The sequence below is a fragment of the Tripterygium wilfordii genome, chromosome 22 (assembly GCF_013401445.1).
Source record: "Tripterygium wilfordii isolate XIE 37 chromosome 22, ASM1340144v1, whole genome shotgun sequence".
Classification (NCBI taxonomy): Eukaryota; Viridiplantae; Streptophyta; class Magnoliopsida; order Celastrales; family Celastraceae; genus Tripterygium; species Tripterygium wilfordii.
The window spans coordinates 8,846,468-8,910,234 of NC_052253.1; the positions used below are offsets into that span (position 1 = coordinate 8,846,468).

The window sequence follows — 63,767 nt, forward strand, 5'->3', positions numbered from 1 at the left end:
TCCAAAGCATCAATGTGGACCGTTGTACTCCATTTAGTGTTCTTAGAAGTCTGGCTTTCTAGTTTAGCCTTCGAGCAATGTTTCGTAAGGTAAAGATGCGAATAGACCAAGTTATGTTTGAAATTACATTAAAACGTGAGAGGCTCGTCTATGGAGAGAGTTGAGCAATTCCAAAACATCTATGTGGACCATTGTACTCTATTTAGTGTTATTAGCAGTCTAACCGGCTAGTTTAGCCTTCATGCAATGTTTCGTAATGTAAAGATGTGAATAGACCAAGTTATGTTTGAAATTGCACAAAAACGTGAAAAGCTCGTCTGTGGAGAGAGTTGAGCAATTCCAAAGCATCAATATGGACCATTTTACTCCATTTAGTGTTCTTAGAAGTATAACTAACTAGTTTAGCCTTCGAGCAACGTTTCGTAAGGTAAAGATGCGAATAGACCAAGTTATGTCTGAAATTACACTAAAACGTGACAAGCTTGTCTATGGTGAGTGTTGAGAAATTCCAAAGCATCAATGTGCACCGTTGTATTCCATTTAGTGTTCTTAGAAGTATAACTTGCTAGTTTAGCCTTCGAGCACCGTTTCGTAAGGTAAAGATGTGAATAGACGAAGTTATGTCTGGAATTGCACGGAAACGTGACAAGCTCGTCTATGGAGAGAGTTGAGCAATTCCAAAGCATCAATGTGGACCGTTGTACTCCATTTAGTGTTCTTAGAAGTCTAACTTACTTGTTTAGCCTTCGAGCAACGTTTCGTAAGGTAAAGATGCGAATAGACCAAGTTATGTTTGAAATTACACTAAAATGTGAGAGGCTAGTCTATGGAGAGAGTTGAGCAATTCCAAAACATCTATGTGGACCATTGTACTTTATTTAGTGTTCTTAGAAGTCTAACCGGCTAGTTTAGCCTTCATGCAACATTTCGTAAGGTAAAGATGTGAATGGACCAAGTTATGTTTGAAATTGCACAAAAACGTGAAAAGCTCATCTGTGGAATGAGTTGAGCAATTCCATGGCATCAATGTGGACCATTGTACTCTATTTAGTATTATTAGAAGTCTAAGTTGCTAGTTTAGCCTATTCAACGTTTCGTAAGCTAAAGATGCGAATAGACCAAGTTATGGCTGAAAATTACACTAAAACGTGACAAGCTTGTCTATGGAGAGTATTGAGCAATTCCAAAGCATCAATGTGGACCGTTGTACTCCATTTAGTGTTCTTAGAAGTATAACTTGCTAGTTTAGCCTTCGAGCACCGTTTCGTAAGGTAAAGATGTCAATAGACCAAATTATGTCTGAAATTGCATGAAAACGTGACAAGGTCTTTTATGGAGAGAGTTGAGGAATTCCAAAGCATCAATGTGGACCGTTGTACTCCATTTAGTGTTCTTAGAAGTCTAACATTCTAGTTTAGCCTTCGAGCAACGTTTCGTAATGTAAAGATGCGAATAGACCAAGTTATGTTTGAAATTACACTAAAACGTGAGAGGCTCGTCTATGGAGAGAGTTGAGCAATTCTAAAACTTCTATGTGGACCATTGTACTCTATTTAGTGTTCCTAGAAGTCTAACCGGCTAGTTTAGCCTTCGTGCAACGTTTCGTAAGGTAAAGATGTGAATAGACCAAGTTATGTTTGAAATTGCATGAAAACGTGAAAAGCTCATCTATGGAGAGAGTTGAGCAATTCCAAAGCATCAATGTGGACCATTGTATTCTATTTAGTATTTTTAGAAGTCTAAGTTGCTAGATTAGCCTTCATGCAACGTTTCGTAAGCTAAAGATGCGAATAGACCAAGTTATGGCTGAAAATTACACTAAAACGTGACAAGCTTGTCTATGGAGAGTGTTGAGCAATTCCAAAGCATCAATGTGGACCGTTGTACTCCATTTAGTGTTCTTAGAAGTCTAACATTCTAGTTTAGCCTTCGAGCAACGTTTCGTAATGTAAAGATGCGAATAGACCAAGTTATGTTTGAAATTACACTAAAACGTGAGAGGCTCGTCTATGGAGAGAGTTGAGCAATTCTAAAACTTCTATGTGGACCATTGTACTCTATTTAGTGTTCCTAGAAGTCTAACCGGCTAGTTTAGCCTTCGTGCAACGTTTCGTAAGGTAAAGATGTGAATAGACCAAGTTATGTTTGAAATTGCATGAAAACGTGAAAAGCTCATCTATGGAGAGAGTTGAGCAATTCCAAAGCATCAATGTGGACCATTGTATTCTATTTAGTATTTTTAGAAGTCTAAGTTGCTAGATTAGCCTTCATGCAACGTTTCGTAAGCTAAAGATGCGAATAGACCAAGTTATGGCTGAAAATTACACTAAAACGTGACAAGCTTGTCTATGGAGAGTGTTGAGCAATTCCAAAGCATCAATGTGGACCGTTGTACTCCATTTAGTGTTCTTAGAAGTATAACTTGCTAGTTTAGCCTTCGAGCACCGTTTCGTAAGGTAAAGATGTGAATAGACCAAGTTATGTCTGAAATTGTACAAAAACTTGACTAGCTCGTCTATGGAGAGAGTTGAGCAATTCCAAAGCATCAATGTGGACCGTTGTACTCCATTTAGTGTTCTTAGAAGTCTAACTTACTTGTTTAGCTTTCGAGCAACGTTTCGTAAGGTAAAGATGCGAATAGACCAAGTTATGTTTAAAATTACTCTAAAACGTGAGGGGCTCATCTATGGAGAGAGTTGAGCAATTCCAAAACATCTATGTGGACCGTTGTACTCTATTTAGTGTTCTTAGAAGTCTAACCGGCTAGTTTAGCCTTTATGCAACATTTCGTAAGGTAAAGATGTGAATAGACCAAGTTATGTTTGAAATTACACAAAAACGTGAAAAGCTCATCTGTGGAATGAGTTGAGCAATTCCAAAGCATCAATGTGGACCATTGTACTCTATTTAGTATTGTTAGAAGTCTAAGTTGCTAGTTTAGCCTTCATACAACGTTTCGTAAGCTAAAGATGCAAATAGACCAAGTTATGGCTGAAAATTACACTAAAACGTGATAAGCTTGTCTATGGACAGTGTTGAGTAATTCCAAAGCATCAATGTGGACCGTCGTACTCGATTTAGTGTTCTTAGAAGTATAACTTGCTAGTTTAGCCTTCGAGCACCGTTTCGTAAGGTAAAGATGTGAATAGACCAAGTTATGTTTGAAATTGCACGAAAACTTGACAAGCCCGTCTATGGAGAGAGTTGAGCAATTCCAAAGCATCAATGTGGACCGTTGTACTCCATTTAGTGTTCTTAGAAGTCTAACTTGCTAGTTTAGCCTTCGAGCAACGTTTCGTAAGGTAAAGATGCGAATAGACCAAGTTATGTTTGAAATTACACTAAAACGTGAGAGGCTTGTCAACGGAGAGAGTTGAGCAATTCCAAAACATCTATGTGGACCATTGTACTCTATTTAGTGTTCTTAGAAGTCTAACCAGCTTGTTTAGCCTTCGTGCGACGTTTCGGAAGGTAAAGATGTGAATAGACCAAGTTATGTTTGAAATTGCACAAAAACGTGAAAAGCTCGTCTGTGGAGAGAGTTGAGTAATTCCAAAGCACTGTTGTAGACCGTTGTACTCTATTTATTATTCTTAGAAGTCTAACTTTGAAGTTTCGCTTTCGTACAACGTTTCATTTCGTAAAGATGCCAATAAAGCAATTTAGGTTACAAATTGTACAAAAACGTAAAAAGCTCGTCTATGGAGAGAGTTGAGCAATTTCAAAGAATTAAAGTGGACCATTCTACTCTATTTTGTGTTTTTAGAAGTGTATCTAGCTAGTTTAGCTTTCGAGCAACGTTTCATTGGGTAAAGATGTCGATACACCAAGTTATGTTTGACATTGCTCAAAAAGAAGAAAAGCTCGACTATGGAGAGAGTTGAGCAATTCCAATGTATCAAAGTGTACCACTGTACTCTATTAAGTGTTTTTAGAAGTCTAACCTATTGGTTTAGCGTTGGTACAATGTTTCGTTAGTTAAAGATGCCAACAGACCGGGTTATGTTTCAAAATTGAACAAAAATGTGGATAGCTCATCCATGGAAAGAGCTGAGCAATTCCAAAGGATCATTGTAGACCGTTGTACTCTATTTAGTGTTCTTAGAAGTCTAACTCGCTAGTTTAGCTTTCGTACAACGTTTCTTTGGGTAAAGTTGCCAATACACCAAGTTATGTTTGACATTGCTCAAAATGAAGAAAAGCTCGTCTAAGAAGAGAGTTGAGCAATTCCAATGAATCAAAGTTGATCATTGTACTCTGTTAAGTGTTCTTAGAAGTCTAACATAATGGTTTAGCGTTGGCAAAACGTTTCTTTAGCTGAAGATGCCAATAGACCGAGTTATGTTTTAAATTGAACAAAAACGTGGATTGCTCGTGTATGGAGAGAGTTGAGCAATTCCAAAGCATTATTGTAGAAGTTATACTCTATTTAGTGTTTTTAGAAGTGTAACTTACTAGTTTAGCTTTCGTACAATGTTTCATTTGGTAAAAATGGCAATAGACCAAGTTACGTTTGAAATTGCACAAAAACATGAAAAACTCGTCTATGGAAAGTGTTGATCAATTTCAAAGAATCAAAGTGGATCGTTTTACTCTACCGAGTGTTCTTAGAAGTCTAACTCGCTAGTTTAGCTTTCGTACAACGTTTTATCAGGTAATGATGCTAATACACCAAGTTATGTTTGACATTGCGTAAAAAGAAGAAAAGCTCGTCTATGGAGAGAGTTGAGTAATTCCGAAGAATCGAAGTAGACCATTGTACTCTATTGAGTGTTCTTAGAAGTTTAACTTGCTGGGTTAGCATTAGTACAACGTTTCGTTAGGTAAAGATCCCAATAGACCAAGTTATGTTTCAAATTGAACAACAACGTGGAAAGCTCGACTTTGGAGAGAGTTGAGCAATTCCAAAGCATCATTGTAGACCGTTGTACTCCATTTAGTGTTCTTAGAAGTCTAACTATCAAGTTTAGCTTTCGTACAACGTTTCATTTGGTAAAGATGCCAATAAACCAAGTTAGGTTTCAAATTGTACAAAAACGTAAAAAGCTCGTCTATGGAGAGAGTTGAGCAATTTCAAAGAATTAAAGTGGACCGTTCTACTCTATTTTGTGTTTTTAGAAGTGTATCTAGCTAGTTTAGCTTGGGTAAAGATGCCAATACACCAAGTTATGTTTGACATTGCTCAAAAAGAAGAAAAGCTCGACTATGGAGAGAGTTGAGCAATTCCAATGTATCAAAGTGTACCACTGTACTCTATTAAGTGTTTTTAGAAGTCGAACCTATTGGTTTAGCGTTGGTACAATGTTTCGTTAGTTAAAGATGCCAACAGACCGGGTTATGTTTCAAAATTGAACAAAAATGTGGATAGCTCATCCATAGAAAGAGTTTAGCAATTCCAAAGGATCATTGTAGACCGTTGTGGTCTATTTAGTGTTCTTAGAAGTCTAACTTACTAGTTTAGCATTCGTACAACGTTTCACTTGGTAAAGATGACAATAGACCAAGTTACGTTTGAAATTGCACAAAAAAGTGAAAAGCTCGTCTATGGAAAGTGTTCAGCAATTTCAAAGAATCAAAGTGGACCGGTATACTCTATTGAGTGTTCTTAGAAGTCTAACTCACTAGTTTAGCTTTCGTACAACGTTTCGTCAAGTAAAGATGCCAATACACCATGTTAAGTTTGACATTGCGCAAAAAGAAGAAAAGCTCATCTATGGAGAGAGCTGAGCAATTCCAAGGAATCAACGTGGACTATTGTACTCTATTGAGTGTTCTTAGAAGTTTAACTTGCTAGTTTAGCGTTAGTACAACGTTTCGTTGGGTAAAGATGCCAATAGACCAATTTATGTTTGAAATTGAACAAAAACGTGAAAAGCTCGGCTCGGAGAGAGTTGAGCAATTCCAAAGCATCATTGTAGACCGTTGTACTCTATTTAGTGTTCTTAGAAGTCTAACTTTCAAGTTTAGCTTTCGTACGACGTTTCATTTAGTAATGATGCCAATAAACCTAGTTAGGTTTCAAATTGTACAAAAACGTAAAAAGCTCGTCTATGGAGAGAGTTGAGCAATTTCAAAGAATTAAAGTGGACCATTCTACTCTATTTTGTGTTTTTGGAAGTGTATCTAGCTAGTTTAGCTTTCGAGCAACGTTTCATTGGGTAAAGATGCCGATACACCAAGTTATGTTTGACATTGCTCAAAAAGAAGAAAAGCTCGACTATGGAGAGAGTTGAGCAATTCCAATGTATCAAAGTGTACCACTGTACTCTATTAAGTGTTTTTAGAAGTCTAACCTATTGGTTTAGCGTTGGAACAATGTTTCGTTAGTTAAAGATGCCAACAGACCGGGTTATGTTTCAAAATTGAACAAAAATGTGGATAGCTCATCCATGGAAAGAGCTGAGCAATTCCAAAGGATCATTGTAGACCGTTGTACTCTATTTAGTGTTCTTAGAAGTCTAACTCGCTAGTTTAGCTTTCGTACAACGTTTCTTTGGGTAAAGTTGCCAATACACCAAGTTATGTTTGACATTGCTCAAAATGAAGAAAAGCTCGTCTAAGAAGAGAGTTGAGCAATTCCAATGAATCAAAGTTGATCATTGTACTCTGTTAAGTGTTCTTAGAAGTCTAACATAATGGTTTAGCGTTGGCAAAACGTTTCTTTAGCTGAAGATGCCAATAGACCGAGTTATGTTTTAAATTGAACAAAAACGTGGATTGCTCGTGTATGGAGAGAGTTGAGCAATTCCAAAGCATTATTGTAGAAGTTATACTCTATTTAGTGTTTTTAGAAGTGTAACTTACTAGTTTAGCTTTCGTACAATGTTTCATTTGGTAAAAATGGCAATAGACCAAGTTACGTTTGAAATTGCACAAAAACATGAAAAACTCGTCTATGGAAAGTGTTGATCAATTTCAAAGAATCAAAGTGGATCGTTTTACTCTACCGAGTGTTCATAGAAGTCTAACTCGCTAGTTTAGCTTTCGTACAACGTTTTATCAGGTAATGATGCTAATACACCAAGTTATGTTTGACATTGCGTAAAAAGAAGAAAAGCTCGTCTATGGAGAGAGTTGAGTAATTCCGAAGAATCGAAGTAGACCATTGTACTCTATTGAGTGTTCTTAGAAGTTTAACTTGCTGGGTTAGCATTAGTACAACGTTTCGTTAGGTAAAGATCCCAATAGACCAAGTTATGTTTCAAATTGAACAACAACGTGGAAAGCTCGACTTTGGAGAGAGTTGAGCAATTCCAAAGCATCATTGTAGACCGTTGTACTCCATTTAGTGTTCTTAGAAGTCTAACTATCAAGTTTAGCTTTCGTACAACGTTTCATTTGGTAAAGATGCCAATAAACCAAGTTAGGTTTCAAATTGTACAAAAACGTAAAAAGCTCGTCTATGGAGAGAGTTGAGCAATTTCAAAGAATTAAAGTGGACCGTTCTACTCTATTTTGTGTTTTTAGAAGTGTATCTAGCTAGTTTAGCTTGGGTAAAGATGCCAATACACCAAGTTATGTTTGACATTGCTCAAAAAGAAGAAAAGCTCGACTATGGAGAGAGTTGAGCAATTCCAATGTATCAAAGTGTACCACTGTACTCTATTAAGTGTTTTTAGAAGTCGAACCTATTGGTTTAGCGTTGGTACAATGTTTCGTTAGTTAAAGATGCCAACAGACCGGGTTATGTTTCAAAATTGAACAAAAATCTGGATAGCTCATCCATAGAAAGAGTTTAGCAATTCCAAAGGATCATTGTAGACCGTTGTGGTCTATTTAGTGTTCTTAGAAGTCTAACTTACTAGTTTAGCATTCGTACAACGTTTCACTTGGTAAAGATGACAATAGACCAAGTTACGTTTGAAATTGCACAAAAAAGTGAAAAGCTCGTCTATGGAAAGTGTTCAGCAATTTCAAAGAATCAAAGTGGACCGGTATACTCTATTGAGTGTTCCTAGAAGTCTAACTCACTAGTTTAGATTTCGTACAACGTTTCGTCAAGTAAAGATGCCAATACACCATGTTAAGTTTGACATTGCGCAAAAAGAAGAAAAGCTCATCTATGGAGAGAGCTGAGCAATTCCAAGGAATCAACGTGGACTATTGTACTCTATTGAGTGTTCTTAGAAGTTTAACTTGCTAGTTTAGCGTTAGTACAACGTTTCGTTGGGTAAAGATGCCAATAGACCAATTTATGTTTGAAATTGAACAAAAACGTGAAAAGCTCGGCTCGGAGAGAGTTGAGCAATTCCAAAGCATCATTGTAGACCGTTGTACTCTATTTAGTGTTCTTAGAAGTCTAACTTTCAAGTTTAGCTTTCGTACGACGTTTCATTTAGTAATGAGGCCAATAAACCTAGTTAGGTTTCAAATTGTACAAAAACGTAAAAAGCTCGTCGATGGAGAGAGTTGAGCAATTTCAAAGAATTAAAGTGGACCATTCTACTCTATTTTGTGTTTTTAGAAGTGTATCTAGCTAGTTTAGCTTTCGAGCAACGTTTCATTGGGTAAAGATGCCGATACACCAAGTTATGTTTGACATTGCTCAAAAAGAAGAAAAGCTCGACTATGGAGAGAGTTGAGCAATTCCAATGTATCAAAGTGTACCACTGTACTCTATTAAGTGTTTTTAGAAGTCTAACCTATTGGTTTAGCGTTGGTACAATGTTTCGTTAGTTAAAGATGCCAACAGACCGGGTTATGTTTCAAAATTGAACAAAAATGTGGATAGCTCATCCATGGAAAGAGCTGAGCAATTCCAAAGGATCATTGTAGACCGTTGTACTCTATTTAGTGTTCTTAGAAGTCTAACTCGCTAGTTTAGCTTTCGTACAACGTTTCTTTGGGTAAAGTTGCCAATACACCAAGTTATGTTTGACATTGCTCAAAATGAAGAAAAGCTCGTCTAAGAAGAGAGTTGAGCAATTCCAATGAATCAAATTGATCATTGTACTCTGTTAAGTGTTCTTAGAAGTCTAACATAATGGTTTAGCGTTGGCAAAACGTTTCTTTAGCTGAAGATGCCAATAGACCGAGTTATGTTTTAAATTGAACAAAAACGTGGATTGCTCGTGTATGGAGAGAGTTGAGCAATTCCAAAGCATTATTGTAGAAGTTATACTCTATTTAGTGTTTTTAGAAGTGTAACTTACTAGTTTAGCTTTCGTACAATGTTTCATTTGGTAAAAATGGCAATAGACCAAGTTACGTTTGAAATTGCACAAAAACATGAAAAACTCGTCTATGGAAAGTGTTGATCAATTTCAAAGAATCAAAGTGGATCGTTTTACTCTACCGAGTGTTCTTAGAAGTCTAACTCGCTAGTTTAGCTTTCGTACAACGTTTTATCAGGTAATGATGCTAATACACCAAGTTATGTTTGACATTGCGTAAAAAGAAGAAAAGCTCATCTATGGAGAGAGTTGAGCAATTCCGAAGAATCGAAGTAGACCATTGTACTCTATTGAGTGTTCTTAGAAGTTTAACTTGCTGGGTTAGCATTAGTACAACGTTTCGTTAGGTAAAGATCTCAATAGACCAAGTTATGTTTCAAATTGAACAACAACGTGGAAAGCTCGACTTTGGAGAGAGTTGAGCAATTCCAAAGCATCATTGTAGACCGTTGTACTCCATTTAGTGTTCTTAGAAGTCTAACTATCAAGTTTAGCTTTCGTACAACGTTTCATTTGGTAAAGATGCCAATAAACCAAGTTAGGTTTCAAATTGTACAAAAACGTAAAAAGCTCGTCTATGGAGAGAGTTGAGCAATTTCAAAGAATTAAAGTGGACCGTTCTACTCTATTTTGTGTTTTTAGAAGTGTATCTAGCTAGTTTAGCTTTCGAGCAACGTTTCATTGGGTAAAGATGCCAATACACCAAGTTATGTTTGACATTGCTCAAAAAGAAGAAAAGCTCGACTATGGAGAGAGTTGAGCAATTCCAATGTATCAAAGTGTACCACTGTACTCTATTAAGTGTTTTTAGAAGTCTAACCTATTGGTTTAGCGTTGGTACAATGTTTCGTTAGTTAAAGATGCCAACAGACCGGGTTATGTTTCAAAATTGAACAAAAATGTGGATAGCTCATCCATGGAAAGAGTTGAGCAATTCCAAAGGATCATTGTAGACCGTTGTACTCTATTTAGTGTTCTTAGAAGTCTAACTCGCTAGTTTAGCTTTCGTACAACGTTTCTTTGGGTAAAGTTGCCAATACACCAAGTTATGTTTGACATTGCTCAAAATGAAGAAAAGCTCGTCTAAGAAGAGAGTTGAGCAATTCCAATGAATCAAAGTTGACCATTGTACTCTGTTAAGTGTTCTTAGAAGTCTAACATAATGGTTTAGCGTTGGCAAAACGTTTCATTAGCTGAAGATGCCAATAGACCGAGTTATGTTTTAAAATTGAACAAAAACGTGGATTGCTCGTGTATGGAGAGAGTTGAGCAATTCCAAAGCATTATTGTAGAAGTTATACTCTATTTAGTGTTTTTAGAAGTGTAACTTACTAGTTTAGCTTTCGTACAATGTTTCATTTGGTAAAGATGGCAATAGACCAAGTTACGTTTGAAATTGCACAAAAACATGAAAAACTCGTCTATGGAAAGTGTTGATCAATTTCAAAGAATCAAAGTGGATCGTTTTACTCTACCGAGTGTTCTTAGAAGTCTAACTCGCTAGTTTAGCTTTCGTACAACGTTTTATAAGGTAATGATGCTAATACACCATGTTATGTTTGACATTGCGTAAAAAGAAGAAAAGCTCGTCTATGGAGAGAGTTGAGCAATTCCGAAGAATCGAAGTAGACCATTGTACTCTATTGAGTGTTCTTAGAAGTTTAACTTGCTGGGTTAGCATTAGTACAACGTTTCGTTAGGTAAAGATCCCAATAGACCAAGTTTTGTTTCAAATTGAACAACAACGTGGAAAGCTCGACTTTGGAGAGAGTTGAGCAATTCCAAAGCATCATTGTAGACCGTTGTACTCCATTTAGTGTTCTTAGAAGTCTAACTATCAAGTTTAGCTTTCGTACAACGTTTCATTTGGTAAAGATGCCAATAAACCAAGTTAGGTTTCAAATTGTACAAAAACGTAAAAAGCTCGTCTATGGAGAGAGTTGAGCAATTTCAAAGAATTAAAGTGGACCGTTCTACTCTATTTTGTGTTTTTAGAAGTGTATCTAGCTAGTTTAGCTTTCGAGCAACGTTTCATTGGGTAAAGATGCCAATACACCAAGTTATGTTTGACATTGCTCAAAAAGAAGAAAAGCTCGACTATGGAGAGAGTTGAGCAATTCCAATGTATCAAAGTGTACCACTGTACTCTATTAAGTGTTTTTAGAAGTCTAACCTATTGGTTTAGCGTTGGTACAATGTTTCGTTAGTTAAAGATGCCAACAGACCGGGTTATGTTTCAAAATTGAACAAAAATGTGGATAGCTCATCCATGGAAAGAGTTGAGCAATTCCAAAGGATCATTGTAGACCGTTGTACTCTATTTAGTGTTCTTAGAAGTCTAACTCGCTAGTTTAGCTTTCGTACAACGTTTCTTTGGGTAAAGTTGCCAATACACCAAGTTATGTTTGACATTGCTCAAAATGAAGAAAAGCTCGTCTAAGAAGAGAGTTGAGCAATTCCAATGAATCAAAGTTGACCATTGTACTCTGTTAAGTGTTCTTAGAAGTCTAACATAATGGTTTAGCGTTGGCAAAACGTTTCATTAGCTGAAGATGCCAATAGACCGAGTTATGTTTTAAAATTGAACAAAAACGTGGATTGCTCGTGTATGGAGAGAGTTGAGCAATTCCAAAGCATTATTGTAGAAGTTATACTCTATTTAGTGTTTTTAGAAGTGTAACTTACTAGTTTAGCTTTCGTACAATGTTTCATTTGGTAAAGATGGCAATAGACCAAGTTACGTTTGAAATTGCACAAAAACATGAAAAACTCGTCTATGGAAAGTGTTGATCAATTTCAAAGAATCAAAGTGGATCGTTTTACTCTACCGAGTGTTCTTAGAAGTCTAACTCGCTAGTTTAGCTTTCGTACAACGTTTTATAAGGTAATGATGCTAATACACCATGTTATGTTTGACATTGCGTAAAAAGAAGAAAAGCTCGTCTATGGAGAGAGTTGAGCAATTCCGAAGAATCGAAGTAGACCATTGTACTCTATTGAGTGTTCTTAGAAGTTTAACTTGCTGGGTTAGCATTAGTACAACGTTTCGTTAGGTAAAGATCCCAATAGACCAAGTTTTGTTTCAAATTGAACAACAACGTGGAAAGCTCGACTTTGGAGAGAGTTGAGCAATTCCAAAGCATCATTGTAGACCGTTGTACTCCATTTAGTGTTCTTAGAAGTCTAACTATCAAGTTTAGCTTTCGTACAACGTTTCATTTGGTAAAGATGCCAATAAACCAAGTTAGGTTTCAAATTGTACAAAAACGTAAAAAGCTCGTCTATGGAGAGAGTTGAGCAATTTCAAAGAATTAAAGTGGACCGTTCTACTCTATTTTGTGTTTTTAGAAGTGTATCTAGCTAGTTTAGCTTTCGAGCAACGTTTCATTGGGTAAAGATGCCAATACACCAAGTTATGTTTGACATTGCTCAAAAAGAAGAAAAGCTCGACTATGGAGAGAGTTGAGCAATTCCAATGTATCAAAGTGTACCACTGTACTCTATTAAGTGTTTTTAGAAGTCTAACCTATTGGTTTAGCGTTGGTACAATGTTTCGTTAGTTAAAGATGCCAACAGACCGGGTTATGTTTCAAAATTGAACAAAAATGTGGATAGCTCATCCATGGAAAGAGTTGAGCAATTCCAAAGGATCATTGTAGACCGTTGTACTCTATTTAGTGTTCTTAGAAGTCTAACTCGCTAGTTTAGCTTTCGTACAACGTTTCTTTGGGTAAAGTTGCCAATACACCAAGTTATGTTTGACATTGCTCAAAATGAAGAAAAGCTCGTCTAAGAAGAGAGTTGAGCAATTCCAATGAATCAAAGTTGACCATTGTACTCTGTTAAGTGTTCTTAGAAGTCTAACATAATGGTTTAGCGTTGGCAAAACGTTTCATTAGCTGAAGATGCCAATAGACCGAGTTATGTTTTAAAATTGAACAAAAACGTGGATTGCTCGTGTATGGAGAGAGTTGAGCAATTCCAAAGCATTATTGTAGAAGTTATACTCTATTTAGTGTTTTTAGAAGTGTAACTTACTAGTTTAGCTTTCGTACAATGTTTCATTTGGTAAAGATGGCAATAGACCAAGTTACGTTTGAAATTGCACAAAAACATGAAAAACTCGTCTATGGAAAGTGTTGATCAATTTCAAAGAATCAAAGTGGATCGTTTTACTCTACCGAGTGTTCTTAGAAGTCTAACTCGCTAGTTTAGCTTTCGTACAACGTTTTATAAGGTAATGATGCTAATACACCATGTTATGTTTGACATTGCGTAAAAAGAAGAAAAGCTCGTCTATGGAGAGAGTTGAGCAATTCCGAAGAATCGAAGTAGACCATTGTACTCTATTGAGTGTTCTTAGAAGTTTAACTTGCTGGGTTAGCATTAGTACAACGATTCGTTAGGTAAAGATCCCAATAGACCAAGTTTTGTTTCAAATTGAACAACAACGTGGAAAGCTCGACTTTGGAGAGAGTTGAGCAATTCCAAAGCATCATTGTAGACCGTTGTACTCCATTTAGTGTTCTTAGAAGTCTAACTATCAAGTTTAGCTTTCGTACAACGTTTCATTTGGTAAAGATGCCAATAAACCAAGTTAGGTTTCAAATTGTACAAAAACGTAAAAAGCTCGTCTATGGAGAGAGTTGAGCAATTTCAAAGAATTAAAGTGGACCGTTCTACTCTATTTTGTGTTTTTAGAAGTGTATCTAGCTAGTTTAGCTTTCGAGCAACGTTTCATTGGGTAAAGATGCCAATACACCAAGTTATGTTTGACATTGCTCAAAAAGAAGAAAAGCTCGACTATGGAGAGAGTTGAGCAATTCCAATGTATCAAAGTGTACCACTGTACTCTATTAAGTGTTTTTAGAAGTCTAACCTATTGGTTTAGCGTTGGTACAATGTTTCGTTAGTTAAAGATGCCAACAGACCAGGTTATGTTTCAAAATTGAACAAAAATGTGGATAGCTCATCCATGGAAAGAGTTGAGCAATTCCAAAGGATCATTGTAGACCGTTGTACTCTATTTAGTGTTCTTAGAAGTCTAACTTTCAAGTTTAGCTTTCGTACGACGTTTCATTTAGTAATGATGCCAATAAACCAAGTTAGGTTTCAAATTGTACAAAAACGTAAAAAGCTCGTCTATGGAGAGAGTTGAGCAATTTCAAAGAATTAAAGTGGACCATTCTACTCTATTTTGTGATCTTAGAAGTGTAACTTACTAGTTTAGCTTTCGTACAATGTTTCATTTGGTAAAGATGACAATAGACCAAGTTACGTTTGAAATTACACAAAAACGTGAAAAGCTCGTCTATGGAAAGTGTTGAGCAATTTCAAAGAATCAAAGTGGATCGTTATACTCAATTGAGTGTTCTTAGAAGTCTAACTCGCTAGTTTAGCTTTCGTACAATGTTTTAGCAGGTAAAGATGCCAATACACCAAGTTATGTTTGACATTGCGCAAAAAGAAGAAAAGCTCGTCTATGGAGAGAGTTGAGCAATTCCAAAGAATCAAAGTAGACCGTTGTACTCTATTGAGTGTTCTTAGAAGTTTAACTTGCTAGTTTTAGCATTAGTACAACATTTCATTAGGTAAAGATGTCAATAGACCAAGTTATGTGTCAAATTGAACAACAACGTGGAAAGCTTGGCTCTGGAGAGAGTTGAGCAATTCCAAAGCATCATTGTAGACCGTTGTATTCTATTTCTATTTAGTGTTCTTAGAATTCTAACTTTCAATGTTAGCTTTCGTACAGCATTTCACTAGGTAAAGACGTCAATAAACCAAGTTAGGTTTCAAATTGTTAAAAAACATAAAAAGCTCATCTATAGAGAGAGTTGAGCAATTTCAAAGAATTAAAGTGGACCGTTGTACTTTATTTTGTGTTCTTAGAAGTGTAACTTGCTAGTTTAGCTTTCGTACAACATTTCATTGGGTAAAGATGTCAATACGCCAAGTTATGTTTGACATTGCTCAAAAGAAGAAAAGCTCGTCTATGGACAGAGTTGAGCAATTCCAATGAATCAAAGTAGACCACTGTACTCTATTAAGTGTTCTTAGAAGTCTAACATACTGGTTTAGCGTTGGTACAACGTTTCGTTAGTTAAACATGCCGACAGACGGAGTTATGTTTCAAAATTGAACAAAAACTTGGATAGCTCGTCTATGGAGAGAGTTGAGCAATCCCAAAGCATCAATGTAGACCATTGTACTCTATTTAGTGTTCTTAGAAGTCTAACTTACTAGATTAGCTTTCGTATAACGTTTCATTTGGTAAAGATGACAATAGACCACGTTACGTTTGAAATTGCAAAAAAAGGTGAAAACGTCGTCTATGGAAAGTGTTGAGCAATTTCAAAGAATTAAAGTGGACTGTTATACTCTATTGAGTGTTCTTAGAAGTCTAACTCACTAGTTTAGCTTTCGTACAACGTTTCATCCGGTAAAGATGCCAATACACCAAGTTATGTTTGTTATTGTGCAAAAAGAAGAAAAGCTCGTCTATGGAGAGCGTTGAGCAATTCCAAAGAATCAAAGTAGAATGTTGTACTCTATTGAGTGTTCTTAGAAGTTTAACTTGCTAGTTTAGCGTTCGTACAACGTTTCGTAAGGTTAAGATGCCAATAGACCAAGTTATGTTTCAAATTGAACAAAAACGTGGAAAGCTCAGCTATGGAGAGAGGTGAGCAATTCCAAAGCATCATTGTAGACCGTTGTACTCTATTTGAAGTTTAGCATTCGTCAAGTAAAGATGCCAATACACTAAGTTAAGTTTGACATTGCACAAAAAGAAGAAAAGCTCGTCTATGGAGAGAGTTGAGCAATTCCAAAGAAACAAAGTGGATTGTCGTACTCTATTGAGTGTTCTTAGAAGTTTAACTTGCTAGTTTAGCGTTAGTACAACGTTTCGATAAATAAAGATGCCTATAGACCAAGTTATGTTTGAAATTACACAAAAACATGAAAGCTCGTCTTTGGAGAGAGTTGAGCAATTCCAAAGAATCAAAGTGGACCGTTGCACTCTATTTAGTGTTCTTAGAAGTCTAACTTTCAAGCTTATCTTTCGTACAACGTTTCATTAGGTAAAGATGTCAATACACCAAGTTAGATTTCAAATTGTACAAAAACGTAAAAAGCTTGCCTATGCAGAGAGTTGAGCAATTTCAAAGATTTAAAGTTGACCGTTGTACTCTATTTTGTGTTCTTAGAGGTGTAACTCGCTAGTTTAGCTTTTGTACAATGTTTTATTGGGTAAAGATGCCAATACACCAAGTTATGTTTGACATCGCTGAAAAAGAATAAAAGCTCGTCCATGGAGAGAGTTGATCAATTCCAATAAATCCAAGTTGACCATTGTACTCTATTCAGTGTTCTTAGAAGTCTAACTTAATGGTTTAGCGTTGGTACAACGTTTTGTTAGTTAAAGATGCCAATAGACCGAGTTATGTTTCAAAATTGAACAAAAACGTGGATAGCTCGTATATGGAGAGAGTTGAGCAATTTCAAAGCATCATTATAGATCGTTGTACTCTAGTTACTGTTCTTAGAAGTCTAAATTACTAGTTTAGCCTTCGCACAATGTTTCATTTGGTAAAGATGACAATAGACCAAGTTACGTTTGACATTGCACAAAAATGTGAAAAGCTCGTCTATGGAAAGTGTTGAGCAATTTCAAAGAATCAAAGTGGATCGTTATACTCTATTGAGTGTTCTTAGAAGTCTAACTCGCTGGTTTAGCTTTCGTACAATGTTTCATCAGGTAAAGATGCCAATACAGCAAGCAATGTTTGACATTGCGTAAAAAGAAGAAGAGCTCGTCTATGGAGAGAGTTGAGCAATTCCATAGAATCAAAGTAGATTGTTGTACTCTATTGAGTGTTCTTAGAAGTTTAACTTGCTATTTTAGCATTAGTACAACATTTGTTAGGTAAAGATGCCAATAGACCATGTTATGTTTCAAATTGAACAAAAACGTGGAAAGCTCGGCTCTGGAGAGAGTTGAGCAATTCCAAAGCATCATTGTAGACCATTGTACTCTATTTCTATTTAGTGTTCTTGGAAGTCTAACTTTCAAGTTTATCTTTCGTACAACGATTCACTAGATAAAAATGCCAATAAACCAAGTTAGGTTTCAAATTGTACAAATACATATAAAGCTCGTCTATGGAGAGAGTTGAGCAATTTCAAAGAATTAAAGTGGACCATTGTACTCTATTTTGTGTTCTTAGAAGTGTAACTCGCTAGTTTAGGTTTTGTACAACGTTTCATTGGGTAAAGATGTCAATACACCAAGTTATGTTTGACATTGCTCAAAAAGAAGAAAAGCTCATCTATGGACAGAGTTGAGCAATTTCAATGAATCAAAGTGGACCACTGTACTCTATTAAGTGTTCTTAGAAGTCTACCTTACTGGTTTAGCGTTGGTACAATGTTTCGTTAGTTAAAGATGCCGACAGACCGAGTTATGTTTCAAAATTGAACAAAAACGTGGATACCTCGGCTATGGAGAGAGTTGAGCAATTCCAAAGCATCATTGTAGACCATTGTACTCTATTTAGTGTTTTTAGAAGTCTAACTTTCAAGTTTAGCTTTCATACAACATTTCATTAGGTAAAGATGCCAATAAACCAAGTTAGATTTGAAGTCGTACAAAAACGTAAAAAGCTCGTCTATGGAGAGAGTTGAGTAATTCCAAAGCATCATTGTAGACTGTTGTACTCTATTTAGTGTTCTTAGAAGTCTAACTTACTAGTTTAGCTTTCGTACAACATTTCAGTTGGTAAAGATGACAATAGACCAAGTTACGCTTGAAATTACACAAAAACGTGAAAAGCTCATCCATGGAAAGTGTTGAGCAATTTCAAAGAATCAAAGTGGACCGTTATGCTCTATTGAGTGTTCTTAGAAGTCTAACTTACTAGTTTAGCTTTGGTACAACATTTCGTCAAGTAAAGTTGCCATTACACCAAGTTATGTTTGACATTGCGCATAAAGAAGAAAAGCTCGTCTATGGAGAGAGTCGAGCAATTCCAAAGAATCAAAGTAGACCGTTGTACTCTATTGAGTGTTTTTAGAAGTTTAACTTGCTAGTTTACCATTAGTACAACGTTTCGTTAGGTAAAGAGGCCAATAGACCCAATTATGTTTTAAATTGAACAAAAACGTGGAAAGCTCATCTATGGAGAGATTTGAGGAATTCCAAAGCATCATTGTAGACTGTTGTACTCTATTTAGTGTTATTAGAAGTCTAACTTTCAAGTTCAGCTTTCGTACAAAGTTTCATTAGGTAAAGATGCCAATAAACCAAGTTAGGTTTCAAATTGTACAAAAACGTAAAAAGCTCGTCTATGGAGAGAGTTGAACAATTTCAAAATTTAAAGTGGACCGTTGTACTCTATTTTGTGTTCTTAGAAGTCTAGCTCGCTAGTTTCACCTTCATACAACATTTCGTCAGGTATAGATGCCGATAAACTAAGTTCAATTTGGCGTTGCGCAAAAAGAAGAAAAGCTCGTCAATCGAGAGAGTTGAACAATTCCAAAGAATCAAAGTGGATTGTTGTGCTCTATTGAGTGTTCATAGAAGTTTAACTTGCTAGTGTAGCGTTAGTACAACGTTTCGTTAAATAAAGATGCCTATAGACCAAGTTATGTTTGAAATTGCACAAAAACATGAAAGCTCGTCTAGCAATTTCAAAGAATCAAAGTGGACTGTTGTACTCTATTTAGTGTTCTTAGAAGTCTAACATGCTAGTTAACGTTTCGTACAATGTTTTGTTTTATAAAGATGCCTATAGACCAAGTTAGGTTTGAAATTGCACAAAAACGTGACAAGCTCTTCTATGGAGAGAATTGAGCAATTTCAAAGAATTAAAGTGGACCGATGTACTCTATTTTGTGTTCTTAGAAGTGTAACTCGCTAGTTTAGCTTTCATACAATGTTTCATTGGGTAAAGATGCCAATACACCAAGTTATGTTTTACATTGCTCAAAATGAAGAAAAGCTTGTCTATGGAGAGAGTTGAGTAATTCCAATAAATCAAAGTGGACCATTGTACTCTATTAAGTGTTCTTAGAGGTCTAACTTACTTGTTTAGCATTGGTACAACGTTTCGTTAGTTAAAGATGCCAATAGACCGAGTTATGTTTCAAAATTGAACAAAAACGTGGATAGCTCATCTATGGAGAGAGTTGAGCAATTCCAAAGCACCATTGTAGACCGTTGTACTCTATTTACTGTTCTTAGAAGTCTAACTTACTAGTTTAGCTTTTGTACAACGTTTCATTTGGTAAAGATGACAATAGACCAAGTTACGTTGGAAATCGCACAAAAAGGTGAAAAGCTCGTCTACGGAGAGAGTTAAGCAATTTCAAAGAATTAAAGTGGACCGTTGTACTCTATTTTGTGTTCTTAGAAGTGTAACTTGCTAGTTTAGCTTTCGTATAATGTTTCATTGGGTAAAGATGCCAATACACCAAGTTATGTTTGACATTGCTCAAAAAGAAGAAAAGCTCGTCTATGGAGAGAGTTGAGCAATTCCAATGAATCAAAGTGGACCATTGTACTCCATTAAGTGTTCTTAGAAGTCTAACTTAATGGTTTAGCGTTGGTACAATGTTTCGTTAGTCAAAGATGCCAACATACCGAGTTATGTTTCAAAATTGAACAAAAACGTGGATAGCTCGTATATAGAGAGAGTTGAGCAATTCCAAAGCATCATTATAGATCATTGTACTCTATTTACTGTTCTTAGAAGTCTAACTTACTAGTTTAGCTTTCATACAATGTTTCATTTGGTAAAGATGCCAATAGACGAAGTTACGTTTGAAATTGCACAAAAACATTAAAAGCTCGTCTATGGAAAGCGTTGAGCAATTTCAAAGAATCAATGTGGATCGTTATACTCTATTGAGCGTTCTTAGAAGTCTAACTCGCTGGTTTAGCTTTCGTACAACGTTTCATTAGGTAAAGATGCCAATACAGCAAGCAATGTTTGACATTGCGCTAAAAGAATAAAAGCTCGTGCATGGAGAGAGTTGAGCAATTCCAAAGAATCAAAGTAGACCACTGTACTGTAATGAGTGTTCTTGGAAGTTTAACTTGCTAGTTTAGCATTAGCACAACATTTGTTAGGTAAAGATGCCAATAGACCAAGTTATGTTTGAAATTGAACAAAAAGTGGAAAGCTCGGCTCTGGAGAGAGTTGAGCAATTCCAAAGCATCATTGTAGACCGTTGTACTCTATTTCTAGTTAGTGTTCTTAGAAGTCTAACTTTCAAGTTTATCTTTCGTACAACGATTCACTAGGTAAAGATGCCAATAAACCAAGTTAGGTTTCAAATTGTACAAATACGTAAAAAGCTCGTCTATGGAGAGAATTGAGCAATTTCAATGAATTAGAGTGGACTGTTGTACTCTATTTTGTGTTCTTAGAAGTGTAACTCGCTAGTCTAGATTTCGTACAACGTTTCATTGGGTAAAGATGCCAATACACCAAGTTATGTTTGACATTGCTCAAAAGGAAGAAAAGCTCGTCTATGGACAGAGTTGAGCAATTTCAATGAATCAAAGTGTTCTTAGAAGTCTAACTTACTGGTTTAGTGTTCTTAGAAGTCTAACTTACTGGTTTAGTGTTCTTAGAAGTCTAACTTACTGGTTTAGTGTTGGTACAACGTTTCGTTAGTTAAAGATGCTGATAGACCGAGTTATGTTTCAAAATTGAACAAAAACATGGATAGCTCGTCTATGGAGAGAGTTGAGCAATTCCAAAGCATCATTGTAGACCATTGTATTCTATTTAGTGTTTTTAGAATTCTAACTTTCAAGTTTAGGTTTCGTACAACATTTCATTAGGTAAAGATGCCAATAAACCAAGTTAGGTTTCAAATTGTACAAAAACGTAAAAAGCTCGTCTATGGAGAGAGTTGAGTAATTCCGAAGCATCAATGTAGACTGTTGTACTCTATTTAGTGTTCTTAGAAGTCTAACTTACTAGTTTAGCTTTCGTACAACGTTTTAGTTGGTAAAAATGACAACAGACCAAGTTACGTTCGAAATTGCACAAAAACGTGAAAAGCTCGTCTATGGAAAGTGTTGAGCAATTACAAAGAATCAAAGTGGACCGTTATACTCTATTGAGTGTTCTTAGAAGTCTAACTCACTAGTTTAGCTTTCGTACAATGTTTCATCAGGTAAAGATGCCAACAGACTGAGTTATGTTTCAAAATTGAACAAAAACATGGATAGTTCATCTATGGAGAGAGTTGAGCAATTCCAAGGCATCATTGTAGACCATTGTACTCTATTTACTGTTCTTAGAAGTCTAACTTACTAGTTTAGCATTCGTACAACGTTTCGTTTGGTTAAGATGCCAATAGACCAAGCTAAGTTTGAAATTGCACAAAAACGTGAAAAGCTCATCTACGGAAAGTGTTGTGCAATTTCAAAGAATCGAAGTGGATCGTTATACGCTATTGAGTGTTCTTAGAAGTCTAACTCGCCAGCTCATCTTTCGTACAACGTTTCATCTGGTAAAGATGCCAATACACCAAGTTATGCTTGTTATTGTGCAAAAAGAAGAAAAGCTCGTCTATGGAGGGAGTTGAGAAATTCCAAAGAATCAAAGTAGTCGTTGTACTCTATTGAGTATTCTTAGAAGTTTCACTTGCTAGTTTAGCGTTCGTACAACGTTTCGTTAGGTTAATATGCCAATAGACCAAATTATGTTTCAAATTGAACAAAAACGTGGAAAGCTCGGATATGGAGAGAGTGGAGCAATTCCAAAGCATCATTGTAGACCGTTGTACTCTATTTCTATTTAGTGTTCTTAGAAGTCTAACTTTCAAATTTAGCTTTCGTGCAACGTTTCATTTGGTAAAGATGCCAATAAAACAAGTTGTACAATTTGAAACCTAACTTGGTTTATTTCCATCTTTACCAAATCAAACGTTGTACGAAAGCGAAACCTGAAAGTTAGACTTCTAAGAACACTAAATAGAGTACAGCGGTCTACTATTATGCTTTGGAATTGCTCAAATCTCTCCATAGACGAGCTGTCCACGTTTTTGTTCAATTTCAAACATAAATGGGTCTATTGGCATCTTCACCTAGCGAAACGTTGTACTAATGCTAAACTGGCAAGTTAAACTTCTAAGAACACTCAATAGAGTACAACGGTCTACTTTGATTCTTTGGCATTGCTCAACTCTCTCCATAGATGAGCTTTTCTTCCTTTTGCGTAATTTCAAACATAACTTGGTGTATTGGCATCTTTACCTGATGAACAATGTACGAGAGCTAAACTAGCGAATTAGACTTCTAAGAATTCTCAATAAAGTATAACGATCCACTTTGATTCTTTGAAATTGCTCAACAATTTCCATAGACGACTTTTCACGTTTTTGTGCAACTTCATCCGTAACTTGGTCCATTGTCATCTTTATCAAATGAAACATTGTACGAAAGCTAAACTAGTAAGTTAGACTTCTAAGAACAGTAAATAGAGTACAACGGTCTACAATGATGCTTTGGAATTGCTCAACTCTCTCCACAGACGAGCTATCCACATTTTCGTTCAATTTTGAAACATAAGTCGGTCTGTTAGCATCTTTAACTAACGAGACGTTGTACCAATGCTAAACCAGTAACTTAGACTTCTAAGAACACTTATTGGAGTACAATGGTCCACTTTGATTCATTGGAATTGCTTAACTCTCTCCATGGACGAGCTTTTTTTCCTTTTGAGCAGTGTCAAACATAACCTGGCGTATTGGCAACTTTACCCAATGAAACGTTATACGAAACCTAAAGTAGCGAATTACACTTCTAAGAACACAAAATAGAGTACAACTGTCCACTTTAATTCTTTGAAATTGTCAACTCTCTCCATGGATGAGCTTTTTACGTTTTTGTACAATTTGAAACCTAACTAGGTTTATTGGCATCTTTACCGAATGAAACGTTGTACGAAAGCTAAACTTGAAAGTTAAACTTCTAAGAACACTAAATAGAGTACAACGGTCAACAATGATGCTTTGGAATTGCTCAAATCTCTCCATAGATGAGCTTTCTACGTTTTTGTTCAATTTCAAACATAATTGGGTCTATTGGCATCTTTACCTAACGAAATGTTGTACTAACGCTAAACTGGCAAGCTAAACTTCTAAGAACACTCAATAGAGTACAACGGTCTACTTTGATTCTTTGGAATTGCTCAACTCTCTCCATAGACGAGCTTTTCTTCCTTTTGCGCAATTTCAAACATAACTTGGTGTATTGGCATCTTTACCTGATGAAACGTTGTACGAGAACTAAACTAGCGAGCTAGACTTCTAATAACTCTCTATAGAGTATAACGGTCCACTTTGATTCTTTGAAATTGCTCAACACTTTCCATAGACGAGCTTTTCACGTTTTTGTACAACTTCAAACGTAACTTGGTCTATTGTCATTTTTATCAAATCAAACGTTGTACGAAAGCTAAACTAGTAAGTTAGACTTCTAAGAAAAGTAAATAGAGTACAACAGTCTACAACGGTGCTTTGGAATTGCTCAACTCTCTCCATACACGAGCTATCCACATTTTTGTTCAATTTTGAAACATAAGTCGGCCTGTTGGCATCTTTAACTAACGAGACATTGTACCAACACTAAACCAGTAAGTTAGACTTCTAAGAACACTTAATGGAGTACAATGGTCCACTTTGATTCATTGCAATTACTCAACTCTTTCCATGGACTAGCTTTTTTTCTTTTTGTGCAATGTCAAACATAACCTAGCGTATTGACATCTTTACCCAATGAAACGTTGTATGAAAGCTAAAGTAGCGACTTACACTTCTAAGAACACAAAATAGAGTACAACTGTCCACTTTAATTCTTTGAAATTGCTCAACTCTCTCCATAGATGAGCTTCTTACGTTTTTGTACAATTTGAAACCTAACTTGGTTTATTGGCATCTTTACCAAATGAAACGTTCTACGAAAGCTAAACTTGAAAGTTAGAATTCTGAGAACACTAAATAGAGTACAACGGTCTGCAATAATGCTTTGGAATTGCTCAAATCTCTCCATAAACGAGCTTTCCAAATTTTTGTTCAATTTCAAACATCACTGGGTCTATTGGCATCTTCACCTAACGAAACGTCGTACTAACGCTGAACTGGCAAGTTAAACTTCGAAGAACACTCAATAGGGTACAACGGTCTACTTTGACTATTTGGAATTGCTCAACTCTCTCCATAGACGAGTTTTCTTCCTTTTGCGCAATTTGAAACATAACTTTGTGTATTGGCATCTTTACCTGATGAAATGTTGTACGAGAGCTAAACTAGCGAGTTAGGCTTCTAAGAACACTCAATAGAGTATAACAGTCCGCATTGATTCTTTGAAATTGCTCAACACTTTCCATAGACGAGCTTTTAACGTTTTTGTGCAACTTCAAACTTAACTTGGTCTATTATCATCTTTATCAAATGAAACGTTGTACGAAAGCTAAACTAGTAAGTTAGACTTCTAAGAACAGTAAATATAGTACAAAGGTCTACAATGATACTTTCGAATTGCTCAACTCTCCATAGACGAGCTAGCCACATTTTTGTTCAATTTTGAAACATAACTCGGTCTGTTGGCATCTTTAACTAACGAGAGGTTGTACCAACGCTAAACAAGTAAGTTAGACTTCTAAGAACACTTAATTGAGTACAATGGTCCACTTTGATTCATTGGAATTGCTCAACTCTCTCCATGGACGAGCTTTTTTTCTTTTTGTGCAATGTCAAACATAACCTGGCGTATTGGCATCTTTACCCAATGAAACGTTGTACGAAAGCTAAAGTAGCGACTTACACTTCTAAGAACACAAAATAGAGTACAACTGTCCACTTTAATTCTTTGAAATTGCTCAACTCTCTCCATAGATGAGCTTCTTACGTTTTTGTACAATTTGAAACCTAACTTGGTTTATTGGCATCTTTACCAAATGAAACGTTCTACGAAAGCTAAACTTGAAAGTTAGACTTCTGAGAACACTAAATAGAGTACAACGTCTACAATAATGCTTTGGAATTGCTCAAATCTCTCCATAGACGAGCTTTCCACATTTTTGTTCAATTTCAAACATCACTGGGTCTATTGGCATCTTCACCTAACGAAACGTTGTACTAACGCTAAACTAGCAAGTTAAACTTCGAAGAACACTCAATAGAGTACAACTGTCTACTTTGATTATTTGGAATTGCTCAACTCTCTCCATAGACGAGCTTTTCTTCCTTTTGCGCAATTTCAAACATAACTTTGTGTATTGGCATCTTTACCAGATGAAACGTTGTACGAGAGCTAAACTAGCGAGTTAGGCTTCTAATAACACTCAATAGAGTATAACAGTCCGCATTGATTCTTTGAAATTGCTCAACACTTTCCATAGACGAGCTTTTCACGTTTTTGTGCAACTTCAAACGTAACTTGGTCTATTGTCATCTTTATCAAATGAAACGTTGTACGAAAGCTAAACTAGTAAGTTAGACTTCTAAGAACAGTAAATATAGTACAAAGGTCTACAATGATGCTTTCGAATTGCTCAACTCTCCTTAGACGAGCTATCCACATTTTTGTTCAATTTTGAAACATAACTCGGTCTGTTGGCATCTTTAACTATCGAGACGTTGTACCAATGCTAAACCAGTAAGTTAGACTTCTAAGAACACTTAATTGAGTACAATGGTCCACTTTGATTCATTGGAATTGCTCAACTCTCTCCATGGACGAGCTTTTTTTCTTTTTGAGCAATGTCGAACATAACCTGGCGTATTGGCATCTTTACCCAATGAAACATTGTACGAAAGCTAAAGTAGCGAGTTACACTTCTAAGAACACAAAACAGAGTACAACTGTCCACTTTAATTCTTTGAAATTGCTCAACTGTCTCCATACACGAGCTTTTTACGTTTTTGTACAATTTGAAACCTAACTTGGTTTATTGGCATCTTTACCAAATGAAACATTGTACGAAAGCTAAACTTAAAAGTTAGACTTCTAAGAACACTAAATAGAGTGCAATGATCTACAATGATGCTTTGGAATTGCTCAAATCTCTCCATAGACGAGCTTTCCACATTTTTGTTCAATTTCAAACATCACTGGGTCTATTGGCATCTTCACCTAACGAAACGTTGTACTAACGCTAAACTGGCAAGTTAAACTTTGAAGAACACTCAATAGAGTACAACTGTCTACTTTGATTATTTGGAATTGCTCAACTCTCTCCATAGACGAGCTTTTTTTCATTTTGCGCAATTTCAAACATAACTTTGTGTACTGGCATCTTTACCTGATGAAACGTTGTACGAGAGCTAAACTAGCGAGTTAGGCTTCTAAGAACACTCAATATAGTATAACGGTCCGCATTGATTCTTTGAAATTGTTCAACACTTTCCATAGACGAGCTTTTCACGTTTTTGTGCAACTTCAAACGTAACTTGGCCTATTGTCATCTTTATCAAATGAAACGTTGTACGAAAGCTAAACTAGTAAGTTAGACTTCTAAGAACAGTAAATATAGTACAAAGGTCTACAATGATGCTTTCGAATTGCTCAACTCTCCATAGACGAGCTATCCACATTTTTGTTCAATTTTGAAACATAACTCGGTCTGTTGGCATCTTTAACTAACGAGACGTTGTACAAATGTTAAACCAGGAACTTAGACTTCTAAGAACACTTAATTGAGTACAATGGTCCACTTTGATTCATTGGAATTGCTCAACTCTCTCCATGGACGAGCTTTTTTCCTTTTTGAGCAATGTCGAACATAACCTGGCGTATTGGCATCTTTACCCAATGAAACATTGTACGAAAACTAAAGTAGCGAGTTACACTTCTAAGAACACAAAATAGAGTACAACTGTCCACTTTAATTCTTTGAAATTGCTCAACTGTCTCCATAGACGAGCTTTTTACGTTTTTGTACAATTTGAAACCTAACTTGGTTTATTGGCATCTTTACCAAATGAAACATTGTACGAAAGCTAAACTTGAAAGTTAGACTTCTAAGAACACTAAATAGAGTGCAACGATCTACAATGATGCTTTGGAATTGCTCAAATCTCTCCATAGATGAGCTTTCCACATTTTTGTTCAATTTCAAACATAACTGGGTCTATTGGCATCTTTACTTAACGAAACATTGTACTAACGCTAAACTGGCAAGTTAAACTTCTAAGAACACTTAATAGAGTACAACGGTCTACTTTGATTCTTTGGAATTGCTCAACTCTGTCCATAGACGAGCTTTTCTTCCTTTTGCGCAATTTCAAACATAAGTTGGTGTATTGGCATCTTTACCTGATGAAATGTTGTACGAGAGCTAAACTAGCGAGTTAGACTTCTAAGAACACTCAATAGAGTAAAACGGTGCACTTTGATTCTTTGAAATTGCTCAACACTTTCCATAGGCGAGCTTTTCACGTTTTTGTGCAACTTCAAACGTAACTTGGTCTATTGTCAGCTTTATCAAATGAAACGTTGTGCGAAAGCTAAACTAGTAAGTTAGACTTCTGTGAATAGTAAATAGAGTACAACGGTCTACAATGATGCTTTGGAATTGCTCAACTCTCTCCGTAGACGAGCTATCCACATTTTTGTTCAATTTTGAAACATAAGTAGGTCTGTTGGCATCTTTAGCTAACGAGACGTTGTACCAATGCTAAACCAGTAAGTTAGACTTCTAAGAACACTTAATGGAGTACAATGGTCCACTTTGATTCATTAGAATTGCTCAACTCTCTCCATGGATGAGCTTGTTTTCTTTTTGAGCAATGTCAAACATAACCTGGCACATTGGCATCTTTACCCAATGAAGCGTTGTATGAAAGCTAAAGTAGCGAGTTACACTTCTAAGAACACAAAATTGAGTACAACTGTCCACTTTAATTCTTTGAAATTGCTCAACTCTCTCCATAGACGAGCTGTTTACGTTTTTGTACAATTCGAAACCTAACTTGGTTTATTGGCATCTTTGCCAAATGAAACCTTGTACGAAAGCTAAACTTGAAAGTTAGACTTCTAAGAACACTAAATAGAGTAGAACGTTCTACAATGATGCTTTGGAATTACTCAAATCTCTCCATAGACAAGCTTTCGACGTTTTGTTCAATTTCAAACATAACTGGGTCTATTGGCATCTTTACCTGATGAAACGTTGTATGAGAGCTAAACTAGCGAGTTAGACTTCTAAGAACACTCAATAGAATATAACGGTCCACTTTGATTCTTTGAAATTGGTCAATACTTTCCATGGACTAGCTTTTCACGTTTTTGTGTAATTCCAAACGTAACTTGGTCTATTGTCATCTTAACCAAATGAAACGTTATACGAAAGCTAAACTAGTAAGTTAGACTTCTAAGAACAGTAAATAGAGTACAACGGTCTACAATGATGCTTTGTAATTGCTCAACTCTTTCCATAGACGAGCTTTCCACGTTTTTGTTCAATTTCAAACATAACATGAGCTGTTGGCGTCTTTAACTAACGAAACGTTGTACCAATGCTAAACTAGTAAGTTAGACTTCTAAGAACTCTTAGTAGAGTACAATGGTCAACATTGATTCATTGGAATTACTCAACTCTCTCCATAGATGAGCTTTTCTTCTTTTTGAGCAATGTCAAACCTAACTTGGTGTATTGACATTTTTACCCAATGAAACGTTGTACGAAAGCTAAACTAGCGAGTTACACATCTAAGAACACACAATAGAATACAACGGTCCACCTTAATTTTTTGAAATCGCTCAAGTCTCTCCATAGACAAGCTTTCCACGTTCTTGTTCAATTTCAAATATAATTTGGTCTATTGGCTTCTTTACCTAACGAAACATTGTACCAATGCTAAACTAGCAAGCTATGCTTCTAAGAACACTTAATAAAGTACAATGGTCCACTTGAGGCATTGGAATTACTCAATTCTCTCCATAGACGAGCTTTTTTTCTTTTGGAGCAATGTCAAACATAACTTGGCGTATTGGCATCTTTACCCGATGAAATGTTGTACACTTCTAAGAACACACAGTAGAGTACAACGGTCCACTTTAATTCTTTGAAATTGCTCAACTCTCTCCATGGATGGGTTTTCACGTTTTTGTAAAATTTGATACCTAACTTGGTCTATTGGCATCTTTACCGAATGAAACATTGTACGAAAGCTAATCTTGAAAGTTAGACTTCTAAGAACACTAAATCGAGTACAACGGTCTACAATGATACTTTGGAATTGCTCAACTCTTCCAAAGATGAGTTTTTCACGTTTTTGTCCAATTTCAAACATAACATGGTTTATTGGCCTCTTTACCTAATGAAACGTTGTACAAACACTAAAGAAGCAAGTTATGCTTCTAAGAACATTATATAGAGTACAACCGTCTACTTTGATACTTTGGAATTGCTCAACTCTCTCTATAGACAAGCTTTTCACGTATTTGTTCAATTTCAAACCTAACTTGGTCTATTGGCATCTTTATCTAAAGAAACATTATACAAAAGCTAACCTAGAAACGTAGACTTCTAACAACACTCAACAGAGTACAACGGGCCACTTTGATTCTTTGCAATTGATCAACTCTCTCCAAAGATGAGCTTTCATGTTTATATGCAATTTCAAACATAAATTGGTCTATTGGCATCTTTACCTAACAAAACATTGTATGAAAGCTTAACTAGCAAGTTAGACTTCTAAGCACACTAAATCGAGTACAACAATCCACTTTGATTATTTGAAATTGCTCAACTCTCTCCATAGACGAGCTTTTCACTTTTTTGGGCAATTTCAAACATAACTTGGTCTTTTGGCATCTTTACCTAATGAAACGTTGTACCAACGCTAAACTAGCAAGTTACACTTCAAAGAACAGTCAATAGAGTACAACGGTCCACTTTGATTCTTTGGAATTGCTAAACTCCCTTCATGGATGAGCTTTTCTTCTTTTTGCGCAATGTCAAACATAACTTGGTGTATTGACATCTTTACCTAATGAAATGTTGTACGAAAGCTAAACTTGTGAGTTAGACTTCTCTACAAACATCAATAGAGTACAACGGTCCACTTTGATTCTTTGAAATTGCTCAAGCCTCTCCATAGATGAGTTTCTTACGTTTTTGTGCAATTTCAACGTAACTTGGTCTATTGGCATCTTACAAAATGAAACGTTGTAAGAAATGTTAACTACCAAGTTAGACTTCTAAGAACACTAAATAGAGTACAACGGTCCACTTTGATTCTTTGAAATTGCTGAAATCGCTCCATAGACGAGCTTTTCAAGTTTTTGGGTAATTTCAAGCATAACTAGGTCTATTGACATCTTTACCTAACGAAACGTTGTACCAACGATAAACTGGCAAGTTAGACTTCTAAGAACACTCAATAGAGTACAACGATCCACTTTGATTCTTTGCAATTGCTCAACTCTCTCCATAGACGAGCTTTGCTTCTTTTTGCGCAATGTCAAACATAACTTGGTGTATTGGCATCTTTACATAATGAAATTTTGTACGTAAGCTAAACTAGTGAGTTAGACTTCTAAGAACATCAATAGAGTACAACGACCACTTTTATTCTTTGAAATTACTCAACTCTCTCTATAGACGAGCTTTTCATGTTTTTGTGCAATTTCAAACCTAACTTGGTCTATTGTCATCTTTACCAAATGAAACGTTGTATGAAAGCGAAACGTTGTATGAAAGCTAAACTAGTATGTTAGAACTCTAAGAACACTAAATAGGGTACAACGGTCTACAATGATGCTTTGGAATTGCTCAACTCTCTCCATAGACGAGCTTTCCACGTTTTTGTTCAATTTCAAACATAATTTGGGCTATTCGCATCTTTAACTAACGAAACGTTGTACCAATGAAACGTTGTACACTTCTAAGAACACACAGTGGAGTACAATGGTCCACTTTAATTCTTTGAAATTGCTCAACTCTCTCCATAGATGGGTTTTCACATTTTTGTAAAATTTGAAACCTAACTTGATCTATTGGCATCTTTACCTAATGAAACGTTGTACGAAAGCTAATCTTGAAAGTTAGACTTCTAATAACACTAAATAGAGTACAATGGTCTACAATGATGCTTTGGAATTGCTCAACTCTTTCCAAGGATTGGCTTTTCAAATTTTTGTGCAATTTCAATCATAACATGGTCTATTGGCCTCTTTACCTGATGAAACATTGTACAAACACTAAACTAGCAAGTTATGCTTCTAAGAACATTAAATAGAGTATAACAGTCTACTTTGATACTTTGGAATTGCTCAACTCTCTCCATAGACGAGCTTTTCACATTTTTGTTCAATTTCAAACCTAATTTGGTCTATTGGCATCTTTATCTAAAGAAACATTGTACAAAAGCTAACCTACAAAGTTAGACTTCTAACAACACTCAATAGAGTACAACGGGACACTTTGATTCTTTGGAATTGATCAACTCTCCCCAAAGACGAGCTTTTCCTATTGAGTGTTCCTAGTAGTCAAACTTGTCAGTTTAGCTTTCGTACAATGTTTCGCCACCATAAGATCTCAATACACTAAGTTATGTTTGAAATTGCGCAAAAAAGAGAAAAGCTCGTCTATGGAGAGAGTTGAGCAATTCCAAAGAATCAAAGTGGACTATTGTACTCTATTAAGAGTTCTTAGAAGTCTAACTTGTTAGTTTAGCTTTTAGACAACGTTTCGTTCAAAAAAGATGTCAATAGACCAAGTTATGTTTGAAATTGCATAAAAACATGAAAAGCTCTTCTGTAGAGAGAGTTGAGCAATTCCAAAGCCTCAAAATGTTCCGTTGTACTCTATTAAGTGTTCTTAGAAGTCGAACGTGCTAATTTGTAAGCTTTTGTACAAGGTTTCCTTAGGTAAATATGCCCATAGACCAAGTTATGTTTGAAATTGCAAAAAAAATCAAAACCTCGTCTTTGGAGAGAGTTGAGGAATTCCAAAGCATCAAAGTTGATTGTTGTACTCTACTTAGTGTTCTAAGAAGTCTAACTTGCAATTTTAGCTTTCATACAACTTTTCGCAACCAAAAGATACCAATACACTAAATTATGTTTGAAATTGCGCAAAAAAGAGAAAAGGTCGTCTATGGAGAGTTTTGAGCAACTCCAAATAATCAAAGTGGACCATTGTACTCTATTGAGTGTTTTTAGAAGTTTAACTTGCTAGTTTAGCTTTCGTATAACGTTTCGACACCAAAAGATGTCAATGCACCAAGTTATATTTGACATTGCATGAAAAGGAGAAAAGCTCGTCTATTGAGAGAGTTGAGCAATTCCAAAGTATAAAAGTGGACCCTTGTACTGAATTGATTGTTCTTAGACGTCTAACTTGCTAGTTAAACTTTTGTACAACATTTCGTTTGGTAAAGATGTGAATAGACCAAGTTATGTTTGAAATTGCATAAAAATGTGAAAAAATCATGTATGGAGAGAGTTGAGCAATTACAAAGAATCAAAGTGGACCATTGTACTCTATTTAGTGTTCTTAGAAGTCTAACTCGCTAGTTAAGCTTTCGTACAACGTTTTGTTAGGTAAACATGCGAACAGACTGAGTTATGTTTGAAAATGTATAAAAATGTGAAAAGCTCGTGTATGGAGAGAGTTGAGCAATTCCAAAGCATCAAAGTATACCGTTGTACACTATTTAGTGTTCTTAGAAGTCTAACTTGCTAGTTTCTATTTCGTACAACGTTTTGCCATCATAAGATGCCAATACACCAAGTTATGTTTGAAATTGCGCAAAAAAGAGAAAAGCTCGTCTATTGAGGGAGTTGAGCAAATCCAAAGCATGAAAGTGGACCCTTGTACTCTATTGAGTGTTCTTAGAAGTCTAACTTGCTAGTTAAGCTTTTGTGCAACATTTTGTTAGGTAAAATACGAATAGACCAAGTTATGTTTGAAATTGCACAAAAAAGGTGAAAAGCTTGTGTTTGGAGACAATTAAGCAATTTCAAAGAATCAAAGTGAACCGTTGTACTCTATTTAGTGTTCTTAGAAGTCTAGCTTTCTAGTTTAGCTTTCGTAGAACGTTTTGTTAGGTATAGATGCCAATAAACCAATTTAGGTTTGAAATTGCACAAAAACGTGAAAAGTTCATCTATGGAGAGTTTTGAGCAATTCCAAAGAATCAAAGTGAACCGTTGTACTCTATTTAGTGTTCTTCGAAGTCTAACTTGCTAGTTTATAAGCTTTCTTACAACGTTTCCTTAGGTAAAAATACGAATAGACCAAGTTATTTGAAATTGCACAAAAAAGGTGAAAAGCTCGCGTTTGGAGACAGTTAAGCAATTCCAAAGAATCAAAGTGGACCGTTGTACTCTATTTAGTATTCTTAGAAGTCTAACTTTCTAGTTTAGCTTTCGTAGAACGTTTTGTTAGGTAAAAATACGAATAGACCAAGCTATGTTAAACAATGCACAAAAACGTAATAACTCATCTACGGAGAGAGTTTAGCAATTCCAAAGCATCAAAGTGGACCGTTGTACTCTATTTGGTGTTCTTAGAAGTCTAACTTGGTAGTTTACCTTTCATACAACGTTTCGTAAGGTTAAGATGTGAATATACCAAGTTATGTTTAAAATTACAAAAAAAATGAAAAGCTCATCTATGGAGAACGTTAAGCAATTCCAAAGCATCAAAGTGGACTGTTGTACTGTATTTAGTATTCTTAAAAGCCTAACTTGCTAGTTTATCTTTCGTACAACATTTCGTAAGGTAAAGATGCTAATAGACTGAGTGATGTTCAAAATTCCACAAAAACTATCACTCATTTATGGAAAGAGTTGAGCAATTCCAAAGCATCAAATTGGACCATTGTACTCTATTTAGAGTTCTTGAAGTCTAACTTGCTAGTTTCGCTTTCATGCAACATTTTGTAAGGTAAAAATGCCTATAGACCAAGTTTTGTTCAAAATTGCACAAAAACATGAACAGCTCATCCATGGAGAAAGTTGAGTAATTCCAAAGAATCAAAGTGGACTGTTGTACTCTACTTAGTGTTATTAGAAGTCTAACTTACAGTTTAGCTTGCGTACAATATTCATGACCAAAAGATGCAAAAAGACCAAATTATGTGTGAAATTGCACAAAAATTTGAAAAGCTCGTCTATGGAGAGAGTTGAACAATTCCAAACCATCAATGTGGACTGTTGTACGCTATTTAGCGTTCTTAGAAGTCTAACTTCCGTTTAGCTTTCGTACAACATTTCGTAACCAAAAGATGCCAATAGACCAAGTTATGTTCAAATATGCAGAAAACCATAAAAAAGCTCATCTACGGAGAGAGTTGTGCAATTCAAAAGCATCAATGTGGACCGTTTTAATATATTCAGTGATCATAAAAGTCGAACTTGCTAGTTTATCTTTCTAACAACATTTTGCAGACAAAAGATGCTAATAGACCAAGTTATGTTCAAAATTACACAAAAACGTGAAAAGTTCTTCTGTGCAGAGAGTTGAACAATTCCAAATCGTCAAAGTGCACTGTTGTACTCTATTTAGTGTTCTTGGAAGTCTAACTTACTAGTTTAGCTTTCATACAACATTTCATAAGCAAATGATGCCAATAGACCAAGTTATGTCTGAAATTACTCAAAAACGTGAAAAGCTCGTCCATGGAGAGCGTTGAAAAATTCCAAAGTAACAAAGAGGGATGTTCTACTATATTTAAAAGTCTAACTTGCTAGTTTAGCTTCCGTACAACATTTTGCAACCAACAGATGCCGATAGACCATGTTATGTTCAAAATTACACAAAAACATGAAAAGCACGTCTGCGGAGAGAGTTGAGCAATTCCAAAGTCTCAAAGTGGATCGTTGTACTCTATTTAGTGTTCTTAGAAGTCTAACTTGCTAGTTTAGCTTTCCTACAATGTTTCTCAAGGTGAAGATGTCAATAGACCAAGTTATGTTTGAAATAGCAGAAAATCATGAAAAGCTCATTTATATAGAGAGTTAGACAATTCCAAAGCATCAAAGTTGACTGTTGTACTCTATTTAGTGTTCTTAGAAGTCTAACTAATCAGTTCAGATTTTGTACAATGTTTCATATGGTAAAGATACGAATGGAAAAAGTTATGTCTGAAATTGCAAAAAAAAACATGAAAAACTTGTCTATGTAGAGAGTTGAGCAATTTCAAAGCGTCAAAGTGCACTGTTGTACTCTTTTACTAGTGTTCTTAGAAGTCTAACTTACTAGTTTAGCTTTCATACAACATTTCATAAACAAAATATGCCAATAGACCAAGTTATGTTTGAAATTACACAAAAACTTGAAAAGCTCGTCTACGGAGAGCGTTGAGCAATTCCAAAGCATCGAAGGCATCAAAGTGGACCATTATACTCTATTTACTGTTCTTAAAAGTCTAACTTGCTAGTTTAGCTTTTATACAACATTTCGCAAGGTAAAGATGCCAACAAACCAAGTTATGTTCAATATTGCACAAAACCGTGATAACTCATCTATGGAGAGACTTTAGCTATTCTAAAACATAAAAGTGAACTGTTGTACTCTATTTAGTGTTTTTAGAACTCTAACTTGCTAGTTTAGCTTTCGTTCAATGTTTCGTAAGGTAAAGATGCCAATAGACCAAGTTATGTTGAAAATTACACAAAGAGGGGAAACGCTCGTCTATGGAGAGAGTTGAGCAATTTCAAAGTATCAAAGTGGACTGTTGTACTCTATTTAATATTCTAAGAAGTCTAACTTGCTAGTTTTGCTTTCATAAATTGTTTCATAATGAATAGACCAAGTTACGTTTGAAATTGCACAAAAATATGAAAAGCTCATCTATGGAGAGGTTGAAAAATTCCAAAGCATCAGAGTGGACTGTTTTACTCTATTTAGTGTGTTTAGAATTATAACTCACTATTTTTTCTGTCGTACAACATTTCGTAATGAAAAGATGCCAATAGATTAAGTTATGTTTGAAATTACACAAAAACGTGAAAAGCTCGTCTATGGAGAGAGTTGAGCAATATCAAAGCATCAAAGTGGACCGTTGTACTCTATTTAATATTCCAAAATATCAGAGTGGACTGTTGTACTCTATTTAGTGTTTTTAGAATTATAACTCACTAGTTTTTCTGTCGTACAACATTTCGTAATGAAAAGATGCCAATAGACCAAGTTAAGTTTGAAATTGCACAAAAACGTGAAAAGCTCATCTATGGAGAGAGTTGAGCAATTTCCGTACAATTTTTCGCAAGGTAAAGATGTCAATAGAACAAGTTATGTTCCAAATTGCACGAAAACGTGATAACTCATCTATTGAGAGAGTTGAGCAATTCCAAAGCATAAAATTAGATTGTGTTACTCTATTTAGTGTTCTTATAAGTCTAACTTACTAGTTTAGCTTTCGTACAATATTTCGTAACCAAAAGATGCCAATAGACCATGTGATGTTTGAAATTACACAAAACATGAAAAATTTGTCTATGGAAAGAGTTGAGCAAGTCCAAAGTATCAAAGTGGATGTTGTACTCTGTTTAGTGTTCTTTGAAGTCTAACTTGCTAGTTTCACTTTCGTGCAACATTTCGTAAGGTAAAGATGCCTATAGACCAAGTTATGTTCAAATTACACAAAAACGCGAAAAACTCATCTATGGAGAGAGTTGAGCAACTCTAGAGTATCAAATTGGACCATTGTATTCTATTTATTGTTCTAAGCAGTCTAACTTGCTAGTTTAGCTTTCGTAGAATGTTTCATATGGTAAAGATGTGAATAGACCAATTTATGCTTGAAATTACACAAAAACATGAAAAGCTCTTCTATAAGAGAGTTTGAACAATTTCAAAGTATCAAAGTGGACCATTGTACTCTATTTATTATTCTAAGAAGTCGAACTTGCTAGTTTAGCTTTTGTACAATGTTTCGTAAGATAAAGATGCAAAGAGACCAAGTTACGTTTCAAATTCTATAAACACATGAAAAGCTTGTGTATGGAGAAAGTTGAGCAATTCTAAAGCATCAAAGTGGACCGTTGAACGCTATTTAGTGTTGTCAGAAGTATAACTAGCTATTTTAGCTTTCGTACAACCTTTCGTAAGGTAAAGATGCGAATAGACCAACTTATGTTTTAAATTGCACAAAAACGTGAAAAACTCATCTATAGAGAGCGTTGAGCAATAGACAAGTCTAACAGACTGGTTGAAGAAGCCTACAAATTCGCTGCTCCAGCGGCTTCCAATAAAGAGTTTATCTACCCGTTTATCCAAATTACTTCCAAACAAATAGTTTATGTGGAGGTAAATCATATGAATCTTAACCCTCTTGAAATAGCCCAGCTTTATCTCTTTCGGGATATGCATCCTGCAAATCATCCCAAAGATGTGTTTTTCTACCAACAAGTTCTAATAGAATATGGTTCTGTTATCTTTGAACCTACTGTTAAAGGTGCTGAATGGGCTTATTCAAAATTAATTATCAAGAAAATCTTGACTCTTGAAGATTGGGGTTTAGCAAGCCCTTTGTCTTTCAGGCAACTACACCACTTTGGTTACTTACCAAAGCAATACAATTACTTTGATTATATCGAGGCCTGGAACAATGCTTTACATTACAATAATAAAGTTAGAAAATTTAGCTGGTGGAGACAATTTAGTTGGAAAAGGATCCGACTCATTATAAATTCCCAAATTGGTTTTATCTCTGGTTTTGGGATTGGGGTTTAATTCCTTTATGTCTGCCCCAGAACGTTTCTCAAGTGCAAGAAAAATTATGTAAGTTTAATCAAGGTATAAATAACCTTAACCTCCTTTTTGTGGCCCGCTACCAGATCCCTTGGATTGTGAAATGGGATTACGATGTGTATCCCTACTCTCTCAAAAAATTTCATCAAGAAGAATCTTTTACTTATCTTAACCGTAGAATATATGTCAAATGGTGGGATAAGTATCAGTTTTTTGATCAAAAAGGTATCTATGAAGCTAGGAGTGTAATTACTCTACCTGAAGTACTACTTCTGTTAACCATGAAAAGAATAGTAATCTAATAGATTTGTTCAAAGATCTCCTAAAAGGAAATTCTCGTGAAGAGCTTAAAAGGCAATTGTTTGAAGTTTTGGACTCTTCTAGCTCATCAACATCATCTCCTATCAAGATTCTATCAGATGATCCAGAACATGTCGACAATATTGGCTCCGATACCAAAACTAACCAGGATACAGAAATTAAGTAAACAGAACTTAAATAAGAAAAGATTAACTTAACCGTGTGATAGTACTTCCAGACGATCTGCTAGATCTTGCCATTCATACCAAAGAGCATCTATTCTATCATCTACTGCATCAAGTCGTGCTCTTAAACCTAGATAAGTTAGTGGTGTACTAAGAGCGATTAAATCTTCTAATCTTTCAAACATTCTTTCATATCTCCTAATTTGTCTTTCTAATATATTTTGACGACGCCTTAATTCTCTAGCTAATGGTATAGACATTCAAGCAATAAATCATGAAAGAAGATAAGCATAAACAAACATCTATCATTAATAAGAAAGTATCTTACATGAGTGAGTGATACAGTTGAAGTTGGAAAACCAGTTCCAGACGAGGACTGTATACCAGGAGGAGGAGAGATACACACAGAGTAATTTTCTTACAAAATGTTTACAATAATCTTTCAACACCCAGAGATGCACCTTATAAAGAAAATACAAGGATAAAAGGGTAATTGCGGGTACTCTTCGGGCCCCATCTCCAAATTACAACAAAATCCTCCAAGTTTATCCGAAGTACTAAACTTTAACGAAATTTCTATCGGCAGACAAAAGTGACTGTTCCAGCATCTTCACTTTTAGGAAAGTTATGTCGGCAGACAAAAAGAACTGTACACAGATTGTTTGTTTGGCAATGATTACCCTTCACGTCCTAGTAAAGGGTCCACATCGTAGTCGGAGTCAATATTATGTTGAAAATCCACGATACCAAAAATCTCCTTTATACACATCGTAGTCGTAGTCGGAGTCAATATTATAGTAAAGTGGTTTGTTTTCATCGTAGCCGGAGCATCAAAGATGGCAAGATCAAGCAGATCGTCTGGAAGTACTATCACGCGGTTAAGTTAATCATTTCTTATTTAAGTTCTGTTTACTTAATTTCTGTATCCTGGTTAGTTTTGGTATCGGAGCCAAGTTGCTTTTTTCTGTTGGGAAGGAGAGTGGTGTCAATAGAGAGTCGTAACTGAGTAATCCCTAGTCGCGTGGCCCGTGGAAGCCGTGGATAGGCGTTGTTGTGGCATAAATCATTGACAGAAAGGTTATTGACATACCTAGAGATATTATGAACCTTCTTAGTAGGAATAGGGCGTCTAGCTCGAGTACTAATGCTAACAAGAATAAAGAAATAATTAGATATGATAATATAGAAGAAAAACTGCAGAATTGGAGTTTACCTCTAGTCTCTGCACAAAAAATATATAAGTGTATTGGGTCTTTTATATTTAAGTGTGATTATATAGTAAAAACTGCAGAAGAAACCATCTCTTTGAAGGAAGGAGATGATACTTTCCAACTATTATCAGAAACTCTGATAAATGAGCACAAAGAGGCTTATAAATATGTCTATTTGGGGATGGTGCAAATTGCACTAAAGCCTTTAACCTGACTAGGGTTAAATACTTCTGCACTAATATGTGTAAGGGATAAAAGACATAATAAATTTCAAGATTTCTTACTGGGATGTGTATAAACTACACTATGTGATGGCCCGGCATACTTTGCATATTTTTCAAATTTCAATGTATCATTAACCGATACAAATATACTGAAATCCTTGGAACTGAATATCCAGCTAAATGGACTGGATATGCAAGTAGGATCTGAGCCTGTGGCTCTGATCTACAGGGTGTGTTACAAATCTATGAACATTATAGCACCTCAGGTGAGGCCATTAACAAACACTCTCTCTAATAGAAAGGGTGAAACCACTTTGTTCATAACTGATGTAGCAAAATCCAATAAGGTTGTTCCAAAAACAATTTCATGGAGCGAAGTAAAACTTCCTGACACTTGGAAATTAGAATCTGCGGTGGCACCTCCTAAAAAGGAGAACGAAATTCTAGAAAAAATAAAAGAAAATGACGATGGAAGCGTGGAGATAAAATTCTCTAAAAATCGGTCTGTTAAGTTAAATCTGGGAAATCTTAAAAAAGAATTCCTAGATTCAAGACCATCAACATCATCTATGGTAAGAACTCCTAAAATAAAGGGAGTGGTGACATCTGAAGAAAACATTAGTCACCCTACATATAAGCGGGTTTCTTCTCCAACTCCATCTGACATGGGGTATATTGATGAAAATAGCTTGAATGTGATTGAAAAGGGAGAATCTTCGAAAGAAGTTCTTGAAGAAATTCCAATATTTGGTCCTCCGCTAACACATGAGGAAAAGGTCCAAATTGGACAAAACCTTATTGGGGTTTACAAATATTGAAATTGTGATATTACAGTATTCTTTTAAAAAGAATATGTATGCCCAACACTGGTTTTTTCATCGTACGCCTGAAAGGATACGAAGGGAATGGTTAAGTATGTATATTGCGTTGATATATAGGCACAAATTAAGAGGATTAAATCCTCCGACCTTTTTGATGTTTTATCGGGAAGTTCATAAGAAGGTAGGTTTTCGTGAAAGTGAAGAAATCATACCACGGTGGCCTGAACTGACATATTCTCCAAAGACTCTTGAGCCATTCTCAACGTCACCTTTGGATGAAGAAAATTTCTGAGAAGTAATGGTCATAGAGACAAAATTTGTCACTACCCAAGGTAGAGAAATGGTGGCGGTACATCCACCCCCAATAAATTTAGTAATAAAAAAGGATACTCGGGATATTCCTGCAACTCCGTTTAAATTAGATGGAGATATAAAAAGTGTTTTGAATCAAAACAATTATACAAATTATTTTCTACAAACTGTAGGAAAACAATTGACTAGAATAGAAAGATCTATACAAAGAGATAAAGATCAAGTAATACTTGAATCAACCTCTAAAGGAACTCAAGTACCTCAGATAAGATCTGACTACCAGATAAAACTTGAACCATATAAGGATCTGATTGAGGAAATAATGAGTAATATTAAGAGCAGGGATGAAGGCAGCTCTTCATCTAAAAAGCCTGAGATAGCGGTGTTGAGTTCAGTTACATCCGAAACATCCGGAACGGATGAAGCAATAAAAGATGTTGAAAACATGATCCAAAATTTGGAAATCAATAAGATCGAAAAGGGATCAAGTTCAAAACCATATCACCCTCGTCCCTCGCCGATGGACCTGCTACATGAAGAACCACTAAAGGATCAGGTAACCTTTGATGGGAATTCAGTAGTGGAATGGAATATTGATGGGTTATCAGAATATCAAATTTTGACTAAGATCCATCATATGACAATGTTCGCCGCAGCAGCACATGCCAGGAGGTTAACTGACGAAGATATCAATAAAGCAATAATTCTAGGATTTTCTGGCCAACTAAAAGGTTGGTGGGATTTTTGCATATCTGATGCAGGAAAAGCAGAAATTATGGCTGCCAAGAAAGAAGACGGGTCTGCAGATTGTATAAATACTTTGCTTTATACAATCTTAAATCACTTTTTAGGAGACTCTTGGTTACACCAAGACAGAACGAGTGAGACCCTTATGAATTTAAGGTGTCCAGATCTTTCACATTACAAATGGTATAAAGATACCTTTTTTACAAGGGTCATGCAAAGAGGAGACTGTAACTCTGACTTTTGGAAGGAAAAATTCCTTTCCGGACTTCCTATTCTTTTCTATGAAAGAATACGGAATCGTCTAATGACGGACTATGAAGAGGTAATTCCCTATAATCTATTAACTTGGGGAGAATTATCCAATCAAGTTATGCGTGAAGGTATTACTCTTTGTAATGAACTTAAACTGCAAAAGCAGTTGAAAAAGGAGAAACAAATGGGTAAAAATGCCTTGGGAGATTTCTGTCGCCAAATTGGCTATCCTTCTAACTTCGGAGACAAAAAATCCGGGAGAGCAGGAGGCTATAAACGACATTATAATCACAGCTCTAGGCGAAACTCTCAAGCATTTATTCCAAGACGAAAAAAGAGATTTGCTCCAAAAAGGGATTCCTCATTTAGAAGGAAGAGAGAAAAACAAAGCTTTTCCAGAAGGGATGATAAGAAGCCTGCAACCTGCTACAGATGTGGAAGACTTGGTCATTACGCCAACAAATGTAGAGTAAAGTGAGCGATTGATGCTTTGGAACTTGATGAAGGTATGAAAAAATCTTTAGAGTTAGCTCTTTTAAATAATGAAGAAGAAGAAAAAAAAATTTAGAATTATATGATGAATCCGATATATCGGAAGATTCTAAAAATTCAGAAGAAAACAGTGATATAGATAACGAATGTATTTGTGGATTGAACGTCATAACACAAGAAGAAAATCTTGTCTTAGATCTAATAGATCAAGTTCAAGACCCTGAAATCCGGAGAAAATTTTGGGAAAGACTCTTACAGTCTAAAGAAAAGTGTTTAGCTTCTAAAATAGAAGAAAAGGTGACTACAATTCCATATGATGTTACTCAGATAATCAATAGAATAAAAGAAAAGTCTATTCTAAGGAAAACCTTGACAGATGATCTACAGCAAGAAGTAAAACTTCTTAAGAAAGAAATAAAATCCTTAAAGGATCGTGTTAGCTCTCTAGAGGGATACTCTATGAATAATCAAAGAAGAGATGAAGATGAAGAATTGGACTCCCTGATGGAAACATTAAAGAAAGAAGCAACGGGAAAAATTATTGGAGAAACCAGCAAAGCAAGAGATGAAGAAATTCCTCTGGCAAGTCTAATAGAGTCCCCTGGACAGAGATGGTTTGCTAATGTAACCATTGCTATTAGAAATGAATACACTTTTGAGGCAAAGGCATTAATCGACTCTGGAGTTGATGTCTGTTGTATAAGAGAAGGCCTTGTACCATCAAGATATTTCTCAAAGACCACTCAGGTGATTCGATCAGCAAACCGACAGCCTCTAGAGGTTAGATATAAATTGGAAAATGCAGTGGTTTGCAATAGTCAGGTATGTATTTCGGTTCCATTCATTTTAGTTAAGAACATTTCTCATGATGTTATACTTGGAAATAGGTTTTTACTAAAACTCTACCCAATCCGTCTCATAGGCGAGACAGGAATTTATTCGGAGATCAATGGAAGTAAAATAAAGTTTGATTTTACTGAACCTCTAGAACAAAAAATAGTAGACGTCATTTTGACTTCTATTAATAGAAAACAAGAATTTATTAACTCTTTGAGTTATGAAATAAGAACTGAAAAATCGGGGCAAAGGTTAAAAACTTCTGAAATGAAAAGAAAAATAGGGGAGATTACTAAGTCTTTTACTGATAAAGTATGCTCAGAAATCCCGAATGCTTTCTGGGATAGAAAGAGTTATGTAGTAAAACTACCCTATGAAAAGGATTTCGATGAAAGGAAAATTCCTACTAAGGCAAGGCCAATTGCTATGAACGAGAGGCATATGGAGCTCTGTAAAACAGAGATTGCTGAATTGGAAAAGAAAAAATTAATTAGGAAAAGTTCTAGTACTTGGAGTTGTCCAGCATTTTATGTTGAAAATGCTGCTGAATTAGAAAGAGGAGTACCAAGATTAGTAATAAACTATAAGCCCTTAAATAAGGCACTTCAATGGATTAGGTACCCGATTCCTAATAAAGAGATCTGTTAAACAGACTTATGACGCCATTATATTTTCAAAATTTGATATGAAGTCAGGATATTGGCAAATCCAAATTGACGAAAAAGATTGTCATAAGACTGCATTCACAGTACCTTTTGGGCACTATGAGTGGAATGTAATGCCATTCGGATTAAAAAATGTTGCTTCAGAATTTCAAAGGATTATGAATGAAATATTTAATCCTTATTCAACTTTAGACCAGCATGTAAAACATCTGACAAATTTCCTCAAAATTATTGAGAAATCTGGACTGGTAATTTCAGCCAGAAAAATGAAGTTATTCCAAACCAGAATTCGGTTTTTAGGACATAATATAACTTATGGCTCAATTAAACCTATCAAGAGAGCTATAAGTTTTTCGGAAAAATTTTCGGATGAAATAAAAGACAAGAAACAACTTCAAAGGTTTCTTGGAAGTCTTAACTATCTTTCAGATTTTTACAAAGACTTAGCAATTGATGCTAAGATATTATTCGAGAGATTAAGGAAGAAAAATCCTCCGGACTGGACAGAAGCTCATACTAGAGCAGTGCAAAAAATCAAGAGTAAAACTAAGGAAATTCCTTGTCTTGCATTACCAGATCCGAATGCCTACAAAATTGTAGAGACAGATGCCTCTGATAAAGGCTATGGAGGAATCTTAAAGTAAAAAGCGGAAGCAAATAAAATCTTGTTAGGTTTACTTCAGGAATTTGGTCAGGAAGTAGAATAAATTATTCTACTGTTAAAAAGGAAGTATTAGCAATAGGTTTTTTATGTATTCAAAAATTTAAGTCAGATTTAATAAATCAAAAGTTTCTATTAAGAATAGATTGCAGCGCAGCTAAGGATATCTTAACTAAAGATGTTAAAAATCTAGCTTCTAAACAGATATTCGCTAGATGGCAGGGAATTCTGTCTGTGTTTGATTTTGATATTGAATACATAAAGGGAGAGTTAAACTCTTTATCTGATTTTCTAACTAGAGAATTTTTGCAGGGATAGGAAACTCAAAGGAGTAATGAAATCACCCAATTTCAAGAAAACGAGAAATTCTTCCCTGAGAGAGGCAACTTCGTCATCTGACAAATCTAACAGACTGGTTGAAGAAGCCCACAAATTCACTGCTCCAACAACTTCCAATAAAGAGTTTATGTACCCGTTTATCCAAATTACTTCCAAACAAATAGTTTCTGTGGAGGTAAATCATATGAATCTTAACCCTCTTGAAATAGCCCAGCTTTATCTCTTTCGGGATATGCATCCTGCAGATCATCTCAAAGATGTGTTTTTCTACCAACAGATTCTAATAGAATCTGGTTCTGTTATCTTTGAACCTACTGTTAAAGGTGCTGAATGGGCTTATTCAAAATTAATTATCAAGAAAATCTTCACTCTTGAAGATTGGGGTTTAGCAAGCCCTTTGTCTTTCAGGCAACTACGCCACTTTGGTTACTTACCAAAGCAATACAATTACTTCGATTATATCGAGGCCTGGAACAATGCTTTATATTACAATAATAAAGCTAGAAAATTTAGCTAGTGGATACAATTCCAGTTGGAAAAGGATCCAGCTCATTATAATTTCCCAAATTGGTTTTATCGCCGGTTTTGGGATTGGGGTTTAATTTCTTTATGTCTGCCCCAGAAAGTTTCTCAAGTGCAAGAAAAATTCTGTAAGTTTAATCAATGTATAAATAACCTTAACCTCCTTTTTGTGGCCTGCTACCAGATCCCTTGGATTGTGAAATGGGATTACGATGTGTATCCTTACTCTCTCAAAAAATTTCATCAAGAAGAATCTTTTACTTATCTTAACCGTAGAATTTATGTCAAATGGTGGGATAAGTATCAGTTTTTTGATCAAAAGGGTATCTATGAAGCTAGGGGTGTAATTACTCTGCCCAGAAGTACTACTTCTGTTAACCATGAAAAGAATAGTAATCTAATAGATTTGTTCAGAGATCTCCTAAAAGGAAATTCTCGTAAAGAGCTTAAAAGGCAATTGTTTGAAGTTTTGGACTCTTCTGGCTCATCAATATCATCTCCTATCAAGATTCTATTAGACGATCCAGAACATGCAAACAATATTGACTCCGACTACGATGTGGACCCTTTACTAGGACGTGAAGGGTAATCAATGCAAAACAAACAATCTGTGTACAGTTCTTTTTGTCTGCCTACAGAACTTTCCTAAAAGTGAAGATGCTGGAACAGTCACTTTTGTCTGCCGACAGAAATTTCGTTAAAGTTTAGTACTTCGGATAAACTTGGAGGATTTTGTGGTAATTTGGTGATGGGGCCTGAAGCGTACCCGCAATTACCTTTTTATCCTTGTATTTTCTTTATAAGGCGCATCTCTAGGTGTTGAAACATTATTGTAAAAATTTTATAAGAAAATTACTCTGTGTGTATCTCTCCCCCTCTAGGTATACAGTCCTCGTCTGGAATTGGTTTTCCAACTTCAACTGTATCACTCACTCATGTAAGATACTTCTTATTAATGATAGATGTTTGTTTATGCTTATCTTCTTTCATGATTTATTGCTTGAATGTCTATACCATTAGCTAGAGAATTAAGGCGTCATCGAAATATATTAGAAAGACAAATTAGGAGATATGAAAGAGTGTTTGAAAGATTAGAAGATTTAATCGCTCTTAGTACACCAGTAACTTATCTAGGTTTAAGAGCACGACTTAATGCAGTAGATGATAGAATAGATGCTCTTTGGTCTGAATGGCAAGATCTAGCAAATCGTCTAGAAGTACTATCACGCGGTTAAGTTAATCATTTCTTATTTAAGTTCTGTTTATTTAAGTTCTGTTTTGGTATCAGAGCCAGTAGCTCTTTTCTGTTGGGGGGAGAGGGGTGTCAATAGAGAGTCGTAACTGAGTAATCCATAGTCGCGTTGCCCGTTGAAGCCGTGGATAGGCGTTGTTGTGGCGTAAATCATTGATAAAAAAGTTATTGACATACCTGGAGACGTCATGAACCTTCTTAGTAGAAATAGGGCATCTAGCTCAAATACTAACGCTAATAAGAATAAAGAAATCATTAGATACGATAATATAGAAGAAAAACTACAGAATTGGAGTTTGCCTCCCGTCTCTGCACAAAAAATATATAAATCTGTAGGATCTTTTATATTTAAGTGTGATTATATAGTAAAAACTGCTGAAGAAACCATCTCTTTAAACGAAGGAGATGATACTTTCCAACTGCTATCAGAAACTCTGATAAAAGAACATCAAGAATCTTACAAGTATATCCACTTGGGTATGGAGCAAATTGCACTAAAACCTTTAACTCGATTAGGGTTAAACACCTCGGCACTAATATGTGTTAGAGACAAGAGACATAATAAATTTCGTGACTCTCTTCTTGGTTGTGTAGAAACAACACTGTGTGATGGCCCTGCATACTTTGCGTGCTTTCCAAATTTCAGTGTATCGTTAACTGATACAAACATATTGAAATCCTTGGAATTAAATATCCAGTTGAATGGACTGCACATGCAGTCAGGATCTGAGCCTGTAGCCCCAATCTGCAGGGTGTATTACAAAGCTATGAACACTATAGCCCCTCAGGTGAGGCCATTGACCAACACTCTCTCTAACAGAAAGGGTGAGACTACTCTGTTTATAACAGATGTAGCTAAATCTAACAAAGTAGTTCCAAAAACAATATCTTGGAATGAAGTAAAACTTCCAGAAACTTGGAAGTTGGAATTAGCAATAACTCCTCCCAAAACGGAGAGTAGAATTTCAGAAAAAATAAAAGAAAATGATGATGGAAGTGTAGAGATAAAATTCTCAAAAAATAGATCGGTCAAGCTCAATCTAGGAAATTTGAAAAAGGAATTTTTAGATGCTAGACCATCGACATCTTCGATGATAGGCACTCCTAAGATAGAGGGAGTAATAACCTCTGAAGAGAACATAAGCCATCCTACGTATAAAAGAGCATCTTCTCCTACTCCATCTGATATGGGGTATATCGATGAAAATAGCTTAAACATCATTGAGAAAGGGGAATCATCAAAAGAAATCTTAGAAGATATTCCAATGTTTGGCCCTCCGTTAACACGAGAGGAAAATGTTCAAATTGGACAAAATTTAATTGGGTTTACAGAGACCGAAATAGCGGTACTACAGTATTCTTTTAAAAAGAATGGTTATGCCACTACAAGAAATTAGCGATTTATCAACCGCTACATCGGTTGGAAATCCGGGAAAAATCGGTTGGAAGTCGTATTTTCCAACCGATTTCCAACCGATATATATCGGTTGGTAAAAACGTCGTCGGAAATTATGTTCCAACCGATTTTTTAAACGGTCGGTAATTTCCAACCGATATTGTCGTTGCAAAAATATTGCATTCCGTTGGAATAATTTTTGGTAGGTACCGTAATTTTTCGTTGGAAATAATGTTTTCCAACCGATTTATAATCGGTTGGAAAAAGTACAAAAAAAATATTTTATATACAGTCAAAATTAATTATCCAGAATAATTATTACCAACCGATATTTCGGTTGGTATATATTCAATTTAAAAATTACTGTACCAACCAAAAAAATGGTTGCAAAGCAAGATAAAGATATCACACAATCGGTTGGTATAGATATATACCAACCGAAATAACGGTTGGTACGGTTATAATAAAATAATTAATTTAATTTAATTATACTTTATGCCACCTGTAAAAAAATCTTCCAAAACAAATCTAAAAGCAATTCAGATACAATTTCAAATACAATCTCATCAAATAATTCAGTATGTCAAATAGTATTATCAATATATCATCATAAGATTCAATTAAACAACTTAACACAAAGTAATTCAATCCAATTCATCATCCTCACTCTCATCTCCTTCATCTTCCTCATCCCCACCTTCATCTTCATCATCCTCACATTCATCTTCATCAAGTGGTAGTTGAGATGAAGTAGAAGCTCCATGAATAGCTTTGACATTCATTTGTTTGAAAAGAAGACTAACCATCTTGTTTGTTTTATTAAGCTTCTTCATCGCCTTGGAGTGCAAACGTTTGTATTGGATATTTTCCTGCTGCAATGACTCCAGACGAGCAGCCAACTCAGCTCTTCCATTTCGTTCTGTCTCTAACTGAGTATTAAACTCAGCACTAAGTGAAGAAACATGAGTCCTAACTTTTTCTTGAATGTATTCATCTTCATCCCAATGATTTGAGAAACTTGAATACCGGGAAGAAGCATCTGAAACCACTGTGGACTGTAAACCGAGTCCATACAACCTCCCTTTTCTCTTCCCACCAACTGTTTCCTTCCATACGTCTAATTCAGATGGTAAAGGCTGATCAGCATGTTGATCACCACTACATGACCCTTCCCCTGTGCTCTGACTTGCCTCTAGCTGACTCATCTTATCAGTAAATTTGTTCTGCAAAAGAAATATAATTAATTTTCTAAGATTATAGATATTTACTTAGTGTATTTGTGACAAGTGCCCATGACTTACATATGTCATCCCGGATTTAGTATCAACCCAAGTCTTGTTCTTTTTCATATGCATGCGCATAAATAATTCAGCTACAGTTGGCTTCCTACCCAACTCTTCTTCCTGTAATTTTAAAGAACTATAATATTAACATCTAATATAAAAATTATGTTAATAAAAAAAGAGAGTGAAATAAATAATTGTCAAGAATACCATCTTTCTTGCATGTTTAGTGGCAGGGGCGGAGCCGCCTGTATGCAATGAAACACCATTTTCAGAGGAAGTACGATTGCTCTTGTTTTGCACACTTATCTTCTTAAAGTGTTCAGAACTCCAGTGGTTGCAGAGTGCCTCCCACACTGAATCAACAATCCAGTCCGGCTTGATCCCTCTAACACACACATCTGATAACATATCTTTCATTCGAGCTGCCCCACGCTTCTCAAAATTAGCGCGAATAAGTGGATCATGGTGAGACAGCCAAGTAAATCTCTTCTGCATTACAATTGTAATAAGAATTACACATTAACGTTATGTACGATAACGTATTTTAACATCAATGAAAAATTTAAACAATAACTTGCCTCAAACTCTCTAAACCACATCTTTCGAACTTCTGGGGGTATTTTCTTCCATGAGGGATAGGGCATATCAAATTTGCTCCGAACTATTTCTGATATGCCACTAATCGCAGGCTTATGTGGATGAAATCTGTTTAAAAGTAATGACAAAAATATGTATTGTAAAAAAAATTAATAAAAATTCAATTTATATTTGTTTCTTGCTTACCCTTCTCCATCAGGCTCTATTAACTGCTTCTTTGGATTCGGTGTCTCACTGACCTCTGCATGACTAGAGCTGGTAGCATGTGTTTGATTAATGGGTGGTGACCCTGTAGGAGGATTTATATTTTGTGAAGTACTTGGGCTAGAACTTGTTAAAGCTGGTGGCAAAGTGGACGGAGGTGGTGGCAAATTAGTGGACAAAAATGGTGGAACAGTTGATGGAGGTGGTGAAGCTATAGAGGACGGTGTAGGGCTGTCATTAGAAACCCTAAGCCTGTATTTCCTTAGGTGACCCCTATTAGTTGATGTCCCTTTCCCAGAATCCTTCCTATGACCCGAATCTGACATCTGACTACATATTAATGGATTCCAACAACTGAAATGATAAAACAAGGAAAAGAAAGATTTACTTGCATATGGGTAAGTAGAAAATATATTGGAACAATGAAACGTGAGAGCTAAATATAGCATGGAATGGAATATAGTCTAAATCAATATAGAAAGGTAAAACTTCAACAACCAATAGGAGGGAGAAATCTGTGTGCACATCAACTGGCATCAACAAATGTTTTAACTGATGGTTTGATAAGAAAAATATTGAACAAATAAGTTACATGAAAGAACCAAATAAGACAGGTTAAACTCTGATTGCCCCTAACAAATATTCTGCACCAAAAAGGATCCCACACATGCCAAGAGCAAGAAAACTTTGACATCTATTAGGTACTACACCTGGCCAAATTGATTTCTTGGCTTACAACTAATATTCCAGGAAAAAGCAAATAATAACACCAAAGAATTCATTCCAATCCATCCAGACTACCTACCAGAGGCATTAAACTCATATGCGAACCTCCTATCAAGATGTCAAATGCTAAAATAACTGAAGACAGAATAACCTATCATATAATTGACTTCATATACAATAAAAATCTGCCTTTGTATTTTCAAGTATTTGAGGAACTGCCCCCTACAACAAGAGAAGAATACATATTTGCTCATTGATTTTTCTCTCCATTTGAAGCTGTGAGCATGAGCAATACAGTATACATACTATAAATATACATATATATATATATATAAAAGTTTATCATGTATAATGGGAATTCAAGAATTCTCTTTTACCCACTCGTGTCTCATAATATCTCCTTATATATTCATAAAGAAATTTGTCCCAAATGACGAACCTGAATAAGGTGACAGGATCTGCAGTGACGTTGAGAGCCCCCTTGATGGACTCAACTATCTGCCAAGAACAAACAGAACCATTAGAATAGCAAGCAAATATTTCAAGATCATGATGCATGCAATCACAGATGCTCTGAATTATAATTAAAAAGAACATATGTTTCGACTTTTGAACCATTATGGTACAAGCCGCAGGCAACATAACATACAACATACCAATGGTAATTCAGATAAAAAGTCTAACAAAAGGACAAAACATGTGGGAAACTAAGATCACCTATTCAGAATCACTATCAGTAGTAAATTCTGATTCGTCATCATTTTCAATATCCTCATCATCTTCATCATCGTTCGTTTCACTATAACCATCAACTTCCTCGTAGTTGCCTTCAATGTCGTGTAAGTTTTCAAGATGATCGCCTTCAATGATTACATGTTGTTGTGCCATTGCGTCATCTTGATAAGCAACCTCCAGAGTGTTTTTATCATCTATTATACTCCTAGATTTAGTCTTGAAGACAACCCACCAATTTACTTTCTCTTTTACCTTTCCTGGATAAGGTGCATAGTACACTTGACTCGCACGTTGTGGTAATATGAATGGATCAAATTTTCCATACCTCTTATTATGTCGAATCTCGACTATTCCATAGTGTTTATGGACTTTCATACCTCGATTTATCATCGGATCAAACCAATCACAATAAAACAACACCACCCTTTTAATAGGTTCTCCAGGATATTCTAATTCCACCACCTCTTTAAGGACTCCATAATAATCATTTTCTCCTTCACCATGACCCGTGCCTTTGACACACACCCCACTATTATTCATTTTCTTCCCTTCACTCCATGCATCTATGTGGAACTTGTACCCATTGACAAAGTAAATGGGCCATGTATTCACTGCTATCAAAGGGCCCCATGCCAAGTCATGCAAATATCGATTTAGAATAACATTTTCAGGATTGTGGACCTAGGCATAGAAGAAAATATTTAGTAAGATAAAACAAGTGAAGCTGTGTATCTTTAATACAAATATTTAGATGCATCACTTACATAATGTTTGAACCATAGTGCAAATTCAGCTTCAATCCTAGCATCCACCTCTTTGTCACTAATATGTGGGGTGACTGTTTGTATATATTGAACAAATATACTGCAATACATTCATTATATCAGTTGAAGATGTATGTGCTTGAGTGATTGAATATAAAGTATTGTTAATAGTACGTGCTACTTACTCAATATATGGTTCGACCTCCTCACAATTTAACAAGACATGTAATGTGGCTGCAGCCAATTCTTTCTCGTTTAAAAAACGAGATATGCATTGTCCAAATGGACGTCCAGGTTGATTGAAAATAGATAGAGTTGGTTGGATTGAGTCATCTAGACCCCCATCATCATTTCGTCCAACTCTAGTTCTCATAGTATGTATATGAGGCTCAAAATAATACGAGCAGAAATGAGAAGTCTCTTGGCATAAGTATGCCTCACAGATGGAACCTTCCACACGAGCCTTTTGCTTCACCATCTTTTTTAATTTACCGAGAAACCTGTTTGTAATTATATTGTGCAATTAGTGTAAATTTAAGAAAGTTAGTCCATATCGACAAAAATAACTAACAAGACATGAAAAAATTAAACAATTTTTACCTCTCAAAAGGGTACCTCCATCTATATTGAACTGGTCCACCCACAATTGCTTCATATGGCAAATGAATAGGTAAATGTTCCATTGAGTCAAAGAAGCCTGGTGGAAAGATTCTTTCGAGCTTGCATAAGATAACAGGAATGTTTTGCTGCATTTGATGTAACTCATCCACTCGTAAAGTTGTTGAGCATAAATCTCGAAAGAACTGACTCAATTCAGTTATAGGATTCCATATTGGTTCTGGTAAAGCATTCAAGGCAATTGGAAGTAAACACTCCATAAACACATGGCAGTCATGACTTTTCATACCAAACAACTTGCCCTCCTTCATGTCTACACACCTAGCCAAATTTGAGGCATATCCATCAGGCATTCTCAACCCTTTTACCCACTCACATACTGCTCGTTTTTGCTCAATGGTAAATGAAAATTTTGCTTTTGGCTTAATCACTCTACCATTGGGTAACTCTTTAAGCTCCAAATCCCGTCGCCTACAATATTCTTTCAAATCCATTCTTGCTTTTATATTGTCCTTGGTTTTACCTTTGACATCCATGATGGTGTTAAACACATTATCGAACACATTCTTCTCTATGTGCATGACATCCAGATTGTGACGAAGCAAGTGAGATTTCCAATATGGTAATTCCCAAAATACACTTTGTTTCAGCCAATTATGTTGCACACTGTAACCATCCAATCTACTAAGGTCATTTTCAATTACTTTAGGGAGATATTGTATTATTTCAAACATTTCATCTCCACTCAACCTATTCGGCGGTTGTGAATTCTCAACTCGATTTCGGAAGAAAGAATCCTTATTCCTTCTAAACGCATGATCCATTGGCAAGAATTGGCGATGACAATCAAACCAAGAATTTTAACCCCCGTGTTTCAAAGTAAAAGCCTTTGATCGATTCATACAATAAGGGCATGCTAATTTTCCAGCTGTGCTCCACCCTGACAACATTCCATATGCAGGAAAATCATTGATTGTCCACATTAAAGCTGCCCTCATTTTGAAGTTTTGCTTTCTTGAAATATCATACGTTAAGACACCCTCGTCCCATAACAACTTTAGCTCATCTATCAAAGGCTGCAAATACACATCTATCTTACTCTTGGGGTTATGCGGGCCAGGAATAATACAGGTTAAAAACATGTACGGAGTTGTCATACACATCTCAGGAGGAAGATTGTATGGAGTAATAATTATTGGCCAGCACGAGTAAGGTGAAGATGATTGACTATACGGAGTAAAACCATCAGAACATAAACCAAGTCTAACATTTCTTGGCTCAATAGCAAAATCAGGGTAAGTTTGATCAAAATGTTTCCAATGTTCTCCATCTGATGGGTGACACAAAACACCTTCATCCCGCCTTTTTTCATAGTGCCATCTCATGTGACTTGCAGAACTCATTGAGGCGTATAGCCTCTTAAGTCTAGGAATGAGCGGCAAATAATGCAGCCTTTTAAAAGGGACATCTTTCAACTTTTTCTTACAACTCCTACTTGGCTTATATCGAGGAGAACCACAAAACTTGCATTCCCTCAAATTTATATTATCCTTAAAATATAATAAACAACCATTAACACAACAATCTATTTTTTGGGAGATAAGTCCAAGTTTGGAGACTAATTTCTTTGCTTGGTAAAAATTAGAAGGTATGCAATTGTCAAGAGGATTTGTCTCTTTCATGAGTTGTAAAACTTCATCAAAACATCGTTGTGACATATTATAATCAGATTTAATACTCAACATCCTAACAGCGACTGACAACTCAGAGTGTTTAGATCCAGGCCATAATTGTTTTTGGCATGCATGCAACATATCATAAAATTTTTGAGCATCCATATTTGGAGCTTCCTCAACATTTTGTTCATATTCAGTGGTAAAATCAGGGCCTACAGCATCGAAAATCATTGTCTGATATCTATTCATTTGTTGATCATCACTAATGTGCACACTACTTGAACCTGGTAAAGATCTGTCAATCTCAACATCTATTTGAGGCTCTTCCTCTCCATGTGAAGTCCAATACCAATAATTAGGTGTGAACCCTTTTCTATAAAGATCAACCTTCACCTCATCAGGAGTTAAGTACCTCTGATTTTTGTGTTTTGAACATGGACACCTTAATTTCCCCTCACTTAAAAATATCGGATGTTGACATGCAAAAGAAATAAACTCCTCCACCCCAAGTAAAAAGTTATCTGTAATTCCCTTTCGGCCTGGAAGAAGCCTATTATACATCCAGTTACGATGCTCAAGAATATCCATCCTACATAATGTTAAAAAGATATGAAAAATTGCATGCTAAAAATTTACACTTCCTATAACTACTTGTAGAATTTTTCAAAAAATGATGGAAACAAGCAACCAACAACTGTAGAGACTCCACATGGACCCGGACGAATATGTCACACGTCATCTAACACTCTAAATACACAGCAAGAAATAAATGAACAAAAGGAGAGACATCATACACACCAGAGATGAGAAGAAACCCAAATGGCAGCTGATTTAGGAAAACTGCTCGCTTGCCCGGGAACCTACCAGCAAGGATGATAAGCACAGACCCCTAGGGTGATGCTGGACCTACAGAACAACAAAATGAAATGAAAATTGACTAAGCACTAATAAAAATAAAACCTGATTAAGCACTAACAAAAACACCCACAAATGCACCACAAATATATTCATGCTCTTACATTACATTTACACACATTACATTTACAAGAATCAGTTATCTATATGGACTAATAGTCTAATACTTTATCACAGACACGAAGCTTAACAATAAGCTTACAAGTTGTCAAGTTTGCAGACTATATAAATGCACTATGACAATAACTGATGTAGAAGATTTTGGTTGACTAGGCTCAAGTAACATGTCATGAAGTCGGTGTAAATTAGAAGATTGAAAACAGTAGAGACTACTGAGAGCTGGAAACACTAAATATGGAAACATCAAGAATCGATATGGAAGATTTGTGATGCTGTTGAGAGATCAAAGCAATTAGCATATTGAAGAATTCAAATTCAAAGCTTGAATTAAGTTACTGTTATGAAGGAAAGAGAAGAAATGATTTAGAAAGAATCAGGACAAAATTTTCTAGAACCAAGGAATTACTGCTATGATTCAAACGATAAGAAGAGAAACCCTAGAGCTATATAACTCCCTCAAAAGCTTCTATTGAAAGCTATAAAAGTGGGCAGAAAAAGTGCAACCAGGTTTAGATTGCTTCAGCCACAATGGACCTACATCCATTACTCAAGGCTCGTCCTTGAGATTTGGTAAATCCACTATGACAGCTTGTTGATGAAAAGACAAGCCAACCTCTCTAGTCTTTACACAGCTGGTTTTGGTCAAGTGCCAGCCGCACTCTTACAATTCGTGATAGCTAGAGGGTTTGAATTTAAGTTCTAGTATATAGAATCTCTAGTAGAAGTAGACTAATAGGAATAAGAGATGTGAACGAAATTCAGTTTTGCTTGAAAATCTCTGTTGTGAATGTATGCTATCTGCTGCTCACCAACATTATATATATATCAAATTTCTGCACTGTAATTTGGGCTATTTAAACATGTTGTGACCAAGGAATTGACTAAAGTAATTTCCTAGTTTCCAAATCACCAAGTTCAATCACAATAAGAAGACATACTTACATATTTATACCCAATGCTCCAAAAGAGCTCAGAGGGTACACAAATTGATATAACTATACCATTCATACTAAACCCATAAACGTAGAACCATGACGAAGTTATAGAAAATAATTGAACATAAGCTCAACAGCTAAAGGAGGAATGAGATCACCAAAATCTAATCCCTCCCCACCCGACATCACAAAACAAATTGGAAAAAACAATATGGGGAATCAATCAATTCTAAACCCTATACATGAAATTCTTATTAGTAAAACAAAAGCAATAAATGAGATTCGAAAACCCCCCACCCCAAAAGTCAAGATAGGAATAATTACAAGTGAAAACGGAGCAAAGTAGAATAATTACAAGTGAAAACTGGCGTACCAGGGATAAGAGAGTGTGTATTCCTTTCCGTTGTCTGAGATTATCCCTACTAGTTCTTATCTCGCGGTGTGTGGGCGCGCGCGTCACTTGTTCTAAGACCAGCCCAATACACAGACAGATTACAACAGTTCAGACGCTAAACTAGGAGGGTGTGGGAGAAGAAGGGGTTTCGGGAGTAATATGTTTCTGCAATTAGGGCTGGATCAAAGGGTTCAAATCATCTACAATGGTTTCTTTATTTCCAACCAATATTTCGGTTGGAAACCAAAAATTATTAAATTAATATTAATTTTATTTTCCAATTGATATTTTGGTTGGAAAAAACAAAAAATAAGTTTCCAACCGATAAAGTCGGTTGGTAAATTAATTTTCAGTACGTTATTTATAAAAATAGCTAAATTTATTTTCCAACCACAATTATCGGTTGGAAAATAATCTGAATGTTATAAATAAATAAAAATAAAATAAAATAACATATTCCAACCGAATATTCGGTTGGAAATATTTTTCAAAAATTTTAAAAAAATCTTATATTTGGCAACCGAAATATGGGTTGGAAATTCGGTTGGAAAGTAAATTTTTCCTACCGATTTTCCAACCAATATTTTATCGGTTGGTAAATGTTAACATAATGAGAAATGGTTGGAATTCGGTTGCAAATTCCAACCAAAATAATCGGTTGGAAAAAAGCAGTTGGTAAATCGCTAATTTCTTGTAGTGTGCTCAACATTGGTTCTTTAGACGTACTCCCGAACAGATGAGAAGAAGGTGGATCTCAATGTATATGTATATAGCCTGTATCTTTCGACATAAGATCAACAAGTTAAACCCTCCTACCTTTTTGATGTTCTAACGGGAGATGCATAAGAAGATGGGATTTATAGAACGAGAAGCATATGTACCTCAATGGCCAGAATCGGCTTATATCCTAAAAACTCCCAAACCATTTTCTTCGGCACTACTAGAGGAAGGTGATCCAGAGTTGGGGGAAGAGAATTTCAGAGAGGTAATGGTAATTGAGACAAAATTTGTCACAACTCAGGGGACAGAAATGGTTGTTGTACATCCACCTCCACTGAATTTAGTAATAAAAAAGGATACGCATGATATTCCTGCTACTCCATTTAAACTAGATGGAGATATTAAAAGTGTCCTGAATCAAAATAATTATACTAATTATTTCCTGCAAATCGTAGGAAAATAGTTAACCAGAATAGAAAGATTTATCCAAAAGGATAGAGATCAAGTAAAACTTGAATCAATAACAAAACCAAATCAGGTACCTCAAATAAGGTATGATTATCAGATAAAGCTGGAACCATACAAGGATTTGATTGAAGAAATCCTAAGTAATGTTAGAAGTAAAGATGAGGGAAGTTCTTCGTCAAAAAAGCCCGAAGTAGCGGTATTAAGTTCAGCTATTTCGGAAATATCCGAAGGAGATGAAGATATTAAAGATGTTAGAAATATGATCCAAAATTTGGAAATCAACAAGATCGAAAGGGGATCAAGCTCTAAACCTTATTACCCTCGCCCATCTCCGGTTGATCTGTTACATGAGGAACCATTAAGGGATCAAATAACCTTTGACGGTAACTCAGTAGTCGAATGGAACATTGATGGATTATCAGAATATCAAATTCTGACTAAAATCCATCATATGGCGATATTTGCTGCCGCAGCACATGCTAGAAGGGTAACTAATGAAGATAATACCAAAGCAATGATCTTGGGGATTGCTGGCCAACTAAAAGGTTGGTGGGATTACTGCATTTCTAATGCAGGAAAAGCATAAATTTTGGCTGCTAAGAAGGAAGACGGAACAGTAGATTTTATAAACACTTTAATTTATACAATTCTAAATCATCTTTTGTGTGAATCTTGGTTAAACCAAGATAGAACGAGTGAAACCTTGATGAATTTAAGGTGTCCGGATCTTTCTCATTACAAATGGTATAAAGATACCTTCTTTACTAAGGTCATGCAAAGAGGAGACTGTAACTCTGATTTCTGGAAAGAAAATTTTCTTTCAGGATTACCTATTCTTTTCTATGAAAGAATACGGAATCGGCTTATGACTCAATACAAAGGGGTGATACCCTATAATCTGCTCACTTGGGGAGAACTTTCAAACCAAGTGTTGCGAGAAGGCATTACTTTATGTAATGAACTTAAGCTGCAAAAGCAGTTGAAAAAAGAAAAACAAATGGGCAAAAATGCTCTGGGTGATTTCTGTAAACAAGTAGGCTATCTTCTAACTTTGGAGACAAAAAACCTGGAGGAGCCCGGAGATCTAAACAATAACGAAAATATTATAAAGCATATACTCCAAAGCAAAGACAAAAGAGGTTTGTCCCAAAACAAACCTCCTCAGGAAGAAGGAAACAGAGAAAAAGAAACTTTTCGAGAAGCGAAGATAGGAAGCCTGCAACTTACTTTAGGTGTGGAAGGCTGGGGCATTACGCCAATAGATGTCGAGTGAAGAGAGCGATTGACGCGTTGGAACTCGATGAAGGTATGAAAAAATCATTAGAATTAGCTCTTCTGAATAATAAAGAAGAGGAAAAAAGGATTATGGAACTAGAAAATGAATCTGAAATTTCAGAAGATTCTGAAAATTTGGAAAGTGAAAAGAAGAGGTAAAAGACTGTTATTATGGTCTAAATGTAATAACAAGAGAAGACAATCTTGTTCTGGATCTAATAGATCAGATACAAGACCCTGGAACTCGAAGAAAATTCTGGGAAAAACTTTTCCAATCCAAAGAAAAGGGTTTAGCCTCCAAAGTAGAGGAAAAAGTGACTACAATTCCATATGATGTAACCCAGATTATTAATAAAAGAAAAGAAAAGCCTGTATTAAGAAAACTTCTACAGATGATCTCCAACAAGAAGTAAAACTTCTTAAACAAGAAATAAAATTTCTAAAGGATCGTGTCAGTTCTCTGGAAGAATACTCTATGAACCCCAAGGAGAAAACTGAAGATGAAGAACTGGATCCAATGATGGAGTTATTGAAAAGAGAAGCAATGGGGAAATTATAGGAGAATCTAGCAAAACCAAGGAAGAGGAAATTCCTCAGATAAGCGTGATAGAGTCTATTGGACAGAGATGGTTTGCTAAGATAACCATAGCAATTCAAAATGAGTACACTTTTGAGGCCAAAGCATTAGTTGACTCTGGAGCAGATGTCTGTTGTATAAGAGAAGGACTTGTACCATCAAGATATTTCTCAAAGACTACTCAGGTGATTCGATCTGCAAATAGACAGCCTCTACAGGTTAGATATAAATTGGAAAATGCAGTGGTCTGCAACCACCAGGTATGTATTTTTGTTCCATTCATTCTAGTTAAAAACATTTCACATGATGTTATACTCGGAAATGAGTTTTTATTAAAACTCTACCCAATCTGTCTAATAGACGAGCCGGGGATATGTTCAGAGATCAATGGGAATAAAATAAAATTTGATTTCATTGAACCTCTGGAACAAAAAATAGTAGACGTTATTTTAACATCTATTAATCAAAAACAAGAATTTATTAATTCGTTGAGTGAAGAAATAAAATCTGAGAAATTAGCTCAAAGGTTATCCACTCCAGAAATGAAAAGGAAAATAGAAGAAATTACTGAGTCTTTTACTAATAAGGTATGCTCAGAAATCCCGAATGCTTTCTGGGATAGAAAAAGCTATGTAGTTAAACTACCCTATGAAAAGGATTTTGATGAAAGGAAAATTCCTACTAAGGCAAGACCAATTGTTATGAATGAAAAACATATGGAACTCTATAAAACAGAGACTGCGGAATTAGAAAAGAAAAAACTCATTCGAAAAAGTTCTAGTCCTTGGAGCTGCCCAGCATTTATGTTGAAAATGCTGTTGAACTAGAAAGAGGTGTACCCATGTTGGTTATAAATTATAAGCCTTTAAACAAGGTGCTTCAATGGATAAGGTACCCAATCCCTAATAAAAGAGATCTATTAAACAGGTTATATGATGCAATTATATTTTCAAAATTTGATATGAAATCAGGATATTGGCAAATCCAGATTGACGAAAAGGATGGTTACAAAACGACATTCACAGTACCCTTTGGGCACTAAGCACTATGAATGGAATGTTATGCCATTCGGATTAAAAAATGCTCCTTCGGAATTCCAAAGGATTATGAACGAGATATTTAATCCTTATTCGACTTTTACGATCGTTTATATCAATGATGTCTTAGTATTCTCTAAATCTTTGGACTAGCATGTAAAACATCTGGAAAACTTTCTCAAAATTATAGAAAAGGTGGGACTAGTGGTGTCAGCCAGAAAAATGAAATTATTCCAAACCAAAATTTGGTTTCTGGGACATGATATAACTTATGGCTATATTAAACCTATTGAAAGAGCTATAAGTTTTTCAGAAAAATTTTCGGATGAAATAAAAGACAAAAAGCAATTCAAAGGTTTCTTGGAAGTTTCAATTATCTTTCAGACTTTTACAAAGACTTAGCAATTGATGCTAAGATACTATTCAAAAGACTAAGAAAGAAAAATCCTCCGGATTGGACAGAAGCTCATAGTAGGACAGTTCAAAAATTTAAGAGTAAAACTAAGGAAATTCCTTGTTTAGCATTACCAGATCCCAATGCCTACAAAATTGTAGAAACTGATGCCTCTGATCAAGGATACGGAGGAATCTTGAAGCAAAAATGCGGAAGTAAAGAAAATCTGGTTAGGTTCACTTCGGGAGTCTGGTCGGGTATTAGAATAAACTATTCTACTGTTAAGAAAGAAGTCTTAGCCATAGTACTTTGCATTCAAAAATTTGAATCAGATTTAATAAATCAAAAGTTTCTACTAAGGATAGATTGTAGTGCGGCTAAGGATATTCTTACTAAAAATGTTAAAAATTTAGCTTCTAAACAAATATTTGCTAGATGGCAGTGGATTCTGTCTTTATTTGATTTTGATATTGAATATATTAAGGGAGAGTTAAACTCTTTGCCTGATTTTCTAACCATAGAATTTTTGCAGGGATAGGAAACTTAAAGGAGTAATGAAGTCACCCAATTTCAAGAAAACGAGAAATTCTCCCCTAAGAGAGGCGACTTCGTCGTCTGACAAGTCTAACAGACTGGTTGAAGAAGCTTACAAATTCGCTACACCAATGGCTTCAAATAAAGAGTTCATCTACCCATTTATCCAAATTACTTCCAAACAAATAGTCTCTGTGGAGGTAAATCATATGAACCTTAACCCTCTTGAAATAGCCTAGCTTTACCTCTTTAAAGATATGCATCCTGCAAATCATCCCAAAGATGTGTTCTTCTACCAACAGGTTCTAATAGAATCTGGCTCTGTCATCCCCGAGCCTACTGTTAAAGGTGCTGAATGGGCTTATTCAAAATTAATTATCAAGCAAGCCTTGACTCTAGAAGATTGGGGATTAGCTAGTCCGTTGTCCTTCAGGCAACTTCGCCACTTTGGTTACTTAACAAAGCAATATAATTATTTCGATTATACCAACGCTTGGAGCTGTTCTCTTTTCTACAACAATAAAGCTAGAAAATTTAGTTGGTGGATACAATTCCAATTGGAAAAGGATTCGGCCCAATGCAAGTTCCCAAACTAGTTCTATCGCTGGTTTAGGGATTGGGGTTTAATTCCATTATACATGCCCCAGAATGTATCACAGGTGCAAGAAAAATTCTGCAAGTTTAATCAAGGTATAAATAACCCAAATCTCCTTTTTATTGCCTGCTATCAAATCCCTTGGATTGTTAAATGGGATTATGATGTGTATCCCTACTCCTTGAAAAAATTTCATCAGGAAGAGTTTTTTACTTATCTTAACCGAAGAATTTACGTTAAATGGTGGGATAAGTATCAATTTTTCGATCAGAAAAGTATCTATGAAGGAAGGGGTGTAATTACTCTACCAGGAAGTACTACTTCTGTTAACCATGAAAAGAACAGTAATCTAATAGATTTATTCAAAGATCTCCTAAAAGGAAATTCTCGGGAAGAACTAAAAAGGCAATTGTTTGAAGTTTTGGATTCTTCTGGCTCATCAACATCTTCTCCTATCAAGATTTTATCAGACGATCCAGAACATGCCTACAATATTGACTCCGACTATGATGTGGACCCTCTGATAGGACGAGAAGGGTAATCATTGTAGAAAACATAATTATTGTATAGTTCTTTTTTGTCTACCGACAGAATTTTTCTTAAAGTTAAGATGTTTTGGATAGACTTAAAGGACATTGTGGTAATTAGGCGATGGGGCCCGTTGAGTACCCACAATTACCCTTTTTTCTTTGTAGTCTTTATATAAGGCTCATCTCTTAACTTGAGAGAGCATTGTAAAAATTTGGAGAAGAAAATCCTCTGTGTATAATCCTCTAGTGGTATACAGTCCTCCCTCGAATTGGTTTCCTCGAATCAGCTGTAATACTCACTCATGTAAGATATTTTCTGAATGATTAATATTAAGTTTGTTTATGTGTTTTATCTTTTACTTTCTGTTTAATGTGCCATGCCTCTATCTACTGTACAACTAAGGAGGCAGTTACGTGATATAGAGAGAAGAATAGAAGTAGCTGAGGAGAGACCTTGGCAAACTCAGTAACTACGTAGACTTAGTACTCCAAATACTTACATCCCTCTAAGGATTAGAGAAAGAGAGATTGATGATTTAATTGATCGC

At 35.6% G+C, this 63,767-nt stretch overlaps 2 protein-coding genes across 2 annotated transcripts; both read right to left on the bottom strand.

Annotated features, from left to right (window-relative positions):
- Positions 1 to 48,763: 48,763 nt before the first annotated feature.
- LOC119991487 lies at positions 48,764 to 51,490 on the bottom strand. Its single transcript, XM_038837833.1, has 6 exons — positions 51,372 to 51,490; positions 50,189 to 50,560; positions 49,984 to 50,110; positions 49,613 to 49,894; positions 49,421 to 49,522; positions 48,764 to 49,342 (listed from the first exon to the last, which is right to left on the bottom strand). Exons 1-6 carry the CDS (start codon positions 51,488 to 51,490, stop codon positions 48,764 to 48,766), a joined length of 1,581 nt encoding a protein of 526 aa, XP_038693761.1.
- Positions 51,491 to 53,909: 2,419 nt separating this feature from the next.
- Positions 53,910 to 56,304, bottom strand: LOC119991488. Its single transcript, XM_038837834.1, has 4 exons — positions 56,299 to 56,304; positions 55,808 to 55,861; positions 55,524 to 55,585; positions 53,910 to 55,314 (listed from the first exon to the last, which is right to left on the bottom strand). The coding sequence occupies exons 1-4, from the start codon at positions 56,302 to 56,304 to the stop codon at positions 53,910 to 53,912; spliced, it is 1,527 nt and encodes a 508-aa protein (XP_038693762.1).
- Positions 56,305 to 63,767: the final 7,463 nt, after the last annotated feature.

Excerpts from the sequence above, each read along its gene's own strand:
- LOC119991487 (XM_038837833.1), bottom strand. The coding sequence starts at position 51,490 with ATGCATCATGATCTTGAAATATTTGCTTGCTATTCTAATGGTTCTGTT. Across the intron at positions 50,111-50,188 it reads ATAGAGCCTGATGGAGAAGG|ATTTCATCCACATAAGCCTG; the intron begins GTAAGCAAGAAA and ends ACTTTTAAACAG. Across the intron at positions 49,343-49,420 it reads CTAAATCCGGGATGACATAT|AACAAATTTACTGATAAGAT; the intron begins GTAAGTCATGGG and ends TTTCTTTTGCAG.
- LOC119991488 (XM_038837834.1), bottom strand. Across the intron at positions 55,586-55,807 it reads AGCTTCGTGTCTGTGATAAA|GTTCCCGGGCAAGCGAGCAG; the intron begins GTATTAGACTAT and ends CCTTGCTGGTAG. Across the intron at positions 55,315-55,523 it reads TGGGTTTCTTCTCATCTCTG|GATGGATATTCTTGAGCATC; the intron begins GTGTGTATGATG and ends AACATTATGTAG.